Genomic DNA, 72,089 nt, shown 5'->3' with positions numbered 1-72,089 from the left:
ATCGTGAGGCGGTCGTTCAAAAGGAAAGCGGACTCAACATCTTTTTCTTTTTGAATTCATTGGTCCGGGAAAAAAACCTAGTGTCGTCAGCTGGGTTGAACGTCCTCAGCTCTGTCTTGTGCACCGAAGACGGCTGCCCGGTAACATATGATTCGTAGTCAGCTGGGCATATCTTTGTATTCGGTAACATATGATTCGTAGTCATCTTCCGCCTTATTCTAGAAGAGGTTTTTTGCCCTCCAAGCCTTGTAGTACTCTATATGAATCATTTGAGAGGCTCAATACAACACGCACCGAATTACGTCAATTCCCTCCCCTCTATTTCTCTCACATGTTTTAGCAAAAAGACGCGAGATCGATCGACTTGGTTGTTGTGATTTCGATCAGGAGAATCAATAGTCCCGAATGAGCTCCTTAAAATCCGAGATAATAGCACCCCAGATACCCTAACTTGTACAGGATGTGATGATCTAGTCCCAAACTTGTAAAACTTGACCACGCCATACCCCAACTTGCATCTCATGTGATGTTTTAGTCCCAGGCCAATCACAGCGCGCCAATTAGCTGGGCCGGTCAGCGCACGCAGTTTTGCACAAAACCCCCCCACCGTTTGCCTGATTCAACCCGCCCCGCCTGCTCCCCTCGGCCGCCCGCAGCTCCTCGCTCCGCAGGCTCGCGCCGCAGCCGCAGCCCTCTCCGTCGGCCCCGCAGCCTCCTCGTCACGCCCCGAGCGGGGCCGCTGGAGCCGATGGCAAAGCTGGTGCCGCCCCTCCAGGCGTCGTCGCGCGCCTCATGGGCCTCGAGTCCCGGCCCGCCGCGCCGCCCAGGCCGCAGAAGCAGACGAAGGTGGAGGCGTCGGCAGGGGGAGGAGACAATGAGCCGGGCCGGTGGTCGTGATGCTGCCGCCGAGCCGGCGCCCGCCCGCGCCCGGCTCGCCCACGCACGCACCGCGGAGCCACCACAGCGCCGACCTGCCGGCGAGGAGCCCCAGGTGGAGCCGCCTCGTGCACGCCGCCGCGTCGAGGCTGCTGGAGCCGGGCGCGCGCGCGAGCTCGAGGGCCGGCGCCAGGCTGCAGGCCATCGCGTACGCCTGCTCCTCGCCGCAGCACCGCAGCCACCCCGGCGCCCCGCAGCAGAGCTGGGGCACGCCAGGCTGCAGACCAGACGAACTATTCCGACTCATCGGCTCCTCTCAATGATGCTGAGACTATATACAATTCCAATGATCAATCACCTGAGTTTCACAAGAGCTATCAGGTCAGTTTTGACGTTGCCCTACTGCTTCATTTTGTCAACCTTTTACATCTCTTACTTATATTTACTTCAGCAATATTGATCAGTCAATCATGAAATTACCTCTTTGATAGTATGTCCATACGATGAAATTGTAGTGCTTATACTTATCACTTTGTCTAATGGTAGAGACTGCTAAGGAAGCACTTACATGAATCCATGCCTGGTACATTTTGTTTTACTGCATCATCTCCCCTTGCTTCCCTTCGGTAATTTCATTTCTGTGCAATGGTTTTTACTCGTTTGGATCTCTCTTTTTGATCAGCATGCACCGAGGGAGGCAGTACCGCCAATGTTCACCAGCTACGCATTCTTCTTCTTTAGACGGAACGGAACACAACCATCTTACGGAATGCTGTTACGAAAAAACTGTACTGTAAAAAATCCATTCTAGTTTCGTAACATGGATGGATCTGCCTGCGCTATGTTACGGCAGTGAAGCTTCCGTCCTGCAGCTACCACAAAGACAAGTTTGTGACATGAAATTCTAGTTACAAACTTCCATCTTGAGTGACACCATCTTACGATTTGGATCTCAATCATCCACTGTTGCTACAAACACAAGGGATTCAGCGAAACACAACATCTGTTCACTACTACTTCAGTTACTCTGAATCTTTGGCGGACAAGCCTGACCAGAACGGCATGCCCAGGACGGACGCGATGATGGCGCCGGTCCATGCTCCTGTGCCTGGGAACGGGACGGCGACGAACAGCATCAGCCCGAGCCACTGGAACTCCTCGACGGGTGCAGCCTTCCGTCGCGCGAGGCGGCCGAGGGAAGCAGGCGGCGCGGGTTGAATCAGGCAAACGGCAGGGGGTTTTGTACAAAACTGCACGCGCTGACGGGCCCAGCCAATTGGCGCGCTGTGATTGGCCTGGGACTAAAACATCACATGAGATGCAAGTTGGGGTATGGCTTGGTCAAGTTTTGCAAGTTTGGGACTAGATCATCACATCCTGTGCAAGTTAGGGTACCTGGGGTGCTATTACCTCTTAAAATCCGGACAGTTTCCAAACTGCTGGGATGTATGTGTGTTTCGGCTTCACTGAAATGGAGCCCCGCTAATTATACCAATTATAAATTCGTGCCCATTCCAAATCAAAGAAACTCTTATTAAACACTTAGGACATGTAAAATGGTGCTTTTTTTGCGAGAAAATTTCTGATCTATTCATATTCAAACATGACACAGTAGTAGAAAAAGGGCCTATTGTCCCGGTTCGTAAAGGTCTTTTGTCCCGGTTCCTGAACTGGGACTAAAGGGTCGGTACTAATGCCCTGTTCCTTTAGTCCTGGTTCAATCCAGAACCGGGACAGATGGGTCTCCACGTGGCCTGTGCGCGGAGCTCAGGCAGGAGGGCCTTTGGTCCCGGTTGGTGGCACCAACCGGACCAATAGGTATCCACACGTCAGCATTTCTGTGGCAGTTAGCTAGCTATAATTAATAGAGAGAAATGTTCTTTCTTATGTCCGTGCTTGGTCGATGCTACGTACTATACATACATATAGAGAGGACTAGACACGCTAGCTAGCTAGTAAGCAAATGAAGAAAACAGAAGATCGCCATGAACATATATGCATACAGAGAGAAGTGGTATCGACCACCTCTCCTTCTTCAAGAGATTGGTCGAACAACAAGTTCTCATATATCTATCTGACACTACCGGCTACATATATACAATAATTATCTCTTACAAATATAATCTCCTAACATACGGACGCATGGTCCACATAGTATTCTCCGTCTTCAGCGATCACGTGGTCAAGAAAGAATGCCGTCAATTCCTCTTTAATTGCTCGCATGCGAGCTGGTGCTAGGAGTTCATCCCGCTTCCGAAACATCTAATTTAAAGAAGGGGGTCAATACATATATATATGAATGAATGAAACTCAACATAAATGATGGTAATAAAATAAAATTGTGAATGTTGTTATTTACGCACTTCATATTGTTCGCCAGAGTAGCCCCGCTCACAGGTTGTGTGGCGGATGGACTCGCAAACGTAGTATCCACAGAAATCATTCCCTTGTTCCTGCCACAACCACTTTACAAGAAATAAAGGTCAATCAAACTGATAAGCAAGAATGCCAAATGGTATTGATGAAACTAGCGCTTTAATCAATAGGAGATGCGCAGAACATGCTACTATAGTACTTACTTTCGGGTGTCTAAATTGCAGCATTTTCGGGAGTCCCGGAGCTTTTTTGGTGAATTTTTTCCAAACCCTGTCAGACAAAGAAAACAATTACTTGATATATCAGGAAATGAACAAAGTTGCTGATATGGTGGATAATGATCGATTTAACTTACTTCTCGAGCATTTGAGTCATGTCCGCATAGTCCCGGGGATCTTTTCGTCTTGAGTCTAAGACGGTTACTAATACCTACTCAAGCTTAATCTCTAGGAGAATATAGTGGAAACTGCACATGCATGCATAACTCATCAATTACATTACTATAACCTTGACTAATATATAAGGGAAACCGAATATGCACAAGACAGTAACACTCACTTGAAGTTGTAAGGAAAGAGTATTATATCTTTGTTTTCATTTATTACCTTCGATCGTAGAAAGTTGGCATCGGTATCTGTGGCATGAAATTTAACCTGAGTTGCATCTATGAGATTTGTGTTAATGACCCAATATCACCGATTTGTCTTTTCTTCAATTCGGCGATCTTCAATCTGCATAATATAGTGAGGATAATTATAAATACATGCAATGAAAGAGCTGAGCTATATAGAGAGACTTTATGACAGAAGTAGTACTACTTACACACAGTAGCAGGTGACCGTTGCTTTATCGAGGGACAATTGATTGAAAAACTGAAAGAACTCCTCAAATGGAACTGGCCTTTGGTCCCGGTTCAAGCCACCAACCGGGACCAATGGTGGTGGGCCAGGAGCGAGGCCATTGGTCCCGATTCGTCCCACCAACTGGGACCAAAAGGTCCAGACGAACCGGGACCAATGGCTCACGTGGCCCGGCCGGCCCCCTGGGCTCACGAACTGGGTCCAATGCCCCCATGGGTCCCGGTTCTAGATTGAACCGGGACTAATGGGCTGACCCGGCCTGAACCGTTGCCCCCTTTTCTACTAGTTGCAGTACAATGAATACCAGAAATAATAGAAATTACAACCAGATCCGTAGACCACCTAGCGAGGTCTACAAGCACTGAAGCTATTTTAGGTGTGCCAAATGCTGAATTGGAGGAGAAAAGTTTTGGTTACAATGCAAGCAAGCATAGCTAAAAAAGTAATTAATAGAGTACATGATGTTGAGTTCCTCCGACCGTTTCAAATTTGTTTTAATCGATTGTTGCACCACTCTTGAGACTATATCAATCAGCGTCACCGTCATTTACCTTGAGCTTCTTCCTCTGTTCATCATCTTCAGCCTCCTCCTCCTCCTGGCAACTCCTCTTCGGACTCGACACCTGTGGCAACTCACCCAACACCTCTTCACGCCCTTCTTTCTCCTTATCAAGAAGAGTCTTGAGCTCACCCAACACACTAGCTTATGAGTGTACCCACTATATGCAGAATAAAAGGAAGGGGAAGGATGGCTATGCGGCGGTAAAGCTTGACATGAGCAAAGCGTATGATCGGGTTGAGTGGGTGTTTTTAGAGAAAATGATGTATAAATTGGGTTTCAAGGAAAAGTGGATTGACAGAATCATGTTATGTGTGAAGTCTGTCTCCTATAAAATTAAGGTTAATGGTGAATGCACAGATACAATCATACCACAGAGAGGACTGAGATAGGGCGACCCCCTCTCCCCCTATCTCTTCCTTTTATGTGCTGAAGGGTTCTCCTCCTTGTTGAATGCAGCCGAGGTTGATGGATCAATAAGAGGCATTCAGATTTGCAATGTAGCCCCGAGGTTCAACCATTTACTTTTTGCAAATGACTCCCTAGTACTCATTAAAGCTTCGCGAGAGAGTGCTATGTCGCTGCAAAACATGCTACAGCTATATTAGGTGTGCTCGGGACAAGTTGTGAACTATGATAAGTCGTCGGTGATGTTTCGTAAGAACACAAGGCAGCTACAAAAGAATGAAGTTCTGAATGCTTTGCATATTCGGGCTGAAGCAATAACAGAAAGATACATGGGTCTTCATGCTTATGTTGCCCAAGCAAGAGAGCAAGTTTTTGAATACTTGAAAGAGAGGATTTGGCAGAAAATTCAGGTCTGGCAGGAAAGATTATTGTCAAAGATGGGGAAGGATGTACTCATCAAAGCTTGCGCATAGGCGATCCCAACGTTTGCTATGTCTTGCTTTGACCTTACCAAGACGCTCTGCGAAGAGATTAGCATGATGATATATCGGTTCTGGTGGGCGAAGAAGGAGAAAGAGAACACTATGCATTGGTTGAGCTGGGAGTTGTTGACAAAGGCTAAAAAGGATGGTGGGATGGGGTTCAGGGACATATACGGGTTTAACATCGCAATGCTCGCTAGGCAAGCATGGCGAATGCTGACGGTACCAGATTCGTTATGTGCCCGGGTTTTGAAAGCCAGATACTTCCCACACACATCCATTTTGAATGCTGAACCACATGCTGGGATATCCTATACTTGGCACAGTATCTCGAAGGGAGTGGCACTCCTAAAAGAGGGGTTGGTTTATAGAGTTGGGGACGGCACATCTATCAAGATCCGGACGGACCCATGGCTTTCCCGAGATGGAATTAGGACTCCAACTACACCGAGAGGAGGATGCTTACTTACTAGAGTATGTGAACTGGTGGATCCGAACACTCAGAGCTGGGATGAAAGGCTTGTCAAGGACATCTTTAAGGAGGAAGAAGCTAGAATCATACTTGCTACTCCTGTACGAGATGGCCATGAGGATTTTTGGGCATGGTACCATGATAGCAAGGGGATTTTCTCAGTCAAGTCAGCCTATATGTTGTATGTCATGGCCAGGGACGCGGGTCTACCAAACTGCTCAAACCCCCAACCGAACAGATGGGAATGGAAGGAGATATGGAGCCTGCCATGCCAACCAAAGATACAACATTTCTTCTGGCGCCTCACCCACAACAGTCTACCCGTGAAGCTCAGCATGAAGCGGAGGGGGATTGAGTGCGATACCTTGTGTGTGTGCTGCAAGAGACTGGATGAAGATGGGGCGCATCTGTTTTTGAAATGCAAACTTGTGAAAAAAGTGTGGCGCTCTTTGCTACTTGATCCTGTGCGGGAAAGACTATGTGAATGCAAGGACGCACATGAGCTAATCCATGAAATTCTGCAGTTGCCTGAGGACACAAAGGTGCGCGTAATATGTTTGCTGTGGAGGTGGTGGACATGGAGGAATAAACTTAACGCGGGGGAGAAAACTGGACCGGTGGATAGTCTAACAGCTGAGATCAATCACTGGGCTATTGATTCACTAGCCTTGTGTCACCCACCTTGTACTGAGCCCCGACAACAGATGCAAAACGAATGGAGGAAGCCCGAGGGAGACCGAATGAAAATTAACTGTGATGGGGCTTACTCTGCCGAAAAGGGAACGGGCGGCTGGGGATTTGCTATCCGGGATCAGACAGGTGATGTCCGGGGGTCAAGGGCAGGTTATCTGTACCATATGGCGTCAGCAATGCGAACTGAGGCTGAAGGTTGCGATATGGCACTCAGGGCAGCAGCGAGTTGGGGTATGATGAATGTGGAGGTCGAACTCGATTGCCAGCAGTTGGTGAAAGCGCTCCAATGCACTGGTTCAGACTGGGCAAGTGAAGGTATCCTGTTCCAAGAAATCCGTGATTTCGCGCGACTGAACTTCAGCCATGTTTCTTTTAGCTACGCCCCGTGGACATGTAATAAATTAGCTCATGAGTTAGCTGCCTACGGTGCCCGTTACCAAGTTGATCAGGAGTTCTGGCTAGAGGACATGCCAGATGATGTAAGTGTTCGTATGGCCAGCATCTTGGTTGGACCTATGTGAGTTATGGAGTCGAGTGTTCCGTTTCAAAAAAAGTAATTAACAGAGTACATGATGTTGAGTTCCGACTATTTCAAATTTGTTTTAATCGATCGTTGCACCACTCCTGAGACCATATCAATCAGCGTCACCGTCATTTACCTTGACCTTCTTCCTCTGTTCGTCGTCTTCAGCCTCCTCCTCCTCCTGGCAACTCCTCTTTCTTTTTAGAATGAAGGCTCAAGAAGAGCCCGGCTTTGAATTAACACAGCCATCAACTGGCCAGGCAATACAGAGAACCAACAAGGCAAACAAAGAAGAAAAAAGATACAAGCGACTGATGGAGCAGCTTACAACGCAACACAAACTAACAAGCACAAAAATAGGAAAAGGAGCGCAGCTTGCTAATGTCGCTGCCCACTACACTAAGGGCCAGGACAACCAAACAGAGTAGATAGCCAAGGATCAACCGACTGCTAAGGGCAGGACCAAGATTGTGTCTGTAACATCAGGCGGAAAAAGGACAGCTCCTACCTCCTCAGATGCCGAAGAGGGCCCCTACCCTCTCGTCCTGGCCCGAGGACGCCGCATCGTCAGCAAGAGAGATGCTCACCTGAGAGCTAGGACAGGAGCCGGCTTCACGGCCACTGGTGAAGAACACGTCGCCTGACCTGCACGAAGCCAAAAGCACACCACGCCAGCTACAACGCCGTTGCCCGCTGAGGGAGTCCTGGATTAGGTATTGTTCGGGTAGCCGGACAATACCTTCAGCCGGACTCCAGGACTATGAAGATACAAGATTGAAGACTTCGTCCCATGTCCGGATGGGACTTTCCTTGGCGTGGAAGGCAAGCTTGGCGATGCGGATATTCAAGATCTCTTACCATTGTAACCGACTTTGTGTAACCCTAACCCTCTCCGGTGTCTATATAAACCAGAGGGTTTTAGTCCGTAGGACAACTTCATCATACAACAATCATACCATAGGCTACCTTTTAGGGTTTAGCCTCCTTGATCTCGTGGTAGATCTACTCTTGTACTACCCATATCATCAATATTAATCAAGCAGGACGTAGGGTTTTACCTCCATCAAGAGGGCCCGATCCTGGGTAAAACATCGTGTTCCTTGCCTCCTGTTACCATCCGGCCTAGACGCACAGTTCGGGACCCCCTACCCGAGATCCGCTGGTTTTGACACCGACATTGGTGCTTTCATTGAGAGTTCCTCTGTGTCGTCGCTTTTAGGCCCGATGGCTCCTTCGATCATCAACAACGATGCAGTCCAGGGTGAGACTTTTCTCCCCGGACAGATCTTCGTCTTCGGCAGCTTCGCACTGCGGGCCAATTCGCTTGGCCACCTTGAGCAGATCGAAAGCTACGCCCCTGGCCATCAGGTCAGGTTTGGAATCCTAAACTACACAGCTGACATCCGCTGGGACTTGATCTTCGACGGATTTGAGCCACAGCCAAGCGCGCCGCACTGTCTCGATGGGCATGATATAGCTCTGCCGCCGAACAGCGCCTTGGAGGCCACACACGCATCGGTTCCGACCATTGATTCGGAGCCTACTGCGCCAATCGAGGATCAGCGGTTGGACGCTGCCTCAGGGGCTGCGATCTTAGAGGCGATCAAGCCGAACTCCAGCACCGCACTCCGCATGGCCCATGACTCCGAGGAGCCGGATTCCTCTCCGAACTCCGAGCCCCCCGCGCCCCTGCCGATCGAATCCGATTGGGCGCCGATAATGGAGTTCACTGCCGCGGACATCTTTCAGCACTCGCCCTTCGGCGACATCCTGAATTCTCTAAAGTCTCTCTCTTTATCAGGAGAGCCCTAGCCGGACTACGGTCAGCAAGGTTGGGATACGGACGATGAAGAAATTCAAAACCCACCCACCACCCACTTCGTAGCCACTGTCGACGACTTAACCGACATGCTTGACTTCGACTCCGAAGACATCGACGGCATGGACGACGATGCAGGAGACGAACAAGAACCAGCACCTGTAGGGCGCTGGAAGGCCACCTCGTCATATGACATATATATGGTGGACACTCCAAAGGATGGAGATGGCGATGGAACAGCGGAGGACGATTTCTCTAAGAAACAGCCCAAGCGCCGGCGTCAGCGGCGCCGCTCTAAATCCCGCCAAAGCAAAAACGGTGATTCCGGCACGGGAGATAATACTACTCCGGATAGCGCCGAAGAACACCCCCTCCAGCAAGATTCAGCACAGGAGGACAGAGAAGCCAGCCCTCACGAGAGGGCGGCGGACCAAGAGGTTGAGGACGATAATTATACGCCTCCCTCCGAAGACGAGGCAAGCCTCGACGACGACGAGTTTGTCGTGCCAGAGGATCTCGCCGAACAAGAGCGTTTTAAACGCAGGCTTATGGCCACGGCAAGCAGCCTCAAGAAAAAGCAGCAACAACTTAGAGCTGATCAGGATTTGCTAGCTAACAGATGGACTGAAGTCCTTGCGGCATAAGAGTATGAACTCGAACGCCCCTTCAAGAGTTACCCAAAACGCAGGCTGCTACCCCGACTAGAGGAGGAAGCACCTACATCACCAGTGCATGACATGGCCGACCGGCCACCTCGTGGCCGCGACAGAGAGGCCTCTTGGCCCTCCACTCAAGCCATGCCCCGACGCCGCGCGAAGCATACTAAGGCACAGGAAAATGTGCCCGACCTGCGCGACATACTGGAGGACAAGGCAAGGCAAACAAGATCGATCTACGGATCGCGCAGGCGCCTCACGGCATGTGACGGTGATCGTCACTCCGGATGCAATAAATCCGGCCGGGCCGAACTCAACAGACAAAGCTCCTTCGAGCTGCGCCGTGATATAGCCCAATACAGAGGCGCCGCACACCCACTATGCTTCACAGATGAAGTAATGGATCATAAAATCCCTGAGGGCTTCAAACCCGTAAACATTGAATCGTACGATGGCACAACAGATCCTGCGGTATGGATCGAAGATTATCTCCTTCATATCCACATGGCCCGCAGTGATGATCTACACGCCATCAAATACCTCCCACTCAAACTTAAGGGACCGGCCCGGCATTGGCTTAACAGCTTGCCAGCAGACTCAATCGGTTCTTGGGATGACCTGGGAGCCGCATTCCTTGACAACTTCTAGGGCACTTATGTGCGACCACCGGACGCCGATGACCTAAGCCACATAATTCAGCAGCTAGAGGAATCGGCCAGGCAATTCTGGACACGGTTCCTAACAAAGAAAAACCAGATAGTCGACTGTCCGGACACAGAGGCCTTAGCGGCCTTCAAGCATAATATCCGTGATGAGTGGCTTGCCCGGCACCTGGGACAGGAAAAGCCGAAATCTATGGCAGCCCTCACGACACTCATGACCCGCTTTTGCGCGGGAGGAGACAGCTGGCTAGCTCGCAGCAACAATTTAGCCAAGAACCCTGGTAATTCGAATACCAAGGACAAAAGCGATAGGTCACGTCGGAACAAACAAAAGCGCCGCGTTAACAGCGACAGCAACGAGGATACGGTAGTTAATGCTGGATTCCGAGGCTACAAATCCGGTCAACGGAAAAAGACATTCAAAAGAAATACTCAGGGCCCGTCCAGTTTGGACCGAATACTCGACCGCTTGTGCCAAATACATGGCACCCCCAAAAAGCCAGCCAATCACACCAACAAGGATTGTTGGGTGTTCAAGCAGGCAGGCAAGTTAAGAGCCGAAAACAAAGACAAGGGGCTGTATAGCGACAACGAGGAGGAGCCCAGGCCGCCGAACAACGGTGGACAGAAGGGATTTCCCCCGCAAGTGCGGACGGTGAACATGATATACGCAACCCACACCCCCAAGAAGGAGCGGAAGCGTGCGTTACGGGACGTATATGCGATGGAGCCAGTCGCCCCAAAGTTCAACCCATGGTCCTCCTGCTTGATCACCTTTGATCGAAGGGACCACTCCACTAGCATCCGTCACGGCGGCTTTGCCGCATTGGTTCTAGACCCAATCATTGATGGATTTCATCTCACAAGAGTCCTCATGGACGGCGGCAGCAGCCTGAACCTGCTTTACCAGGATACAGTGCGAAAAATGGGCATAGATCCCTCGAGGATCAAGTCCACCAAGACGACCTTTAAAGGCGTCATACCAGGTGTAGAAGCCAACTGTATAGGCTCAGTCACACTGGAAGTGGTCTTCGGATCTTCAGATAACTTCCGAAGCAAGGAGTTAATCTTCGACATAGTCCTGTTCCGTAGTGGCTATCACGCACTGCTCGGGCGAACCGCATTCGCAAAGTTCAATGCGGTACCGCACTATGCATACCTCAAGCTCAAGATGCCAAGCCCTAGAGGAGTAATCACGGTCAATGGGAACACTGAACGCTCCCTCCAAACGGAGGATCACATGGCAGCGCTCGCAGCAGAAGTACAAGGCAGCCTCTCTAGGCAGTTCTCCAGTTCGGCCTTCAAAAAGCCGGACACTGTCAAGCGCGCCCGGAGTACCCTACAACAAGACCGCCTGGCACGTTCTGAGCTAGCGTAGCAATGCGGCCCCAACCCTAGCCCTTGCGATATAGCGAAACCAGTGCTTCGCGTACATAACTACGCTCTTGAAATACCATGGGCACAGGGGAAGGAGCACTATCACGGCACACCCGAAATACGGCTTAAACCGCACCAGGGGCTGCCGGATTCCTTTTTTTTCTCTTACTCTCAGGACTCCATACTTCGGATGACTCGTTCGGCAATTCAACTGCCGCACAAACGATGCAAGATCCAGGAAAGCAGACAAGCCACGCCGCATTATGGAACTCCCAGGTGGTCTCTATTACGAGCAGTATACCTGTTTTTTAATACAATTCCGCGGCCTGCCCCTGGCCAAGACATGTCAAATAGTCCAATTTCTTTTTCTTATCACACTATTTGTATCGTTCTGCTTTCATAGCAGCCTTTCTATAAACAATGCATAGCTTTTTGTCTATTTTTTGCATTATCCTCTTTTTATATATATGTTTATCAATAACATGTTGCATCCGTACACTGTGGTACGGCAAAAATACGCCAGGGGCTTCAGTACCCATCAATATGGCGTGAGAAGTCCGTACACTTTCACAAGTGCGGCACCCCGAACTTATAGCACTATATGCATCGGCTCCGAATCATGATTTGGGTCAATAGTTGGGTTTGCCCGGCTCCTATGTTTTGGTGCCTTACGTTCCGCTATATCGGCTAAGGTAGCACTAGGAGAACTACTGCGATTGTGCCCCAGTTGAGCTGGGCTGAGCACCTCAGTAGAGAAAGCTAAAACTGACTGTCATGATGAGGCGAGAGACCGGTCGCTGTTCGAGAGGTTTTTCGAGTCCTTAAAGACTTATGCCGCTTCGAGCGAGGAACCGGCTTTGTCCGGCCAAGGCGTGGATAGCGCCCCGAACTCGGTCTTCCGAATACTAGGGGCTTCGCCGAAATTTAAAATTATAGAGTTCTATGGCTAAGTGAGAGTGTTCAAGCATTATAGTCCGATTGCCTTGTTCGTTGTGCTGAGCGCCTCCCTCGACGGACCCAATCATGGGAAAAAGAGCGCTCAGGTTTATCCCGAACACCCCAGCACTAGTGGCATGGGGGCAGAAGCCGACGACTGGCCATCTCTCAATTTTTTGATAAACGGCCGCACAGAAAGTAATATTTTAAATTCAAGCATTGCTTAGCGCATATGAACAAGTTTTCAGCGCACAGGATAACACGAGCGAGTTCATTCAAAAATTACATCCTTGGTGCATTCATCCGCCATAAGGCGGGCACCGGCCAGAACATCCTTGTAATAGTTCTCGGGCTTGCGATGCTCCTTCCCCGGCGGCGGCCCGTCCCTCACAAGCTTCTCACCGTCCAGCTTACCCCAGTGCACCTTTGCACGGGCAAGGGCCCTACGGGCACCTTCGATGCAGACGGAGCGCTTGATGACCTCGAGCCTTGGACAAGCCTCCACCAGCCGCCGCACCAGTCCGAAGTAGCTCCCAGGCAGGGCCTCTCCAGGCCACAGCCGAACTATGAAGCCCTTCAGGGCCTGTTCGGCCGCCTTGTGGAGCTCGACCAGCTGCTTCAGCTGGTCGCTCAAGGGCACAGGGTGTCCGGCCTCAGCGTACTGAGACCAGAACACCTTCTCCGTCGAGCTGCCTTCCTCGGCTCGGTAGAATGCGGCGGCATCGGATACGCTGCGGGGAAGATCTGCGAATGCCCCTGGAGAGCTCCGGATTCGGGTAAGTAACAAGTAGTTTACTTTTATATGTCTGCTTTGCATAGAGAATGCCTTACCCGCCGCTATCTTTTTCACCGCATCCAATTCCTGGAGGGCCTTCTGGGCTTCGGCCTTGGCAGATTTGGCAGTTTTAAGGGCCGCAGCAAGCTCGGACGCTCGCGTCTTCGAGTCGAGCTCCAAACTCTCATGTTTTTTCATGAGAGCCTGAAGCTCTTGCTGCACCTCGCCGACCTGCGCCTCAAATTTCTCCCGCTCGGTGCGCTCCGTGGCCGCTTTCTTCTCGGCCTCGGACAGCGCCTGCTTGAGGGTCGCCACCTCAGTTGTGGCCCCTACAATAAGCAGTATACTCCTGTCATTTTTTGCAATTGCGTCTTCTTATAGGCATTTTTTCTATAAGGTATCTCTTACCTTCTTTCTCCTCGAGCTGCCGTTTGGCAAGGCCGAGCTCTTGCTCGGTCCGCTCGAGGCCCTGCTTCAGGGCACCCACCTCCGCAGTCAGTGCGGCGGTGGCCAGCAGCGAAGCCTGCATACGTATATTGACTCCTTTTTAGTTAGACTCCTGCGATATTTAATAGATCCTCTATTCGGCTTTTCTTTCCGAACGCCAAACAGAGCATCAGGGGCTACTGTCTATGCGGTAATATTTTTACATATTTTTACTTACCTCGAAGCCCGTTAGAAGGCTAGCACAAGCTTCAGTCAGTCCGCTTTTGGCGGACCGAACCTTCTGGACCACCGTACTCATGATGGTACGGTGCTCCTCGTCGACGGAGGCGCCCTTAAGCACCTCCAGCAGATTGTCCGGTGCCTCCGGTTGGACGGAGGACGCCGGCTCAATAGGCTTGCTCCTCTTGGCAGGAGTTCACCTGCCGCGGTCCGGAACCGTTGATGATTCTGACGCGGTGTCCGGCTTAAAGCCGGACTTGGAGCCCAGGGGGGTCTTGTCCCCTTTACTCATGGAGTCCGGGAGGTCGCCTCGCGGCTCCTCCTAGACCGCCTCCTCTTGCCCCGGAGCTTGTCGCGACGCCACTTCGGCGTCATCCGCAGCACAGGGGAGGCAGCGGGCGGAACTGAATTCACGTCCGATGAATCCAGGGAGCCGCTCGACGACTCATCGAGCCCGTCCTTGGGCGGGCTGCATGATTACATTCGACATTAGGGAAAGCTGTGCAACAAAAGGAATATCATGAGTTACTCTGGTATCCGAACACTTACGATTTCGCCGGACGCTTGGCCCTGTCCGGCCACTCCTCTTCGTCCTCGTCGGCGTCGGGGGCGTAGTCCGGCGGAGGGGTTTTCCTCTTCTTGGACCCTTCGGCCTCCCCTACTGGGGCGGCCTTCCTCTTCTTTCCTCCCCCGCTGGAGGGGGGAGAGGTTTCTTCTTCCTCCTCCTCGTCTTCACGGGAGGAGTGCGTCTCGGACTCATCAGACGACGAGTCCGACACCACCATATGTCGGGAACTCTTTCGAGTCCCCGTGGCCTTCTTCTTCTTGGCCTTCTTCTCCGGCACCACATAAGGTGCCGGAACCAGCAGCTTCACTAGGAGAGCAGGGGCTGGGTCTTCGGGCAAGGGAGCCGGACAGTTAATCAGTCCGGACTTCGCCTGCCAATCCTGTCAAAGGTGAGGGAGTTTAGATCCCGCATAGAGTCAAACTATGAAGAAAACTTAACATCCTGTAAAAGATGAAAATATTTTACCTCGCCAGCAGGACGCTGCGAGCTGAATCCGCGGTCTTCGGAGGCGGATGTGGGAGCCTCGGCGCCTTTGGTTAGCCCCTTCCAGACATCTTCGTACGTCGTGTCGAAGAGCCTGCTCAGAGTTCGGTGCTGCGCCGGGTTGAACTCCCACAAATTGAAGTCCCGTTCTTGACACGGAAGGATCCGGCGGACGAGCATGACCTGGACTACGTTGACAAGCTTGAGCTGCTTGTTCACCAGGGACTGGATGCATTTTTGCAGTCCGGTCACCTCTTCTTCGTCGCCCCACGACAAGCCCGTCTCCTTCCAGGACGTGAGCCGCGTAGGGGGTCCGGATCGGAATTCAGGGGCTGCGATCCACTTCGGATCGCGTGGCTCGGTGATGTAAAACCACCCTGACTGCCACCCCTTCAAGGTCTCCACAAAGGAGCCCTCGAGCCATAGGACGTTGGCTATTTTGCCCGCCATGGCACCTCCGCACTCCGCCTGGTTGCCGCGCACCACCTTTGGCTTGACGTTGAAGGTCTTGAGCCAGAGGCCGAAATGGGGGCGGATGCAGAGGAAAGCCTCGCACACGACGATAAACGCCGAGATATTGAGGATGAAGTTCGGGGCCAGATCGTGGAAATCTAGGCCATAGTAGAACATGAGCCCGCGGACAAATGGGTGGAGAGGAAAACCCAGTCCGCGGAGGAAGTGGGGAAGAAATACTACCCTCTCATGGGGCCTTGGGGTGGGGAGAAGCTGCCCCTCCTCAGGAAGCCGGTGCGCGATGTCTTTGGACAGGTATCCGGCCTTCCTTAGCCTTTTGACATGGCCCTCCGTGACGGAGGAGACCATCCACTTGCCTCCCGCTCCGGACATTGTTGGAGAAGGTTGAGGTAGGAAGTGCGGGCTTGGGCGCTGGAGCTCGGGTGCGCAGAAGATGGATAGGCAAAGGAGGAAGAAGGCATAGGTAAAAAGGTGGATCCTTATCCCCTTATATGAGCGGATGCGACTATGCGTCCCCACCAGCCTAGTAAAACTCGCTTGCCTCCAAGCGCCGTGATAAATGGCGCGGTTGGGTTACCCACGTCCGTATTGATGAGAATCCCGTAAATGGGGGACACGATCTCTGCTTTGACAAGACGTGCCAAGGAAACCGCCTCGCAAAACACGCTGAGGTGGAAAAGTGAAAACGATTCGAATAAAGGCTTGGCCGTAGTGTGATGTCACGCTGCGGAATACGTCAGCAGATTAGATTTGTGTTAATATTATTCTCTCTATGGCAATACGTGGAAACTTATTTTGCAGAGCCGGACACTACTCTTGGTGTTTACAAACTTTTATGAAGAATTTGGAGGAGGAACCCGCCTTGCAATGCCGAAGACAATCTACGCGCCGGACTCGTCGTCATTGAAGCCTGGTTCAGGGGCTACTGAGGGAGTCCTGGATTAGGGGGTGTTCGGGTAGCCGGACAATACCTTCAGCCGGACTCTAGGACTATGAAGATACAAGATTGAAGACTTTGTCCCGTGTCCGGATGGGACTTTCCTTGGCGTGGAAGGCAAGCTTGGCGATGCGGATATCCAAGATCTCCTACCATTGTAACCGACTTTGTGTAACCCTAACCCTCTCCGGTGTCTATATAAACCGGAGGGTTTTAGTCCGTAGGACAACTTCATCATACAACAATCATACCATATGCTAGCTTTTAGGGTTTAGCCTCCTTGATCTCGTGGTAGATCTACTCTTATACTACCCATATCATCAATATTAATCAAGCAGGATGTAGGGTTTTACCTCCATCAAGAGGGCCCGAACCTGGGTAAAACATCGTGCTCCTTGCCTCCTGTTACTATACGGCCTAGACGCACAGTTCGGGACCCCCTACCCGAGATCTGCCGGTTTTGACACCGACACCCGCGGACACCCAGCAAAGAGGGAAAGCAGCTTGGGACAGTCGAAGAGGATGAAACAACACCGAGCCAAGCCACAGCAGCGAGCATCATTAGAGCAAAATCAGTCGCCGCAGAGAAGAATCGGGTACTCAACAACACGGCTGCCAGCCACGCCGGAGAGAAACCACCAAAGGGGACGCCGGATCTGAAAATCATGGCATTGCTAGCCGTTGTAGAGAGGACAAACCAGCTGCCAGACGCCTCCACACCAAGGCAACACTCAGCCAAACCTACAGCATCCCCAGGCGGCGTCTCCAGGGAGAGCACGATGCACACGGCGACGAGACCGCCAAATCCGGAGAGGATTTTAAGCTTTCGCTCGGGAGCAAGGTAGGGGGTGGGCAAGGAGGGTCCTCCACGGCGCCTCCAGGAAGGAAAGCGGCGCCCTTGGGCGTCGCTGCCGCCGAGTCCGGCCAGCCGGCCTAGGGTTTCCCCCGGACCCAGACCTCAGCCACCAGCACCTCACCAGCTAGCGCGCCGGCAGCCAAGGCCGCCGGGCACCATGGATGGGGAGGAGTGAGCCAGAGAGGTGGAGGAGTCATACCTTGAGATCTGACGAAGAAGAAGGCCTCCCGCCGCAACCACCAACCACCAGGGGCCTCGTCGCCCGAACGGCCGAGGAACCTGGCCACTAGCACCAACGGAGGCCGTCAGCCGAACGCCGACGCCTCGCCACCCGGGGCCGCCGCCCCGACGACCGCTGCCCTCCATGAGAAAAACAGAGCGGCAAGATCCCCGCCGCCACCGTCACCGGCGGCCACGCGGGCTTGCCCGACGACCTCCTCGGGGGGCGACGAGAGAGATAGGGGGAGGGGTGGGGGTGGCGGCGCGAGGAAACCCTAGTCGCCGCCCGAGCCGCCCGAGCGGACGACACGGGGGCTGGGAGGGGGGGGGGAGCCAACCGACCCTTGGCAACTCCTCTTCAGACTCGACACCTGTGGCAATGGCAACTCACCCAACACCTCTTCACGCCCTTCTTTCTCCTTATCAAGAATAGTCTTGAGCTCACGCAGCTTTGCAAATTGAAGATTGTTAGCTTGCACAGCTTTCCGGTATATTTACTGGATGCTGGCCTTGATGAACTTGTCGTTGTATTTGCCTACCCCCTCAAGTATCGCATTCTTTTCAGCAGAATTGAACATCTGCGATTCAGAAACGAGCGTAGTTTGATTACATGTGAAGTCTAATAAGAACATATCAGAGAGATAGAGAATACTAAATTAATCAGCGTCGGTCAACGTTCACGTACCCCATCAGGCATGACTACAGATTCTCCAATCAACGTCATTAGAGGTGTCGCGTATGTCACAGTGTCCCAACAATCAGTCTTGAGGCCAGATCTCTCCTCGAGAACATTATCAACCTGGTGCAAGCTGTCGGAGTACTCCTTGCTGGCTACATCACACCGTCGCATGACGGAAGCCAATAAAGCAATCTTTCCAGTGATCTGGATAAAAGGGGCTATACGATTAAATGGAATACAGAGGTTACCATAGCTATGATGATTCCTCAGTTGACCTATAATGAACTATACAGTACCACGAATGGGCACACCAAACTAAAGCTATGTAACATGGCAGGCATGACAGACAGGAATAAGCAAAGGTCACTAACTAAAGCAGTGGACTCACCATTTCAGGCTTGATGTCTTCAGAGACATTTCTATGCAGGTAGTCGAGTAATTTTCGGCTGTGGTAATTGCGATCCTGCTTGCTGAACTTCGATTTCTCTTCAGGAACTAAAGCATGCAACAGGTTTTGCAGGCCCCACATCAGCTCCTTTGTTGCTTCATCACATATACAGGGAATTGCCTGCAAAAGACCACACAAAAATTAGAGCTGTCATCAGAATTTTGTTGCTATCAGAATTTTGCACACGTGTGCAGGCAACAAGGAAAAGCCTCATACTGACCAATTGAGCTTCAATAGCTTCTTTGTATGCAGATTCACCGACAATTAATTTATGCCCTCTATTGCACTCCTCCTCAACAAGCTCGGCAAGGCTTTCATCAATACCAGTAGTACTAATGGCAGTAGACCTGTCGGTAAGCTTCAGGAATCTCTTTAGCCAGACGAACTGACAAAAGAATTTCCAAGCGTGAGGTTAAAGAGAAACACTGACAAATGGCATAGCGCTAGTTTGAGCAATGTCACATATTGTCTACAATCACATCAACTCTGCTCAAGATTATGTCGAATTGGCACCAAGGTACTGAAACTATGTAAAATGATAACCCCCACAGTATCCAATACAAGATTATATCAAGTTATATTATTGGAACTAGGTTGAACTAGAGTATAACGGACTAGATCTGCATCCACACTTTTCAAACACAAGAATTATGTCCATTTGTGGGCTACACATGACAAATATTTGGATCCATATAGATGTACTCCCTCCGTTTCTTTTTAGTTCGGATATAAGATTTGGTCAAAGTCAAACTATGTAAAGTTGACTAGCTTTGTAGGAGAAAATATCAACATTCATGCTATGAAATCAATATTATTAGATGCATGATGAAATTAATTTTCATAACATATAACTTTAGTATTGTAGATGTTGATATATTTTACTATAAAGTTGGTCAAACTTTACAACGTTTGACTTTGACCAAATTTTATATGCAAACTAAAAAGAAACAGAGAGAGTACTATTTACTACAAATGAACATATTTAGTAAATAGTGCATCTATATAGATCCACATATTTGTTTTTTTCAGGAACACAAATGAACATATTTAGTAACGGAATTTTACAGGTATGCAGTCACATCAATCAAGGTGGAGACTGACAAAACCTCAATGCCAGTGTAGTCGCTGCCGATGTCATAGAGGTATCCTGAATCGATGGCGAAGATTGCGAAGCCGGATGGCGTCTCGAAGAGCACCTTCATGCGCTCCAGGGTGTACTTGACTTGAAGACTCTCGTCCTCGACGAGGTGATCCAGTTCCGAGATATCGTACCCCGGATATTGCTTCGCAAGGGCTATGCGTGGGTCTATCCATCGATCCATCTCCTCTCCTACGCGTGCCTGCACCAAAGAGAAGTGAAAGAGAAGAGAAGAGAAGAAATTAATCGATCAAGGATTTACAAGCTATAAGCTGAAAAGTTCAATGGAACCAGATCAATCTAGGGTTTAAAGGGGGCAGCCTCCTTGCAGTGTTGGAGCTACAAACAATTGGTGGTCGGGCCAAGCTAAGGAAGAACACAATTTTTTTTGGAATTCTGAATCATTAACATTAATCGGCACCTTCTGTTCCCATTTGCTAAAAGATCAAGTGAGTAGATACATAAACAGAAGAAGCCATACCAAAATACAGTTCCACCCTTTAGTTAGCCATTACAATAGCCTGGAGATAGATATGGAGTAAACAACAACTGAATTAAAAAATCTATGCTACCGCTGGCGTCGCCTCCAGGGAGGCGGCTTGGGCGCCCTAGCCGCCGCCCTCGAGCTCCCTCCTTCCCTGCTTCCCTATCGTCGCTGGAGGAGGCCAGCGCACGAAGCTCGCACTGCGGACGGCGGGCCTCCTCCTTTCTTGACGAGGGGATCCTCTGGCTGAGATGCGATGGAGCCCCTGGGTGTATGGCATGGAGGCGGAGTTGGTGCGCTCAGGCGGCAGCCTGATGGGATCCCAGCGGCGCTTCGGGGGCTAGCGGCGGAGGATATGGGGTTTCCCACCCCAGATCGGTTCTCCTTCAGGTGGTTGGGCTCGGGCGCCGTCCGGCGGACCTAAGCGGTGGTGGGCGCGCGCGTTGGCTGTCCTCCTTCACCGATGTGAGTGGGGCTGCGGGAGGCGTTGGCATGGTGCCGAATCCGAACAAGGTGGTGGCACCGTCCCTTCATCAGGGATGACGACCAGGTGGTGGGTCCTTGTGGCGGCGCCGGTGGCGGCGGATCTTGGGATCCTGCTCCCGGGGACGTCGTAGGACGCGTCGGCCCGTGCACGAGAGATGGAGTTTCTTCGAACAAGTCTGGGTGAAAATTTACTTTCGGCTACTACCACGGCTGGCGGTGGCGGTGTTGTCTGCGTCGTTCCCTTTTTGAAGGCATCACCGTGGAGAAGTTCAAGGCCACTCTCTCTACTACCTCCGGGGGAAACCCTAGATCAGTAGATCGGATGACGGCGACGCTCTGGTGTTGTTTCCCCCTTGGGGGCATCATTCATGGAGGTACACACGGGCTCGAGGGAACAGAGGACGGCTTCTTTGGTGGAGCGGTGCTTCATCTTACTCCCTCCGTTCCAAATTACTCATCGCGGAAATGGATGTATCTGGAACTAAAATACATCTAGTGAAGGAAATATGGCAATAATAAAGTTATTATTTATTTCCTTATTTCATGATAAATGTTTATTATTCATGCTAAATTGTATCAACCAGAAACATAATACATGTGTGAATACATAGACAAACACAGTGTCACTAGTATGCCTCTACTTGACTAGCTCGTTGATCAAAGATGGTTATGTTTCCTAACCATAGACATGAGTTGTCATTTGATAAACGGGATCCATCATTAGGAGAATGATGTGATTGACTAAACCCATTCCGTTAGCTTAGCACTTGATCGTTTTGTTGGGGAACGTAGTAATTTCAAAAAAAATTCCTACGCACACGCAAGATCATGTGATGCATAGCAACGAGGGGGGAGTGTGATCTACATACCTAGTAGATCGACAACGGAAGCGTTTGGTTGATGTAGTCGTACGTCTTCACGATCCGACCGATCAAGCACCGAAACTACGGCACCTCCGAGTTCTAGCACACGTTCAGCTCGATGACGATCCCCGGACTCCGATCCAGCAAAGTGTCGGGGAAGAGTTCCGTCAGCACGATGGCGTGGTGACGATCTTGATGTACTACTGCAGCAGGGCTTCACCTAAACTCTGCTACAATATTATCGAGGATTATGGTGGAAGGGGGCATCGCACACGGCTAAGGATATGATCACGTGGATCCACTTGTGTCTATGGGGTGCCCCTTGCCTCAGTATATAAAGGATGGAGGAGGAGGAGGCCGGCCAAGGCTAGGTGCGGCCAGGATGTGGAGTCCTACTAGGACTCCAAGTCCTAGTAGGAGTCCACCAAGAGGGGAGGAAGGGAGAAGGAAGTGGAGGAGAAGGAGAGGTGGCCGGCCCCCTTTTCCCTAGTCCAATTTGGACTAGAGGGGAGGGGGGGGGCGCAGCAGCCCCTTGGCCCTTTCTCCTCTTCCCACTAAAGCCCATCAAGGCCCATTGCTTCTCCCGTAACTACCCGGTACTCCGAAAAATACCCGAATCACTCGGAACCTTTCCGATGTCCGAATATAGTCGTCCAATATATCAATCTTTACGTCTCAACCATTTCGAGACTCCTCGTCATGTCCCCGATCTCATCCGGGACTCCGAACTCCTTCGGTACATCAAAACTCATAAACTCATAATATAACTGTCATCGAAACCTTAAGCGTGCGGACCCTACGGGTTCGAGAACAATGTAGACATGACCGAGACACGTCTCCGGTCAATAACCAATAGCGGGACCTGTATGCCGGCTCCTACATATTCTACGAAGATCTTTATCGGTCAGACCGCATAACAACATACGTTGTTCCCTTTGTCATCGGTATGTTACTTGCCCGAGATTCGATCGTCGGTATCCAATACCTAGTTCAATCTCGTTACCGGCAAGTCTCTTTACTCGTTCTGTAATACATCATCCCGCAACTAACTCATTAGTTGCAATGCTTGCAAGGCTTAAGTGATGTGCATTACCGAGAGGGCCCAGAGATACCTCTCCGACAATCGGAGTGACAAACCCTAATCTCGAAATACGCCAACCCAACATGTACCTTTGGAGACACCTGTAGAGCTCCTTTATAATCACCCAGTTACGTTGTGACGTTTGGTAGCACACAAAGTGTTCCTCCGGCAAACGGGAGTTGCATAATCTCATAGTCATAGGAACATGTATAAGTCATGAAGAAAGCAATAGCAACATACTAAACGATCGGGTGCTAAGCTAATGGAATGGGTCATGTCAATCAGATCATTCACTTAATGATGTGATCCCGTTAATAAAATAACAACTCATTGTTCATGGTTAGGAAACATAACCATCTTTGATTAATGAGCTAGTCAAGTAAAGGCATACTAGTGACACTCTGTTTGTCTATGTATTCACACATGTATTATGTTTCCGGTTAATACAATTCTAGCATGAATAATAAACATTTATCATGATATAAGGAAATAAATAATAACTTTATTATTGCCTCTAGGGCATATTTCCTTCAGTCTCCCACTTGCACTAGAGTCAATAATCTAGATCACATCACCATGTGATTAACATCAATTGTTCACATCATCATGTGATTAACACCCATAGTTCACATCGCCATGTGACCAACACCCAAAGGGTTTACTAGATTCAGTAATCTAGTTCACATCGCTATGTGATTAACACCCAAGGAGTACTAAGGTGTGATCATGTTTTGCTTGTGAGAGAATCTTAGTCAACGGGTCTACCACATTCAGATCCGCATGTATTTTGCAAATTTCTATGTCAACAATGCTCTGCATGGAGCTACTCTAGCTAATTGCTCCCACTTTCAATATGTATCTAGACCGAGACTTAGAGTCATCTAGATTAGTGTCAAAACTTGCATCGACGTAACCCTTTACGACGAACCTTTTTGTCACGTCCATAATCGAGAAACATATCCTTATTTCACTAAGGATAATTCTGACCGCTGTCCAGTGATCTACTCCTAGATCACTATTGTACTCCCTTGCCAAATCAGTGCAGGGTATATAATAGATCTGGTACACAGCATGACATACTTTATAGAACCTATGGCCAAGGCATAGGGAATGACTTTCATTCTCTTTCTGTCTTCCGCCGTGGTCGGGCTTTGAGTCTTACTCAACTTCACACCTTGTAATACATGCAAGAACTCTTTCTTTGACTACTCCATTTTGAACTACTTCAAAAACTTATCAAGGTATGTACTCACTGAAAAAACTTATCAAGCGTCTTGATCTATCTCTATAGATCTTGAAGCTCAATATGTAAGCAGCTTCACCGAGGTCTTTCTTTGAAAAACTCCTTTCAAACACTCCTTTATGCTTTGCAGAATAATTCTACATTATTTCCGATCAACCATATGTCATTCACATATACTTATCAGAAATGTTGTAGTGCTCCCACTCACTTTCTTGTAAATACAGGCTTCACCACAAGTCTGTATAAAACTATATGCTTTGATCAACTTATCAAAGCGTATATTCCAACTCCAAGATTCTTGCACCAGTCCATAGATGGATCGCTGGAGCTTGCATATTTAGTTAACACCTTTAGGATCGACAAAACCTTCTAGTTGCATCATATACAACTCTTCTTTAGTAAATCCATTAAGGAATGCAGTTTTGTTTATTCATTTGCCAGATTTCATAAAATGCGGCAATTGCTAACATGATTCGGACAGACTTAAGCATAGATACGAGTGAGAAAATCTCATCGTAGTCAACACCTTGAACTTGTCGAAAACCTTTTGCGACAATTCTAGCTTTGTAGATAGTAACACTACTATCAGCGTCCGTCTTCCTCTTGAAGATCCATTTATTTTCTATGGCTCGCCGATCATCGGGCAAGTCTACCAAAGTCCATACTTTGTTCTCATACATGGATCCCATCTCAGATTTCATGGCCTCAAGCCATTTTGCGGAATCTGGGCTCATCATCGCTTCCTCATAGTTCGTAGGTTCGTCATGGTCTAGTAACATAACTTCCAGAACAAGATTACCGTACCACTCCGGTATGGATCTCACTCTGGTTTACCTACGAGATTCGGTAGTAACTTGATCTGAAGTTACATGATCATCATCATTAGCTTCCTCACTAATTGGTGTAGGTGTCGCAGAAACAATTTTCTGTGATGTACTACTTTCCAATAAGGGAGCAGGTACAATTACCTCATCAAGTTCTACTTTCCTCCCACTCACATCTTTCGAGAGAAACTCCTTCTCTAGAAAAACTCTGAATTTAGCAACAAAAGTCTTGCCTTCGGATTTGTGATAGAAGGTGTACCCAACTGTCTCCTTTGGGTATCCTATGAAGACATATTTCTCCGATTTGAGTTTGAGCTTATCGAGATGAAACTTTTTCACATAAGCATCGCAACTCCAAACTTTAAGAAACGACAGCTTAGGTTTCTCGCCAAATCATAGTTCACACGGTGTTGTCTCAACGAATTTAGATGGTGCCCTTTTTAACGTGAATGCAGCTGTCTCTAATGCATAACCCCAAAACGATAGTGGTAGATCGGTAAGAGACATCATAGATCGCACTATATCTAATAAAGTACGGTTATGACGTTCGAACACACCATTACACTATGGTGTTCCAGGTGGCGTGAGTAGTGAAACTATTTCACATTATTTTAATTGAAGACCAAACTCGTAACTCAAATATTTTACTTCTGCGATCATATCGTAGAAACTTTCATTTTTGTTACGATGATTCTCCACTTCACTCTGAAATTCTTTGAACTTTTCAAATGTTTCAGACCTTTGTTTCATCAAGTAGATATACTCATATCTGCTCAAATCATCTGTGAAGATCAGAAAATAATGATATCTATCGCGAGCCTCAATATTCATCGGACCACATACATCAGTATGTATGATTTCCAACAAATCTGTTGCTTGCTTCATTATTCCGGAGAACGGCGTTTTAGTCATCTTGCCCATAAGGCATGGTTCGCAAGCATCAAGTGATTCATAATCAAGTGATTCCAAAAGCCCATCAGCATGGAGTTTCTTCATGCGCTTTACACCAATATGACCTAAACGGCAGTGCTACAAATAAGTTGCACTATCATTATTAACTTTGCATCTTTTGGTTTCAATATTATGATTATGTGTATCACTACGATCGAGATCCAACGAACTATTTTCATTGGGTGTGTAACCATATAAGGTTTTATTCATGTAAACAGAACAACAATTTATTCTCTTACTTAAATGAATAACCGTATTACAATAAACATGATCAAATCATATTCATGCTCAACGCAAACACCAAATAACACTTATTCAGGTTCAACACTAATCCCGAAAGTATAGGGAGTGTGCGATGATGATCATATCAATCTTGGAACCACTTCCAACACACATCGTCACTTCACCCTTAACTAGTCTCTGTTTATTCTGCAACTCCCGTTTCGAGTTACTAATCTTAGCAACTGAACTAGTATCAAATACTGAGGGGTTGCTATAAACACTAGTAAAGTACACATCAATAACATGTATATCAAATATACTTATGTTCACTTTGCCATCCTTCTTATCTGCCAATCACTTGGGGTAGTTCCGCTTCCAGTGACCAGTCCCTTTGCAGTAGAAGCACTTAGTCTCAGGCTTAGGACCAGACTTGGGCTTCTTCACTTGAGCAGCAACTTGCTTGCTGTTCTTCTTGAAGTTCCCCTTCTTCCCTCTGCCCTTTTCTTGAAACTAGTGGTCTTGTCTACCATCAACACTTGATGTTTTTCTTGATTTCTACCTTCGTCATTTCAGCATCACGAAGAGCTTGGGAGTCGTTTCCGTTATCCCTTGCATATTATAGTTCATCACGAAGTTCTACTAACTTGGTGATGGTGACTAGAGAATTCTGTCAATCACTATCTTATCTGGAAGATTAACTCCCACTTGATTCAAGCGATTGTTGTACTCAGACAATCTGGGCACATGCTCACTAGTTGAGCGATTCTCCTCCATCTTTTAGCTATAGAACTTGTTGGAGACTTCATATCTCTCAACTCGGGTATTTGCTTGAAATATTAACTTCAACTCTAGGAACATCTCATATGGTCCATGACGTTCAAAACGTCTTTGAAGTCCCGATTCTAAGCCGTTAAGCATGGTGCACTAAACTATCAAGTAGTCATCATATTGAGCTAGCGAAACGTTCATAACGTCTGCATCTGCTCCTGCAATAGGTCTGTCACCTAGCGGTGCATCAAGGACATGATTCTTCTGTGCAGCAATGAGGATAAACCTTAGATCACGGATCCAATCCGCATCTTTGCTACTAACATCTTTCAACACAATTTTCTCTAGGAACATATCAAAATAAATACATGAAAGCAACAATGCGAGCTATTGATCCACAACATAGATATGCTAATACTACCAGGACTAAGTTCATGATAAATTAAAGTTCAATTAATCATATTACTTAAGAACTCCCACTTAGATAGACATCCCTCTAATCCTCTAAGTGATCACGTGATCCAAATCAACTAAACCATAACCGATCATCACGTGAAATGGAGTAGCTTTCAATGGTGAACATCACTTATGTTGATCATATCTACTATATGATTCACGCTCGACCTTTCGGTCTCCGTGTTCCGAGGCCATATCTGCATATGCTAGGCTCGTCAAGTATAACCCGAGTATTCTGCGTGTGCAAAACTGGCTTGCACCCGTTGTAGATGGACGTAGAGCTTATCACACCCGATCATCACGTGGTGTCTGGGCACGACGAACTTTGGCAACGGTGCATACTCAGGGAGAACACTTCTTGATAATTAGTGAGAGATCATCTTATAATGCTACCGTCAAACAAAGCAAGATAAGATGCATAAAAAAGATAAACATCACATGCAATCAAAATATGTGACATGATATGGCCATCATCATCTTGAGCCTTTGATCTCCATCTCCAAAGCATCGTCATGATTTCCATCGTCACCGGCATGACACCATGATCTCCATCATCTTGATCTATATCAATATGTCGTCACATGGTCGTCTCGCCAACTATTGCTCTTGCAACTATTGCTATCGCATAGCGATAAAGTAAAGCAATTATTTGGCGCTTGCATCTTATGCAATAAAGAGACAACCATAAGGCTTTTGCCAGTTGCCGATAACTTCAACAAAACATGATCATCTCATACAATAAAATTTAGCATCATGTCTTAACCATATCACATCACAACATGCCCTGCAAAAACAAGTTAGACGTCCTCTACTTTGTTGTTGCAAGTTTTACGTGGCTGCTACAGGCTTAAGCAAGAACCAATCTTACCTACGCATCAAAACCACAACGATAGTTTGTCACGTTGGTGCTGTTTTAATCTTCGCAAGGACCGGGCGTAGCCACACTCGGTTCAACTAAAGTTGGAGAAACTGTCACCCGCTAGCCACCTTTGTGCAAAACACGTCGGGAGAACCGGTCTCGCGTAAGCGTACGCGTAATGTCGGTCCGGGCCGCTTCGTCCAACAATACCGCCGAACCAAAGTATGACATGCTGGTAAGCAGTACGACTTATATCGCCCACAACTCACTTGTGTTCTACTCGTGCATATAACATCAACATATAAAACCTAGGCTCGGATGCCACTGTTGGGGAACGTAGTAATTTCAAAAAAATTTCCTACGCACACGCAAGATCATGTGATGCATAGCAACGAGGGGGGAGTGTGATCTACATATCTAGTAGATCGACAACGTAATCGTTTGGTTGATGTAGTCGTACGTCTTCACGATCCGACCGATCAAGCACCGAAACTACGGCACCTCCGAGCTCTAGCACACGTTCAGCTCGATGACGATCCCCGGATTCCGATCCAGCAAAGTGTCGGGGAAGAGTTCCGTCAGCACGACGGTGTGGTGACGATCTTGATGTACTACTGCAGCAGGGCTTCACCTAAACTCCGTTACAATATTATCGAGGATTATGGTGGAAGGGGGCACCGCACACGGCTAAGGATATGATCACATGGATCCACTTGTGTCTATGGGGTGCCCCTTGCCTCAGTATATAAAGGATGGAGGAGGAGGAGGCCGGCCAAGGCTAGGTGCGGCCAGGATGTGGAGTCCTACTAGGACTCCAAGTCCTAGTAGGAGTCCACCAAGAGGGGAGGAAGGGAGAAGGAAGTGGAGGAGAAGGAGAGGTGGCCGGCCCCCTTTTCCCTAGTCCAATTCGGACTAGAGGGGAGGGGGGGAGCGCAGCAGCCCCTTGGCCCTTTCTCCTCTTCCCACTAAAGCCCATCAAGGCCCATTGCTTCTCCCGTAACTACCCGGTACTCCGAAAAATACCCGAATCACTCGGAACCTTTCCGATGTCCGAATATAGTCGTCCAATATATCAATCTTTACGTCTCGACCATTTCGAGACTCCTCGTCATGTCCCCGATCTCATCCGGGACTCCGAACTCCTTCGGTACATCAAAACTCATAAACTCATAATATAACTGTCATCGAAACCTTAAGCGTGCGGACCCTACGGGTTCGAGAACAATGTAGACATGACCGAGACACGTCTCCGGTCAATAACCAATAGCGGGACCTGGATGCCCATATTGGCTCCTACATATTCTACGAAGATCTTTATCGGTCAGACCGCATAACAACATACGTTGTTCCTTTGTCATCGGTATGTTACTTGCCCGAGATTCGATCGTCGGTATCCAATACCTAGTTCAATCTCGTTACCGGCAAGTCTCTTTACTCGTTCTGTAATACATCATCCCGCAACTAACTCATTAGTTGCAATGCTTGCAAGGCTTAAGTGATGTGCATTACCGAGAGGGCCCAGAGATACCTCTCCGACAATCGAAGTGACAAATCCTAATCTCGAAATACGCCAACCCAACATGTACCTTTGGAGACACCTGTAGAGCTCCTTTATAATCACCCAGTTACGTTGTGACGTTTGGTAGCACACAAAGTGTTCCTCCGGCAAACGGGAGTTGCATAATCTCATAGTCATAGGAACATGTATAAGTCATGAAGAAAGCAATAGCAACATACTAAACGATCGGGTGCTAAGCTAATGGAATGGGTCATGTCAATCAGATCATTTACTTAATGATGTGATCCCGTTAATCAAATAACAACTCATTGTTCATGGTTAGGAAACATAACCATCTTGGATTAACGAGCTAGTCAAGTAGAGGCATACTAGTGACACTCTGTTTGTCTATGTATTCACACATGTATTATGTTTCCGGTTAATACAATTCGACCATGAATAATAAACATTTATCATGATATAAGTAAATAAATAATAACTTTATTATTGCCTCTAGGGCATATTTCCTTCACGTTTTAGTTTACTGCTATTGCTTTCTTCATGACTTATACATGTTCCTATGACTATGAGATTATGCAACTCCCAATTACCGGAGGAACACTTTGTGTGCTACCAAACGTCACAACGTAACTGAGTGATTATAAAGGTGCTCTACAGGTGTGTACAATGGTACATGTTGAGTTGGCATAGATCGAGATTTGGATTTGTCACTCCGATTGTCGGAGAGGTATCTCTGGGCCCTCTCGGTAATGCACATCACTATAAGCCTTGCAAGCAATGCAACTAATGAGTTAGTTGCGGGATGATGTATTAAAAAACGAGTAAAGAGACTTGCCGGTAACGAGATTGAGCTAGGTATTGAGATACCGACGATCGAATCTCGGGCAAGTAACACAACGATGACAAAGGGAACAACGTATGTTGTTATGCAGTTTGACCGATAAAGATCTTCGTAGAATATGTAGGAACCAATATGAGCATCCAGGTTCCGCTATTGGTTATTGACCGGAGACGTGTCTCGGTCATGTGTACATAGTTCTTGAACCCGTAGGGTCCGCACGCTTAACATTCGGTGACGATCAGTATTATGAGTTTTTGTGATTTGATGTACCGAAGGTAGTTCGGAGTCCCGGATGTGATCATGGACATGACGATGAGTCTCGAAATGGTCGAGACTTAAAGATTGATATATTGGATGACTATATTCGGATGCCGGAAGTGTTCCGGGTGATTTTGGAGAAAACCGGAGTGTCGGAGGGTTACCGGAAACCCCCCCCGGAGAAGTAATGGGCGACATGGGCCTTAGTGGAGAGAGAGGGGGCCGGCCAGGGCAGGCCGCACGCCCCCTCCCCCTCTGGTCCGAATTGGACTAGGGAAGGGGGGGCGCCCCCCCCCTTTCCTTCTCCCTCTCATCTTTCCTTTCCCCCTCCTAGTAGGAGTAGGAAAGGGGAGTCCTACTCCTACTAGGAGGAGGACTCCTCCTGGCGCGCCCTGCAAGGGCCGGCCGGCCTCCCCCTTGCTTCTTTATATACGGGGCAGGGGGGCACCCTAGGACACACAAGTTGACTGTTCCAAGCCGTGTGCGGTGCCCCTCTTCACCATAATCCACCTCGATCATAACGTAGCGGTGCTTAGGCGAAGCCCTGCGTCGGTAGCAACATCATCACCGTTATCACGCCGTCGTGCTGACGGAACTCTCCTGTGAAGCTCTGCTGGATCGGAGTTCGTGGGACGTCATCAAGCTGAATGTGTGCTAAACTCGGAGGTACTGTATGTTCGGTATTTGGATCGGTCAGATCGTGAAGACGTACAAGTACATCAACCGCGTTCTCATAACGCTTGCGCTTACGGACTACGAGGGTACGTGGACGATACTCTTCCCTCTCGTTGCTATGTATCACCATGATCTTGCGTGTGCGTAGGAATTTTTTTGAAATTACTATGTTCCCCAACATCTAGATACATCCATACCTGTGACAAGTAATTCGGAATGGAGGGAGTACACATTAATAGTGGCAGATCTCGGCGGGGTGGCGTTGTGGAGACTCGAAGTCCGATGCGCGGAGATGGATTCATGCAGGAGGAGGATGTTGTCTGACGTCATGGTGGCGTCGTCGATGGCAGAGAGGCCTGGCAACATCGGCGCACTAGTTTCTACTGTGATGATGGATTGGTGGAAGATGACGGCGGTGACACAGAGAGTGTGTCGGACCAGTCTGTGCCCCAAACCCAGTATGTGACTTGGTTGGGGCCTCTGTCTTTAGATGTTAGGCATTTGTGCGATGTCTATTTGGTATTAGGCTCGGACTATCGCCACCTCTTCATCAGGTAGATAGGAGTAGCGACAGTTGTTGCTAAGATGATGACTTCAGACTAGCTAATATACTACTTTGTAAGGTTATCGTGAATAATTAATAAAATGGCTGCATGCATCATCGACCGGAGGTAATCCTCCTTTTCTAAAAAAAACTATGCTACCAAATTGGTAATAATGGGATGAATACATGAAGACTGAAGTGAAATTAGGGGAGGGAGATTGGGAATGATTCAAAGAAAAACTTACCTATGCAGCTTGCAGATATTCAGGAGAATTCCGAGAAGGAGTTCATTTGCCTGTTGGCTGAGCTTGCGTCGCCGATGCATGTCCGTGGCCGCATGAGACCGTGCTGCTGTCCGGCCGTGGTTCTGATCCGTGGCCGCATGAGACCGTGCTGCTGTCGGGCCGTGGGCGACGATTGATGTGTGCCGGTCAGCATATCGACGTTGTGGGCGCTCGATTGGCTGCGTGCTTATGTGCAGCGGTGTGGGCTGGGCCTATGTATAACTTCTTTTTCTTTGTATACAGCAGCGCTGGGAGGCCACGACCCAGTTCGGTCTTGTGATTTCCAAATTTGTTTTTTAGTCCTAAAAAAATCAAATTTGTTATTTTGTTCCCCTTCTCCCTCTCGCGTCGCCCCCGCGGACGACCCGGAGGGCGAACCCTAGCCGCCGGCCTCTTCTCCCCTTCCACTCCCCCGCCGTCGCCGGCACGTGCCGTCGGGCGAAGCCCTGGTGGCGTCGGCGGCGGCAAGCATCTTCTAACCTCCACTCGGATCTAGGGGCTAGCGCGGGGCGGCCTTGATGCATGGAGCGTCGTGCTCGCATGGTGCCGGCGGTGCGGCATCTAGCATGTGCGGTGAAGGCATGCGCGGCAGCATAGGCACGAGCTCGCTATGTGGTGGTTGCGTGCGGCGTGGGTTGGGCCTCGATCTCAATGCGATCCTGACGCCCGCAAATGCGATCCTATCCGCGTACTGATTGGTACCGCATTGTCCAGACGGCTTAATGATGTCAACACATTATTTTTGGTCGTCTAAAAATAGAAACCGATGACGATTGACGGACCCTGGCTGGGCTCCTAGGTCTGTGCTCGGCAACTAGCACTCGATCGGATTGTTGTCAAGAGAAAAGAAAAACCCTAGCTAGCACTACGGATATAAACACTAATCGATCAAAATCACAAGAGCCAATTCGACGAACTCGCATTGGGATCAAACAAGGGTGAGATGACGACATCCATGGACATCCCCGTGGAAGTCTTGGTGGGCATCCTACTGCGACTCCCTCCGAGCTCCCGGCGGCTGACCCGCCTGGTCTGCCGGCAATGGCACGACGTGGTCGACGCGCGCACGGCGGAGATGTAGAGTCGCGCCAAGCCTCTCATCGTCAAGCACGGGGGCTCTGCGCACATCGTGGACGACCTATCAACGGGGAGCCATAGAGTGCTCTGGAATGGCGTCTCCACATATCGCTCATGCGAACACGCAAACGTAATCATCGGCACCTGCAACGGCCTGATCCGCCTGTGCGACAATCAGGAGGTCGGCGATGCCATCTCTGTGATTAACACGGTCACCCGTGAAAATTTGTGTCTCCCGCCACTGCCGTCCACCATCGGCGCCCCAAGGAGGAGGTACATCGGGGGCTGGCACGAGGCGTATGGCTTCGGGTACCACCACCCAACGACCGGGCGGCACAAGATCGTGCATGTGACGGCCTACAGTGGTAGGAAGGGAACCTCCCATCAGGTGATGTTGTGCGTTCACGACGCCATTCTGCTTCAACAGTGGCAGTGTCTAATGCTGTGAGTTCTGCTTTCATAGTTGACCTCGTTAACATGGTCTGCTTGCAAGACTTTCATGAAACAGCGCCACCATCAAGTGTAAAAACATAACCACTTGTGGCCTTAATCTCATCAGCATCAGATATATGGTTTGAGTCACTATAGCCCTCCAGTAACCTTGGATACCCGATGTAGTGAATCTCATAGCTCGCAGTGCCTTTCAAGTAGCGCATAACTCTCTCAAGTGCATGCCAATGATCATCTCCCGGGTTTGACACAAACCGACTCAGCTTGCTCATAGCAAAAGAGATGTCAGGCCTCGTGGCACTCGCCAAATACATAAGCGAGCCAATAATCTGAGAATACCTCAGTTGATCTCTAGCAATCCGTCAATTCTTTCAAAGCAACACACTAGCATCATATGAAGTTAGAGAAGGCGTGCAGTCGCTATACCCAAAACGACTCACTTGTGAGACTTGTGGGACTACTAAGTTGACGCGTCTCCTAAAAAAACAAAAACTAAGTTGACACGTATGCAAGGCTTTGTCAACTTATAGTCAACACATGGTTCTAGCAGCAGTGGCCGTTGGATGTCCATCCAACGGATGTCGTGCTTCTCTTGGACCTCCTACGGTCGAAACGGGGTCCTATTGATCGGGAGGGGTGTGACGTACCGCAAAACAGAGGAAACAGACTTGTGTTGGAGCGCTACGGTCGAAACTGAGGGTCCTGTTCATCGGGAGGGGTGTGGCGTACCGCAAAACGGGACTCCACGGGATATCGTTCATCTCCACCGTCGACCTCCTCTAGCATCCACGGGCTACTCTTCATCCACCGTTGACCTCCTCCAGCCTCCACCTACGATTGTGCATCCACGGACTCCTGTTCGTCCAGCCTCCAACGCTCCTCCACCGGCTACTGTTCAACCAACCCTCTCCACGGGGTCCTGTTCAACCACCCCTCCACAGGCTACTATTCATCCAGCCCTCCACCGGCTACTTTTCAACCAGCCCTCCACGGGGTCCTGTTCATCCAGCCCTCCATGGGGTCCTGTTCATCCACCCCCCAACCGACTCGATCGATCGGGGTCCTGTTCATCTAGCGGCAACGATCTCTACTACCACGGGGTCCTGTTCATCCAACCCCCCACCGGGAACTGTTTATCCACCCCCCAGACAATGCTCACTGTTCATCCAGAGGAAGCATCAATCGGCTTCAGTTAGCAGCAGTAGCGAAGGAATCACTCGGGTTCAGTTAACAATAAGGGATCAATCGCTCGGGTTCAGTAACGTAGCTAGTGCAATCGCTCGGGTTCAGTTAGAGCCCAACGCCTCGCTCGAGTTCAGTTAGAGCGCAATGCCTCGCACACACGCGCTTACGTGTACGAGAGAAACGCGCATCGCTCGGCCCCCGACCACCCACCGTAACCGGGAACTCCCCGATATTTTCCTCGTCCTCGCTTCTACCACGGTTTTTCCGTCATGGACGACCCAAAGAATGTCATGCAGTTGCGTCTCCGGCCCGCCCAGGACGAAAAGCCCATTTTATGTCATGATTTTTTATCATAGAAGTAGGAGCCCACCACATCTATGATGATACCGGATTTTGTCACAAGTATCTTCATAGAAGTGTCATAAGCATGATAGAACAAAATTCGTTCGGCCCAAAATGTCACGGATGTGTCTTTTTTGTAGTGAGTAGTGTCAACATTGTCACAAAAAGAACTAGGACCAGCAAGATCTTTCTCCAACCACCGATGGTTGATACGTCTTCAACATATCTATAATTTTTTATTGTTCCATGCTATTATATATTCCGTTTTGGATGTTTATGGGCTTTATTATACACTTATATATTATTTTTGGGACTAACCTATTAACCGGAGGCCCAGCCCAAATTGCTATTTTTTTGCCTATTTCAGTGTTTCGAAGAAAAGGAATATCAAACGGAGTCCAAACAGAATGAAACCTTCGGGAGAGTTATTTTTGGAACGAAAGCAATCCAGGAGACTTGGAGTAGACGTCAGGGAAGCTTCGAGGTGGCCACGAGGCAGGGAGGTGCGCCTGCCCCCTGGGCGCGCCCCCACCGGCATCTTTCACCTATATATGTCCATGTACCCTAAAAACATCGGGGAACAGAATAGATCGGGAGTTCTGCCGCCAGAAGCCTCTATAGCCACCGAAAACCAATCTAGACCCGTTCCGGCATCCTGCCGGAGGGGGGAATCCCTCTCCGGTGGCTATCTTTATCGTCCCGGCACTCTCCATGACGAGGAGGGAGTAGTTCACCCTCGGGGCTGAGGGTATGTACCAGTAGCTATGTGTTTGATCTCTCTGTCTCTCTCTCTCTCTCGTGTTCTTGAGTCGGTATGATCTTGATGTATGGCGAGCTTTGCTATTATATTTGGATCTTATGATGTTTCTCACCCTCTACTCTCTTGTGATGATTTGAGTTTTCCCTTTGAAGTTATCTTATCGGATTGAGTCTTTAAGGATTTGAGAACACTTGATGTATGTCTTGCATGTGCTTATCTGTGGTAACTGATACGTCTCCAACGTATCTATAATTTTTTATTATTCCATGCTATATTATCTACAGTTTTGGACATTATTGGGCTTTATTATCCACTTTTATATTATTTTTGGGACTAACCTATTAACTGGAGGCCCAGCCCAGAATTGCTGTTTTTGCCTGTTTTAGGGTTTCGAAGAAAAGGAATATCAAACGGAGTCCAAACAGAATGAAATCTTCGGGAACGTGATTTTCTCAACGAACAAGACTCGGGAGACTTGGACCCTACGTCAAGAAATTAAACAGGAGGCCACGAGGTAGGGGGGCGCGCCCACCCCCACCAGGCGCGCCCTCCACCCTCGTGTGCCCCCTGTTGCTCCACCGACGTACTCCTTCCTCCTATATATATCCATGTACCCCAAACGATCAGAACAGGAGCCAAAACCCTAATTCCACCACCGTAACTTTCTGTATCCACGAGATCCCATCTTGGGGCCTGTTCCGGAGCTCCGCCGGAGGGGGCATCGATCACGGAGGGCTTCTACATCAACACCATAGCCCCTCCGATGCAGTGTGAGTAGTTCACCTCAGACCTACGGGTCCATAGTTAGTAGCTAGATGTCTTCTTCTCTCTTTTTGGATCTCAATACAATGTTCTCCCCCTCTCTTGTGGAGATCTATTCGATGTAATCTTCTTTTTGCGGTGTGTTTGTTGAGATCGATGAATTGTGGGTTTATGATCAAGTCTATCTATGAATAATATTTGAATCTTCTCTGAATTCTTTTATGTATGATTGGTTATCTTTGCAAGTCTCTTCGAATTATTATTTTGGTTTGGCCAACTAGATTGATCTTTCTTGCAATGGGAGAAGTGCTTAGCTTTGGGTTCAATCTTGCGGTGTCCTTTCCCGTTGACAGTAAGGGAAGCAAGACATGTATTATATTGTTGCCATCGAGGATAACAAGATGGGGTTTTCTTCATATTGCATGAGTCTATCCCTCTACATCATGTCATCTTGCTTAAGGTGTTACTCTGTTCTTAACTTAATACTCTAGATGCATGCTGGATAGCATTCGATGAGTGGAGTAATGGTAGTAGATGCAGGCGGGAGTCGGTCTACTTGTCTCGGACGTGATGCCTATATACATGATCATACCTAGATATTCTCATAACTATGCTCAATTCTGTCAATTGCTCAATAGTAATTTGTTCACCCACCGTAGAATACTTATGCTCTTGAGAGAAGCCACTAGTGAAACCTATGGCCCCGGGGTCTATCTTCATCATATTGATCTCCTACTACTTAGTTATTTCCTTTGCTATTTACTTTGCCTTTATTTTACTTTGCATCTTTTATCATAAAAATACCAAAAATATTATCTTATCCTATGTATCAGATCTGACTCTCGTAAGTGGCCCTATAGGGATTGACAACCCCTATTTTGCGTTGGTTGCGAGGATTTATTTGTTTTGTGCAGGTGCGAGGGACTCGTGTGTAGCCTCCTACTGGATTGATACCTTGGTTCTCAAAAACTAAGGGAAATACTTACGCTACTTTGCTGCATCATCCCTTCCTCTTCGGGGAAAACCAACGCAGTGCTCAAGAGGTAGCAAGAAGGATTTCTGGCGCCGTTGCCGGGGAGGTCTACGCAAAAGTCAACATACCAAGTACCCATCACATACCCTTATCTCCCGCATTACATTATTGGCCATTTGCCTCTCATTTTCCTCTCCGCCACTTCACCCTTGCTGTTTTATTCGCCCTCTCTCTCTATCCTCCCTCTCTATTTGCCTCTTTTTGTTCGCTTGCTTTTTGTTTGCTTGTGTGTTAGTTTGCTTGCTTGTCACGAGTGGTCAAGATAATACTAAGTTGTGTGACTTCTCCAATACCAACAACAATGATTTTCTTAGCACTCCGATTGCTCCTCTTACCGATGCTGAATCTTGTGAAATTAATACTGTCTTGCTGAATCTTGTCATGAACGATCCGTTCTCCGGCCTTCCTAGTGAAGATGCCGCTACCCATCTTAATAGCTTCGTTGATTTGTGTGATATGCAAAAGAAGAAAGATGTGGATAATGATATTGTTAAATTGAAGCTATTTCCTTTATCGCTTAGAGATCGTGCTAAATCTTGGTTTTCGTCTTTGCCTAAAAATAGTATTGATTCATGGAACAAGTGCAAAGATGCTTTTATCTCTAAGTATTTTCCTCCCGCTAAGATCATCTCTCTTAGAAACGATATTATGAATTTAAGCAACTTGATCATGAACATGTTGCACAAGCTTGGGAGAGAATGAAACTAATGATACGTAATTGCCCTACTCATGGTTTAAATTTGTGGATGATTATACAAAACTTGTATGCCGGATTGAATTTTGCTTCTAGAAATCTTTTAGATTCGGCCGCGGGAGGCACTTTTATGGAAATCACTTTAGGAGAAGCTACTAAACACCTAGATAATATTATGGTTAATTATTCTCAATGGCATACTGAAAGATCTACTATTAAAAAGGTGCATGCGATAGAAGAAATTAATGTTTTGAGTGGAAAGATGGATGAACTTATGAAATTATTTGCTAATAAGAGTGCTTCTTCTGATCCTAATGATATGCCCTTGTCTACTTTGATTGAGAATAATAATGAATCGATGGATGTGAATTTTGTTGGTAGGAACAATTTTGGTAACAACGCGTACAGAGAAAATTTCAATCCTAGGCCTTACCCTAGTAATCCCTCTAATAATTATGGTAATTCCTACAACAATTCTTATGGAAATTATAATAAGACTCCCTCTGATTTTGAATCTAATATTAAAGAATTTATTACTTCGCAAAAGAATTTTAATGCTATGATTGAAGAAAAATTGCTTAAGATTGATGATTTGGCTAGGAACGTTGATAGAATTGCTCTTGATGTTGATTCTTTGAAACTTAGATCTATTCCACCTAAGCATGATATCAATGAGTCTCTCAAAGCCATGAGAATTTCCATTGATGAGTGCAAAGAAAGAACCGCTAGGATGCATGTTAAGAAAGATGCTTTTATAAGACCGTGTTCTTCTAGTTCCTATGAAAATAAAGATGAAGATCTAAAAGTTATTGATGTGTCCCCTATTAAATCTTTATTTTGCAATATGAATCTTGATAATGATGGGACTGAATATGATCCACCTTTACCTAGAAGGCGTTCCAAGAATTCAGAATTTGTTGATCTTGATGCTAAAATTGATAAAAGTGGGATTGGAGAAATTAAAACCCTCGATGTTGCTAAACCCACTATTATGGATTTCAAGGAATTTAACTATGAAAATTGATCTTTGATTGATTGTATTTCCTTGTTGCAATCCGTGCTAAATTCTTCTCATGCTTATAGTCAAAATAAAGCGTTTACTAAACATATCGTTGATGCCTTGATGCAATCTTATGAAGAAAAACTTGAATTGGAAGTTTCTATCCCTAGAAAACTTTATGATTAGTGGGAACCAACTATTAAAATTAAAATTAAAGATCATGAATGCTATGCTTTATGTGATTTGGGTGCTACTGTTTCCACGATTCCTAAGACTTTGTGTGATTTGTTAGGTTTCCGTGATTTTGATGATTGCTCTCTAAACTTGCACCTTGCGGATTCCACTATTAAGAAACCTATGGGAAGAATTAATGATGTTCTTATTGTTGCAAATAGGAATTATGTGCCCGTAGATTTTATTATTCTTGACATAGATTGCAATCCTTCATGTCCTATTATTCTTGGTAGACCTTTCCTTAGAACGATTGGTGCAATTATTGATATGAAGAAAGGAAATATTAGATTCCAATTTCCATTAAGGAAAGGCATGGAAAACTTTCCTAGAAATAAGATTAAATTACCTTATGAATCTATTATGAGAGCCACGTATGGATTGCCTACCAAAGATGGTAGTACCTAGATCTATTCTTGCTTGTTATGCCTAGCTAGGGGCGTTAAACGGTAGCGCTTGTTGGGAGGCAACCCAATTTTATTTTTATTCCTTGCTTTTTTCTCCTGTTTAGTAATAAATAATTTATCTAGCCTCTGTTTTGGTTGTGTTTTTTGTGTTTAATTAGTGTTTGTGCCAAGTAGAACCGTTGGGAAAACTTGGGGAAAGTCTTGTTGAACTTGCTGTAAAAAATAGAAACTTTAGCGCTCACGAGAACTGATGTCATTTTTATTTGGAGAGTGCTATTTAGTTAATTATTTGTGAAAATGATTAATACATAAATTCCTCACGTCCAGCAATTTATTTTGGAATTTTTGGGGTTCCAGATCTTGCGCTAGCTATAGATTACTACAGACTGTTCTGTTTTTGACAGATTCTGTTTTTCGTGTGTTGTTTGCTTATTTTGATGAATATATGGCTAGTAAAATAGTTTATAAACCATAGAGAAGTTGGAATACAGTAGGTATAACACCAATATAAATAAATAATGAGTTCATTACAGTACCTTGAAGTGATCTTTTATTTTCTTTCGCTAACGGAGCTCACGAGGTTTTCTACTTTAAGTTTTGTGGTTTGAAGTTTTCAAGTTTTGGGTAAAGATTTGATGGATTATGGAACATGGAGTGGCAAGAGCCTAAGCTTGGGGATGCCCATGGCACCCCCAAGATAATCTAAGGACACCTAAAAGCCAAAGCTTGGGGATGCCCCAGAAGGCATCCCCTCTTTCGTCTACTTCTATCGGTAACTTTACTTGGAGCTAGATTTTTATTCGCCACATGATATGTGTTTTGCTTGGAGCGTCTTGTATGATTTGAGTATTTGCTTGTTAGTTTACCTCAATCATCCTTGATGTACACACCTTTTGAGAGATCCATACATGATTTGGAATTTGTTAGAATACTCTATGTGCTTCGCTTATATCTTTTGAGTTATATAATTTTGCTCTAGTACTTCACTTATATCTTTTAGAGCACGATGGTGGATTTGTTTTATAGAAACTATTGATCTCTCATGCTTCACTTAGATTATTTTGAGAGTCTTAATATCATGGTAATTTGCTTAAAATCCTAATATGCTAGGTATTCGAAGTTAGTAAAAATTTCTTAAGAGTGTTTTGAATATTAAGAGAAGTTTAATGCTTGATGGTTGTTTTGAGATATGGAGGTAATAATATCAAAGTCGTGCTAGTTGAGTAGTTGTGAAATTGAGAAATGCTTGTGTTGAAGTTTGCAAGTCCCGTAGCATGCACGTATGGTAAACGTTATGCAACAAATTTGAAACATGAGGTGTTATTTGATTGTATTCCTTATGAGTGGCGGTCGGGGACGAGCGATGGTCTTTTCCTACCAATCTATCACCCTAGGATCATGCACGTAGTACCGAGGTTTTTGATGACTTGTAGATTTTTGCAATAAGTACGTAAGTTCTTTATGACTAATATTGAGTCCATGTATTATACGCACTCTCACCCTTCCATCCTTGCTAGCCTCTTCGGTACCGTGCATTGCCCTTTCTCACATTGCGAGTTGGCGCAAACTTCGCCGGTGCATCCAAACCCCGTCATATGATACGCTCTTTCACACATAAACCTCCTTATATCCTCCTCAAAACAGCCACCATACCTACCTATTATGGCATTTCCATAGCCATTCCGAGATATATTGCCATGCAACTTTCCATCATTCCGTTCATCATGACACATGCATCATTGTCATATTGCTTAGCATGCTCATGTAGTTGACATAGTATTTGTGGCAAAGCCACCGTTCATAATTCTTTCATACATGTCACTCTTGGTCCATTGCATATCCCGGTACACCGCCGGAGGCATTCATATAGAGTCATCTTTTGTTCTAGTATTGAGTTGTATTCATTGAGTTGTAAATAAATAGAAGTGTGATGATCATCATTTTCTAGAACATTGTCCCAAGTGAGGAATAAATTAAAAAAGAGAAAGGCCATAAAAAAGAGAAGGCCCCAAAAAAGAAAGGCCATAAAAAAAGAGAAGGCCCAAAGAAGAAAAAAAAGAAAAAAATGAGAGAAAAAGAGAGAAGGGACAATGTTACTATCCTTGGCCACACTTGTGCTTCAAAGTAGCACCATAATCTTCATGTTAGAGAGTCTCTTGTTTTGTCACTTTCATATACTAGTGGGAATTTTTCATTATAGAACTTGGCTTGTATATTCCAACAATGGGCCTCCTCAAAGTGCCCTAGGTCTTCGTGAGCAAGCAAGTTGGATGCACACCCACTTAGTTTCTTTTGTTTAGCTTTCAAACATTTATAGCTCTAGTGCATCCGTTGCATGGCAATCCCTACTCCTTGCATTAACATCAATCGGTGGGCATCTCCATAGCCCATTGATTAGCCTCGTTGATGTGAGACTTTCTCCTCTTTTGTATTCTCCACATAACCCCCCCTCATTATATTCTATCCACCCATAGTGCTATGTCCATGGCTCGCACTCATATATTGCGTGAAAGTTATAGGTTTGAGATTACTAAAGTATGAAACAATTGCTTGGCTTGTCATCGGGGTTGTGCATAATGAGAGCATTCTTGTGTGACGAAGATGAAACATGACTAAACCATATGATTTTGTAGGGATGAACTTTCTTTGGCCATGTTATTTTGAGAAGACATAATTGCTTAGTTAGTATGCTTGAAGTATTATTATTTTTATGTCAATATGAACTTTTGTCTTGAATCTTTCGGATCTGAATATTCATACCACAGATAAGAAGAATTACATTAAAATAATTCCAAGTAGCACTCCGCATCAAAAATTCTGCTTTTATAATTTACCTACTTGAGGACGAGCAGGAATTAAGCTTGGGGATGCTTGATATGTCTCCAACGTATCTATAATTTTTGATTGCTCCATGCTATATTATCTACTGTTTTGGACATTATTGGGCTTTATTATCCACTTTTATATTATTTTTGGGACTAACCTATTAACCGGAGGCGCAGCGCAGAATTGTTGTTTTTTGCCTGTTTTAGGGTTTCGAAGAAAAGGAATATCAAACGGAGTCAAAATGGAATGAAACCTTCGGGAACGTGATTTTCTCAACGAACAAGACCCAGGAGACTTGGACCCTACGTCAAGAAATAAAGCAGGAGGCCACGAGGTAGGGGGGCATGTGTTGGGGAACGTAGTAATTTCAAAAAAATTCCTACACACACGCAAGATCATTGTGATGCATAGCAACGAGAGGGGAGAGTGTGATCTACGTACCCTTGTAGACCGATAGCGGAAGCGTTATGACAACGCGGTTGATGTAGTCGTACGTCTTCACGGCCCGACCGATCAAGCACCGAAACTACGACACCTCCGAGTTCTAGCACACGTTCAGCTCGATGACGATCCCCGGACTCCGATCCAGCAAAGTGTCGGGGAAGAGTTTCGTCAGCACGATAGCGTGGTGACGATCTTGATGTACTACTGCAGCAGGGCTTCACCTAAACTCTGCTACAATATTATCGAGGATTATGGTGGAAGGGGGCACCACACACGGCTAAGGATATGATCACGTGGATCCACTTGTGTCTATGGGGTGCCCCTTGCCTCAGTATATAAAGGATGGAGGAGGAGGAGGCCGGCCAAGGCTAGGTGCGGCCAGGATGTGGAGTCCTACTAGGACTCCAAGTCCTAGTAGGAGTCCACCAAGAGGGGAGGAAGGGAGAAGGAAGTGGAGGAGAAGGAGAGGTGGCCGGCCTAAGCACCGCTACAATGTTATCGATGATTATGGTGGAAGGGGGCACCGCACACGGCTAAGAAAACGATCACGTGGATCAACTTGTGTGTCTATGGGGTGCCCCTTGCCCCTGTATATAAAGGAGTGGGGGAGGGGAGGGCCGGCCCTCTCTATGGCGCGCACTAGGGGAGTCCTACTCCCACCGGGAGTAGGATTCCCCCTTTTCCTAGTCCAACTAGGAGTCCTTCCATGTAGTAGGAGTAGGAGACAAGGAAGGGGAAGAGGGAAAAGAAGGAAGGACGGGGCGCAACCCCTCCCCCTAGTCCAATTCGGACTAGGCCTTGGGGGGGGGGGGGCGCGCGGCCTGCCTCTCCCTCTCCCCTAAAGCCCAATAAGGCCCATATACTTCTTCTCCCATATTCCCGTAACTCCCCGGTACTTCAAAAATACCCGAACCACTCGGAACCTTTCCGATGTCTGAATATAGTCGTCCAATATATCGATCTTTACGTCTCGACCATTTCGAGACTCCTTGTCATGTCCCCGATCTCATCCGGGACTCCGAACTCCTTCGGTACATCAAAACTCATAAACTCATAATATAACTGTCATCGAAACCTTAAGCGTGCGGACCCTACGGGTTCGAGAACAATGTAGACATGACCGAGACACGTCTCCGGTCAATAACCAATAGCGGAACCTGGATGCTCATATTGGCTCCCACTATTCTACGAAGATCTTTATCGGTCAGACCGCATAACAACATACGTTGTTCCCTTTGTCATCGGTATGTTACTTGCCCGAGATTCGATCGTCGGTATCTCAATACCTAGTTCAATCTCGTTACCGGCAAGTCTCTTTACTCGTTTCGTAATACATCATATCGCAACTAACTCATTAGTTGCAATGCTTGCAAGGCTTATGTGATGTGCATTACCAAGAGGGCCCAGAGATACCTCTCTAACAATCGGAGTGACAAATCCTAATCTCGAAATACGCCAACCTAACATTTACCTTTGGAGACACCTGTAGAGCTCCTTTATAATCACCCAGTTACGTTGTGACGTTTGGTAGCACACAAAGTGTTCCTCCGGCAAACGGGAGTTGCATAATCTCATAGTCATAGGAACATGTATAAGTCATGAAGAAAGCAATAACAACATACTAAACGATCGGGTGCTAAGCTAATGGAATGGGTCATGTCAATCACATCATTCTCCTAATAATGTGATACTGTTGATCAAATGACAACACATGTCTATGGTTAGGAAACATAACCATCTTTGATTAACGAGCTAGTCAAGTAGAGGCATACTAGTGACGTTTAGTTTGTCTATGTATTCACACAAGTATTATGTTTCCGGATAATACAATTCTAGCATGAATAATAAACATTTATCATGAAATAAGGAAATAAATAATAACTTTATTATTGCCTCTAGGGCATATTTCCTTCAGTCTCCCACTTGCACTAGAGTCAATAATCTAGTTCACATCGCCATGTGATCTAACATCAATAGTTCACATCTTTATGTGATTAACACCCATAGTTCACATTGAAATGTGACCAACACCCAAAAGGTTTACTAGAGTCAGTAATCTAGTTCACGTCGCTATGTGATTAACACCCAAAGAGTACTAAGGTGTGATCATGTTTTGCTTGTGAGATAATTTTAGTCAACGGGTCTGTCATATTCAGTTCCGTATGTATTTTGCAAATTTCTATGTCTACAATGCTCTGCACGGAGCTACTTTAGCTAATTGCTCCCATTTTCAATATGTATCCAAATGAAGACTTAGAGTCATCCGGATCTGTGCCAAAAACTTGTATCGACGTAATCCTTTTACGACGAACCTTTTGTCACCTCCATAATTGAGAAACATATCCTTATTCCACTAAGGATAATTTTGACCAATGTCTAGGGATCTACTCCTAGATCACTATTGTACTCCCTTGCCAAAATCAGTGTAGGGTATACAATAGATCTGGTACATAGCATGGCATACTTTATAGAACCTATGGCTGAGGCATAGGGAATGACTTTCATTCTCTTTCTATCTTCTGCCGTGGTCGGGCTTTGAGTCTTACTCAATTTCACACCTTGTAACACAGGCAAGAACTTTTTCTTTGACTATTCCATTTTGAACTACTTCAAAATCTTGTCAAGGTATGTACTCATTAAAAAAAACTTATCAAGCATCTTGATCTATCTCTATAGATCTTGATGCTCAATATGTAAGCAGCTTCACCGAGGTCTTTCTTTGAAAAACTCCTTTCAAACACTTCTTTATGCTTTACAGAATAATTCTACATTATTTCCGATCAATAATATGTCATTCACATATACTTGTCAGAAATGTTGTAGTGCTCCCACTCACTTTCTTGTAAATACAGGCTTCACTGCAAGTCTGTATAAAACTATATGCTTTGATCAACTTATCAAAGCGTATATTCCAACTCCGAGATGCTTGCACCAGTCCATAGATGGATCGCTAGAGCTTGCATATTTATTTAACACCTTTAGGATCGACAAAACCTTCTAGCTGCATCGTATACAACTCTTCTTTAATAAATCCATTAAAGAATGCAGTTTTGTTTATCCATTTGCCAGATTTCATAAAATGCGGCAATTTCTAACATGATTCGGACAGACTTAAGCATAGATACGAGTGAAAAACTCTCATCGTAGTCAACACCTTGAACTTGTCGAAAACCTTTTGCGACAATTCTAGCTTTGTAGATAGTAACACTACTATCAGCGTCCGTCTTCCTCTTGAAGATCCATTTATTTTCTATGGCTTGCCGATCATGGATTAAATCCATCAAAGTCCATACTTTGTTCTCATACATGGATCATATCTCATATTTCATGGCCTCAAACCATTTCGCGGAATCTGGGCTCATCATCGCTTCCTCATAGTTCGTAGGTTCGTCATGGTCAAGTAACATGACCTCGAGAACAGGATTACCAAACCACTCTGGTGTGGATCTCACTCTGGTTTACCTACGAGCTTTGGTAGTAACTTGATCTGAAGTTACATGATCATCATCATTAGCTTCCTCACTAATTGGTGTAGTAGTCACAGGAATAGATTTCTGTGATGAACTACTTTCCAATAAGGGAGCAGGTATAGTTACCTCATCAAGTTCTACTTTCCTCCCACTCACTTCTTTCGAGAGAAACTCCTTCTCTAGACAGTTTCCGAATTTAGCAACAAAAGTCTTGCCTTCGGATCTGTGATAGAAGGTGTATCCAATAGTTTCCTTTGGATATCCTATGAAGACACATTTCTCCGGTTTGGGTTCGAGCTTATCAGGTTGAAGCTCTTTCACATAAGCATCGCAGCCCCAAACTTTCAGAAACGACAACTTTGGTTTCTTGCCAAACCACAGTTCATAAGGCGTCATCTCAACAGATTTAGTTGGTGCCCTATTTAATGTGAATGCAGCTGTCTCTAATGCATAACCCCAAAACGATAGTGTTAGATCGGTAAGAGACATCATAGATCGCACCATATCTAATAAAGTACGGTTATGACATTTGGACACACCATTATATTGTGATGTTCCAGGTGGCGTGAGTATTGAAACTATTTCACATTGTTTTTAACTGAAGACCAAACTCGTAACTCAAATATTCTCTTCCACGATTAGATCGTAGAAACTTTATTTTCTTGTTACGATGATTTTCCACTTCACTCTGAAATTCTTTGAACTTTTCAAATGTTTCAGACTTATGTTTCATCAAGTAGATATACTCATATATGCTCAAATCATCTGTGAAGGTCAAAAAATAATGATACCTATTGCGAGCCTCAATATTCATCGGACCACATACATCAGTATGATTTCCAACAAATCTGTTGCTCGCTCCATTGTTTCGGAGAATGGAGTCTTAGTCATCTTGCCCATGAGGCATGGTTCGCAAGCATCAACTGATTCATAATCAAGTGATTCCAAAAGCCCATCAGTATGAATTTTCTTCATGCGCTTTACACCAATATGACCTAAACGGCAGTGCCACAAATAATTTGCACTATCATTATTAACTTTGCATCTTTTGGCTTCAATATTATGAATATGTGTATCACTACGATCGAGATCCAACGAACTATTTTCATTGGGTGTGTAACCATATAAGGTTTTATTGATGTAAACAAAACAACAATTGTTCTCTAACTTAAATGAATAACCGTATTGCAATAAACATGATCAAATCATATTCATGCTCAACATAAACACCAAATAACACTTATTTAGTTTCAACACTAATCCCGAAAGTATAGGGAGAGTGCGATGTTGATTATATCAATCTTGGGACTACTTCCAACACACATCGTCACCTCGACTTTTACTAGTTTCTGTTTATTCTGCAACTCCCATTTCGAGTTACTAATCTTAGCAACTGAACTAGTATCAAATACTGAGGGGTTGCTATAAACACTAGTAAAGTACACATCAATAACATGTATATCCAATATACCTTTGTTCACTTTGCCATCCTTCTTAGCCACCAATTACTTGGGGTAGTTCCGCTTCTAGTGACCAGTCCATTTGCAGTAGAAGCACTCAGTCTCAGGCTTAGGTCCAGACTTGGGCTTCTTCACTTGATCAGCAACTTGCTTGTTGTTCTTCTTGAAGTTCCCCTTCTTCCTTCTGCCCTTTTCTTGAAACTAGTGGTCTTGTCTACCATCAACACTTGATGTCTTTCTCGATTTCTACCTTCGTCAATTTCAGCAATACGAAGAGCTTGGGAATCGTTTCCGTTATCCCTTGCATATCATAGTTCATCACGAAGTTCTACTAACTTGGTGATGGTGACTAGAGAATTCTGTCAATCACTATTTATCTGGAAGATTAACTACCACTTGATTCAAGTAATTGTAGTACCCAGACAATCTGAGCACATGCTCACTAGTTGAGCGATTCTCCTCCATCTTTTAGCCATAGAACTTGTTGGAGACTTCATATCTCTCAACTCTGGTATTTGCTTGAAATATTAACTTCAACTCCTGGAACATCTCATATGTTCCATGATGTTCAAAACGTCTTTGAAGTCCCGATTCTAAGCTGTTAAGCATGGTGCACTAAACTATCAAGTAGTCATCATATTGAGCTAGCCAAACGTTCATAATGTCTGCATCTGCTCCTGCAATAGGTCTGTCACCTAGCGGTGCATCAAGGACATAATTCTTCTGTGCAGCAATGAGGATAAACCTCAGATCACGGATCCAATCCGCATCATTGCTACTAATATTTTCAACACAATTTTCTCTAGGAACATATCAAAATAAACACAGGGAAGCAACAACGCGAGTTATTGATCTACAATATAATTTGCAAAATACTACCAGGACTAAGTTCATGATAAATTTAAAGTTCAATTAATCATATTACTTAAGAACTCCCACTTAGAAAGACATCCCTCTAATCTTCTAAGTGATCACGTGATCCAAATCAACTAAACCATGTCCGATCATCACGTGAGATGGAGTAGTTTCAATGGTGAACATCACTATGTTGATCATATCTACTATATGATTCATGCTCGACCTTTCGGTCTCCGTGTTCCGAGGCCATATCTGTATATGCTTGGCTCGTCAAGTATAACCTGAGTATTCCGCGTGTGCAACTGTTTTGCACCCGTTGTATTTGAACGTAGAGCCTATCACACCCGATCATCACGTGGTGTCTCAGCACGAAGAACTTCTGCAACGGTGCATACTCAGGGAGAACACTTCTTGATAATTAGTGAGAGATCATCTTAAAATGCTACCGTCAATCAAAGCAAGATAAGATGCATAAAAGATAAACATCACATGCAATCAATATAAGTGATATGATATGGCCATCATCATCTTGTGCTTGTGATCTCCATCTTCGAAGCACCGTCGTGATCACCATCGTCACCGGCGCGACACCTTGATCATCATCGTAGCATCATTTTCGTCTCGCCAATCTTATGCTTCCACGACTATCGCTACTGCTTAGTGATAAAGTAAAGCATTACAACGCAATTGCATTGCATACAATAAAGCGACAACCATATGGCTCCTGCCAGTTGTCGATAACTTGGTTACGAAACATGATCATCTCATACAATAAAATTTTAGCATCATGTCTTGACCATATCACATCACAACATGCCCTGCAAAAACAAGTTAGACGTCCTCTACTTTGTTGTTGCAAGTTTTACGTGGCTGCTACGGGCTTAAGCAAGAACCAATCTTACCTACGCATCAAAACCACAACGATAGTTTGTCAAGTTGGTGTTTTTTTAACCTTCGCAAGGACCGGGCGTAGCCACACTCGGTTCAACTAAAGTTGGAGAAACTGTCACTCGCTAGCCACCTTTGTGCAAAGCACGTCGGGAGAACCGGTCTCGCGTAAGCGTACGCGTAATGTTGGTCCGGGCCGCTTCGTCCAACAATACCGCCGAACCAAAGTATGACATGCTGGTAAGCAGTATGACTTATATTGCCCACAACTCACTTGTGTTCTACTCGTGCATATAACATCAACACATAAAACCTAGGCTTGGATGCCACTGTTTGGGAACGTAGTAATTTCAAAAATTTCCTACGCACACGCAAGATCATGGTGATGCATAGCAACGAGAGGGGAGAGTGTGATCTACGTACCCTTGTAGACCAACAGCGGAAGCGTTATGACAACGCGGTTGATGTAGTCGTACGTCTTCACGGCCCGACCGATCAAGCACCGAAACTACGGCACCTCCGAGTTCTAGCACACGTTTAGCTTGACGACGATCCCCGGACTCCGATCCAGCAAAGTGTCGGGGAAGAGTTCCATCAGCACGACGGCGTGGTGACGATCTTGATGTTCTACCGTCGCAGGGCTTCGCCTAAGCACCGCTATAATATTATCGAGGATTATGGTGGAAGGGGGCACCGCACACGGCTAAGTAAACGATCACGTGGATCAACTTGTGTGTCTATGGGGTGCCCCTTGCCCCTGTATATAAAGGAGTGGGGGAGGGGAGGGCCGGCCCTCTCTATGGCGCGCCCTAGGGGAGTCCTACTCCCACCGGGAGTAGGATTCCCCCTTTTCCTAGTCCAACTAGGAGTCCTTGCATGTAGTAGGAGTGGGAGACAAGGAAGGGGAAGAGGGAAGAGAAGGAAGGAGGGGGTGCAGCCCCTCCCCCTAGTCCAATTCGGACTAGGCCTTGGGGGGGGGGGTGCGCGGCCTGCCTCTCCCTCTCCCCTAAAGCCCAATAAGGCCCATATACTTTTTCTCCCGTATTCCCGTAACTCCCCGGTACTCCGAAAAATATCCGAACCACTCGGAACCTTTCCGATGTCTGAATATAGTCGTCCAATATATCGATCTTTACGTCTCGACCATTTCGAGACTCCTCGTCATGTCCCCGATCTCATCCGGGACTCCGAACTCCTTCGGTACATCAAAACTCATAAACTCATAATATAACTGTCATCGAAACCTTAAGCGTGCGGACCCTACGGGTTCGAGAACAATGTAGACATGACCGAGACACGTCTCCGGTCAATAACCAATAGCGGAACCTGGATGCTCATATTGGCTCCCACATGTTCTACGAAGATCTTTATCGGTCAGACCGCATAACAGCATACGTTGTTCCCTTTGTCATCGGTATGTTACTTGCCCGAGATTCGATCGTCGGTATCTCAATACCTAGTTCAATCTCGTTACCGGCAAGTCTCTTTACTCGTTTCGTAATACATCATCTCGCAACTAACTCATTAGTTGCAATGCTTGCAAGGCTTATGTGATGTGCATTATCGAGAGGGCCCAGAGATACCTCTCTGACAATCGGAGTGACAAATCCTAATCTCGAAATACGCCAACCCAACATTTACCTTTGGAGACACCTGTAGATCTCCTTTATAATCACCCAGTTACGTTGTGACGTTTGGTAGCACACAAAGTGTTCCTCCGGCAAACGGGAGTTGCATAATCTCATAGTCATAGGAACATGTATAAGTCATGAAGAAAGCAATAGCAACATACTAAACGATCGGGTGCTAAGCTAATGGAATGGGTCATCTCAATCACATCATTCTCCTAATAATGTGATCCCGTTAATAAAATGACAACACATGTCTATGGTTAGGAAACATAACCATCTTTGATTAACGAGCTAGTCAAGTAGAGGCATACTAGTGACGTTTAGTTTGTCTATGTATTCACACAAGTATTATGTTTCCGGATAATACAATTCTAGCATGAATAATAAACATTTATCATGAAATAAGGAAATAAATAATAACTTTATTATTGCCTCTAGGGCATATTTCCTTCAGCACGCCCACCCCCGCCTGGCGCCCCCTTCACCCTCGTGGGCCCCCTGTTGCTCCATCGACGTACTCCTTCCTCCTATATATCCACGTACCCCCAAACGACAAGAACAGGAGCCAAAACCCTAATTCCACCGCCGTAACTTTCTGTATACACGAGATCCCATCTTGGGGCCTGTTCCGGAGCTCCGCCGGAGGGGGCATCGATCACGGAGGGCTTCTACATCAACACCATAGCCCCTCCGACGAAGTGTGAGTAGTTTAACTTACACCTACGGGTCCATAGTTAGTAGCTAGATGTCTTCTTCTCTCTTTTTGGATCTCAATACAAAGTTCTCTCCCTCTCTTGTGGAGATCTATTTTATGTAATCTTCTTTTTGTGGTGTGTTTGTTGAGACCGATGAATTGTGGGTTTATGATCAAGTCTATCTATGAATAATATTTGAATCTTCTCTGAATTCTTTTATGTATGATTGGTTATCTTTGCAAGTCTCTTCTAATTATCAGTTTGGTTTGGCCTACTACATTGATCTTTCATGCAATGGGAGAAGTGCTTAGCTTTGGGTTCAATCTTGCGGTGTCCTTTCTCGGTGACATTAAGGGTAGCAAGGCACGTATTGTATTGTTTCCATCGAGGATAACAAGATGGGGTTTTCTTCATATTGCATAAGTCTATCCCTCTACATCATGTCATCTTGCTTAAGGCGTTACTCTGTTCTTAACTTAATACTCTAGATGCATGCTGGATAGCGGTCGATGAGTGGAGTAATAGTAGTAGATGCAGGCAGGAGTCGGTCTACTTCTCTCGGACGTGATACCTATATACATGATCATACCTAGATCTTCTCATAACTATGCTCAATTCTGTCAATTACTCAACAGTAATTTGTTCACCCACCGTAGAATACTTATGCTCTTGAGAGAAGCCACTAGTGAAACCTATGGCCCCCGGGTCTATCTTTATCATATTGATCTCCTACTACTTAGTTATTTCCTTTGCTATTTCCTTTGCATTTATTTTACTTTGCATCTTTTATCATAAAAATTCCAAAAAATATTATCTTATCGTATCTATCAGATCTCACTCTCGTAAGTGGCCCTATAGGGATTGACAACCCCTATTTGCGTTGGTTGTGAGGATTTATTTGTTTTGTGCAGGTGCAAGGGACTCGCGCGTAGCCTCCTACTGGATTGATACCTTGGTTCTCAAAAACTGAGGGAAATACTTACGCTACTTTGCTGCATCATCCCTTCCTCTTCGGGGAAACACTACAAGAAATATGTCAACTTGTGACCACCACTATTGGTCACTGAATGGTCACAAATTTCCATTTGTGACCTTTTTGTGACCAAAAACATATGGTCAAAAGCTGGCCATCATAAACTGACTATAGCGACCTTTCTTCTGGAATGGTCGAAGACATTTATGACCAAAATATGTCCACTGTGGCGTTTTGTCACTAGCAACCTCCCCAGGCCACGTAGGCATCCAGTGTGGCAATCTGATGTGGCATAAGATTCAGCCCGATCCAATTCAGTTTTCTACATGGGCCTAGCCCAACAATTCGGCCTTTTTACTGTATATTTTTCCGTATTAATTTGGTTGACTACATGGGCCATGCCCAAATTTTAGCCTTTTTATTTCTGGGCCATGGCCTCTTATAATGTATTTCTTATTAGTTTTTGTTCTTCCAGAAAAATATTGTTTGGGCCATGGCCTTTTCACCCCAGACCACGTTTGTGCCACGTTTATTTCTGGGTCATGGCCAATTCAGGCCCAATACTATCATGGCAATTGAGTAATTTTCACAATCTAGCATTAAAGCAACATGTACACAGGGAATACAAAATTTCATTACACAGGAATTGTTCAACACGCAGATTTGGTACATCTGGTACTCTCCTAACAATGTCGTAACAATGTCTACATAATTTGGCTTATGTCACTACTACATAACATTGTTCAACATGTAGGAGCACATTTGGTACTGTCCTAACAATGTCTTCATTGCTCCCTCTGATGGGCAAGTTCTCCAGGTACGACAACTTGCCTTCCTACAAGAACAGAACATTACATGAATAGATCAATCGAGGAGGAAACAGTAAAACGGGCTGAAAGCATCACACATACAAATAATAACAGCATACATTAATGTATAAAATAATAAAAATATCTATAACCAGGGCTATTTCTAGCCAACCTGTGTGGATGAATCTTAATAGATCAAGCAAAAGACGTATAACCATCAGCAAACAGCAAATATTAGTGAAAGGGGACAATTTCTAGTACTCGTCATTTTTGCAAAGTGAGCAAGAACGATGATATTTTCCTACACATACTTTTTGATTTTTCCTTAGTCCTATAGTGATCTGCTCACTCCAATTCTATCTACTCAACACATTCACATGCAACATGGATAATCAGGAAGCATCTACTCAAATAAGGGATTAGAATGCAACATGGACAACTATGCCCTATGAAACAGTTCACGTATCAAGAACCATCAAAGTAAATAAGGAACTGGTATAGAACACCAACTCAATCACCTTCACAGTAATGAAATCATGGATAATTCTTCTATTTAATTGAAGTTCTCTAAGCTTCTTCCCCCATTGAAAGCAGTCTACAAAAGAATTAAGAACAAGGTCAGCGCCAAAATTCAAACCGTATAATTTCTTGCTAATCTCATATATAGTTATTCAAAAGAAAGATGTATTTTGCTGTAAGATTTTAGCACTAGTACACAAGACATAAAAAGATTACAGAAACACAATCACTGCTGGTCAGTAGTAGTAAAGGACATGCTTTTTTCAGAGGGGTGATCACATCATTGGCAATAATCAATATTAAGCATGGGTGAGATGGACAATCAATATTCAGAAAGTCGCATCATTAACAATATTAAGCCTTGCAACATGTTTGGTGACTTGGTGGGCAGATGTATTTGTGCACAAAAAGGGTGGCATTTTTATCAACTAAAGAAAAAACGCACATCATTCAGTAACCAGTACCAACCCTTGTTCCAAGTCAATGATGTTTTGCTAATCAAAAACATGGCATGTGATAATGGTACACACAATCATTCCTAGAAGTCCATACTTGCGTCTACGGAACAAATTCAGTCACCTCTACAGCAATACAGAAACATAGTAATCCTGGACACTAGCAGTTAAGGACATGTTTTCTTCAGAGGGTGAGGTAACAAGGCATACTGCTAGGAGACAAGACATCGAAATGGAAACCTGCAGTCCAGACTTGGCATCAGATCAAGGGTTAATCTAGAACATGGCTTATGATCTCAGTACTAACAAATGACAGTTCAACCTTGCATGCATAGAAGAAATTCAGTCACCTCTACAGCAATTCAGAAATATAATCACTGCTGGTCAATACCATTAAAGGACATGCTTTTTCAGAGGGGTAATCACATCATTGACAATTAATAGTCAAAAAGTCAGACGATTGACAATATTAAACTGTAACTAAAACATTCTGGTGGCTTAGTGGGCATATCTAAGCACAGGAAAGGGGGGCATTTCTCAATCAAACTGAAGAAAGATGCACATCATTCATTCATTCAGTAAGCAGTACAGATCCCTGTAGCTGTAGGTGCATGCATGGTGTAACAAAGATGAGTAATCATTAGGAAGCATTTCAGAGTTGTGCAGTTACTAGTGTGTGGTCCTGTGTTTACCCCAGCGCACGCCAACCGTGGGCACGAGAAAATTGGTACACAAGCCACTAATAGTCTGCTAGTCTTACTTAGAACATATGGTGACACATGATGGCAGGCAGTAGTATGTATACATGAGAACAAAGTAGATGAACAGTAGAACAAAAATTGCAATGTGATTAACATGAGTACATCTTGAAAATTATGAAAAAAGCTGCTACATATAACCACTATAAGAACTATAGATTTGACCACTATAAATGAGTGTAAGTTTGTGAACCTCATTTGTAATTTACAGTAGTGAATAGGTTGAATGCACTAGTATATTTACAGTTCTACAGCGGAGTTACAGTGTAAATGTGCAGTTTACATGACTAGTGTGAATCAACACACACGGTGAGAAGATGGATAATTTTCTGCATCAATGAATCAATCATTCAGAAAAAGAGAAGGGAAATATGCAAACAACAAGTTGACACAAGGAAGGGCTGCTCCATGGCCCGGCGTCCTCCTGCAACAACATAACATGACCAATTTGTGTCCAGAAGAAGAAGAATCGCTAGCGTTCATGTGCAAATCAAATCAAATCAATCAGGGGGCTGGGTAGAGCTCACCAAGTTCTTCAGATAGGGGGTGGGTTGGAGGAGGACGTCCAGCTGCAGCAGCCGCCATGAGGGCTTCCTTGTGCACCACCTTGAGCAAAGCAGCTTCTACAGATTAGATCGGACACAAAACAAATCATACACATGCAGGCAGACAGGAGGAATCAGATGAAGAAACAGACAAAGATAAGGGAGGGATTCACGCTCACCCATCATGGCCAGCCGGAGAGGAGATGCGCGTCATGGAGGTCGAGGAAGAACCGGCCTTAATTGGTCGGCGACGTCGAGAGAGAGAAGGCCACCGCATCAGGAAGGACACTCCGGTGGGTGCGGATCTGGCCAGGTCGTGATCCCCTACAGTGAGGAGCGAGCGCGCGGTAGTGGCCGCACCAGGGCGCGTAGAACTCGACCATGACGTGGCGGCGGGCGGATCTGAGGGGATAGGGTTCCCGGAGGAATCTGAGGAAGGGGTCATCGCGGCCGGGGATCTGGAGCTCGAGGGGAGCATGGGGAAGGGTGATGGGAAGTGAAATCAAGGTCGGAGACGCCGGATCTGTGCCTATGGGGTTGGTGTGATTGCAAAGGGGCTGGCAAGGAGGGCGCGGCGCTAGGGTAGGGGAGGGAGGGACGAGGTCGGCGTTGGTGAGGAGGACGACGAGGTCGGCGGTGGGTGGGAGACGACGGGAAGGAGGTGGATCGGGAGGGGCCGGGGACGGGAAGGAGGAGGTGGCGGCGGCGGCGAGGAGATTGGGAGAAGGGAGGAGGGGTGCGATGGGGGGAGGGGTTTGATCTAGGGTTGGGGGTGCGTGGGGTGTCTCTTTTTCTTTTTTGTTTCTTTTTTTCTGTAGATGGATGGATGGATGGATGTGGGATGGAGAGATGGATGGATGGATGGATGGATGGACGCCATGTCATCGATCCGTGGGAAGAGCCCTGATTGGTTCGGAAGATCAGTGATTTAAAATAGTTTCTAAGTACTAAAAATAGGGGAATTTTAAGAAGCAACTATCAAAATATTTTGCAAAACGGCACAACTAAAAATTTTCACTCAAGTTAGACCCCATTTTTATGGATGATCACCGATTTGCATGCATTTTTTATCTTTCTAGATATTTTTAATCATTTTCTTGTGGTAAAAATGGTTTTTTTGTGAAGAACCTACCAAATATTTGTTGTAAAATTGGAACAAATCAATTTCCTAAAATACTAGGCCATATTTAATGCACAATTGACAAAATGGTTGTGTGTAAAAAGTTTTGATCCACCTCTCGTGAAAAAGACAAATTTCCGGCGATTCAGTTGGAAGCTGGTCAAATTTGAACTGAAGCTGCCTCATAGTTTGCTATTTATTTTTTCCAAAAATCATTTCTAGGTACACAAGTACCTATTTAATCATAGAAACACCAAAAAATTCCAGGATTTAACCACTAGCTAGGAACGGTCATTCCTGCCGTTTTGACCGCATTTTGAAACGGGCATAAAAAATTCAAAAAAAATCAAAAAATTGGGAAACCTTCGCATTGTGTCATTATATGTGGCCAAGTTCCCAGGAAAAATAACAAACTTGTAATACGGCAATTATTTTAAAAAAGTGTTCTCAAAAACGAGCTATGACGTGTGGAGATCAATGGCTTTCAAGCCAAATGATCAATCTTGTGGCCACATTCATGGCATAGTTTGTTCAAATGATATCATATTGTGCACAAGGGTGCATATTGGAATGGCAAACAATGTTTCGTAAGGAAGTTTTCATTTTCTTTGGACGAAAAAACCATTTTCCATTTTTCGAGTGCCCAAAAGGAGGTTTTTTTGTGAAGGACCTCCCAAATAATTGTTGCAAAATTGGACCAAATCATTTTCTAAAATACTAGGCCATATTTAATGCACAATTGACAAAATGGTTGTGTGTAAAAAGTTTTGATCCACCTCTCGTGAAAAAGACAAATTTTCGCCGATTCAGTTGGAAGCGGGTCAAATTTGAACTGTAGCTGCCTCATAGTTTGCTATTTATTTTTTCCAAAAATCATTTCTAGGTACATAAGTACCTATTTAATCATAGAAACACCAAAAAAATTCCAAGATTCAACCACTAGCTAGGAACGGTCATTCCCGCCGTTTTGACCGCATTTTGAAACGGGCATAAAAAATTCAAAAAAAATCAAAAATTGGGAAACCTTCGCATTGTGTCATTATATGTGGCCAAGTTCCTAGGAAAAATAACAAACTTGTAATACGGCAATTATTTTAAAAAGTGTTCTCAGAAACGAGCTATGACGTGTGGAGATCAATGGCTTTCAAGCCAAATGATCAATCTTATGGCCACATTCATGGCATAGTTTGTTCAAATAATATCATATTGTGCACAAGGGTGCATATTGGAATGGCAAACAATGTTACTTAAGGAAGTTTTCATTTTCTTTGGACGAAAAAACCATTTTCCATTTTTCGAGTGCCCAAACGGAGGTTTTTTTGTGAAGGACCTCCCAAATAATTGTTGCAAAATTGGACCAAATCATTTTTCTAAAATACTAGGCCATATTTAATGCACAATTGACAAAATGGTTGGGTGTAAAAAGTTTTGGTCCACCTCTCGTGAAAAAGACAAATTTCCGCCGATTCAGTTGGAAGCGGGTCAAATTTGAACTGCAGCTGCCTCATAGTTTGCTATTTATTTTTTCCAAAAATCATTTCTAGGTACATAAGTACCTATTTAATCATAGAAACACCAAAAAATTCCAAGATTCAACCACTAGCTAGGAACGGTCATTCCCGCCGTTTTGACCGCATTTTGAAACGGGCATAAAAAATTCAAAAAAATCAAAAAATTGGGAAACCTTCGCATTGTGTCATTATATGTGGCCAAGTTCCCAGGAAAAATAACAAACTTATAATACGGCAATTATTTTAAAAAAGTGTTCTCAGAAATGAGATATCACGTGTGGAGATCAATGGCTTTCAAGCCAAATGATCAATCTTATGGCCACATTCATGGCATAGTTTGTTCAAATGATCTCATATTATGCACAAGGGTGCATATTGGAATGGCAAACAATGTTGCCTAAGGAAGTTTTCATTTTCTTTGGATGCAAAAACTATTTTCCATTTTTCGAGTGCCCAAAAGGAGGTTTTTTTGTGAAGGACCTCCCAAATAATTGTTGCAAAATTGGACCAAATCATTTTTCTAAAATACTAATCCATATTTAATGCACAATTGACAAAATGGTTGGGTGTAAAATTTTTTGATCCACCTCTCGTGAAAAAGACAAATTCCCGCCGATTCAGTAGGAAGCGAGTCAAATTTGAACTGCAGCTGTCTCATAGTTTGCTATTTATTTTTTTTCCAAAAATCATTTCTAGGTACATAAGTACCTATTTAATCATAAATACATGGTTTGGTGGCGATACGTCGAGGTTTGGGCGGTGGCTGAGGGCCCCAACTCTAGAGCGCGTAAACTCGCATGCCCGCCGCGTGGTCACCGCGTGACCCTGGCATTGCCATGTGTTCTGGGCGGCATAGGCATGTCTAGTGGGCTGGGCACTCCCTAGGTAGGTGCTAGGAAGAAAATTACAACATAAGATTCTCACGAGGACACCGATCGATGCTCAAACATGAATAAGCAGCCAAGTGTTTGATTAGCGGTACGGGAAATGCACATGGCCAATGGGCGTGAGTTTTGGCCAAGGATGATCATCTACTAAGGAGAATGTATTCACAAATTTTCAGCTCAAAAGGAGGATCCTAGGTGGTACTTGCTTTGCAAAGTACCACACTGGACAAAAATATGAATGTTGAAGCTAGGCTCAAAATAATGAATGGATTGAGCTGAAATTTGGTGGAGGATGGTTATTTGGGCATAGGAAAACATTGTAGAAAATTGATATCATTTTGACATGCCAAAGTAGTACTTCCTTCACAATGCTCTTCTATGGACAAAAACTTGGGAAAACTAGTGAGAGAGATTGGATGAATGAAATGAGCTACAATTGGTGTAGGTAAGTTACATAGGTATGGTCATGCGCTGGTAAATTTTCAGATCATTTGGGTAAGCCTAGCTAGTACTTACTTCACAAAGCTTCTCTCGAGGTAGAAACTTTGGAAATTTCCTAAGAAAGATTTAGTAGGAAAATTGAGCTGAATATTATCATGTGGCAATGATTTGGGTATGGAAGAGTGCCCGAAAAGTTTGAGGGTAATAGGAGGGGTCTATATAACACTTGCTTTGCAACGTGCCAATTTGGCCATAAAATATAAATTGAACCTGGGCTCACATAGATGATTTGACTGAGCTGCAATTTGGAGGAGGGTGATAATTTGGGCATATGAAGGAACTGTATAAATTTCATGTCATTTAGAGATATAAAAAAGGTACTTCCTTCACAATGCTTCTAGGTGGACAAAAACTTTGGAAATTTTCCGAGGAAGATTTGCTAGGCAAATGGAGCTGAATTTTGTCATGCGGTAATGATTTGGATAGGAAAGAGTGCCCAAAAATTCCGAGGGCAATCAAGAATATATAAATAGCACTTCCTTCATAAAGTGTTGTTGTGAACAGAATAGGAAAATGAATATTGTTGAATTAGTTTGAACTAGGCAAGGAAGGATTTTTACATATTTGATGAAGATATGCTCCAAAGAATTTATGAGAATTTTTTGGGAATTTTGGGAATGATAGAAATATAGGTTGCTTCACAACATAGGGCAAAAACTGCCACATGGACATGACACATAGGCAAAACTGATGAGATGGCGCCTAGTCATCACAACCCACCACAATCTACAAGGCTATGACCATCTATATTGGTCATTAACAACTAGAAATAAGGCAGCGGACTAGCACTGTTTGCTTTGTGACCATTTCGTGTAAGGAAATTACGACCTTTCTGACCAAAATGGTCGCAATGGTTTAGGGTTTGGAGCCCCCTGATCAGCTTTTGACCAATTGGTCTAAAATGGTCATAAATTTATGACCAATTCTTCGAGGGTCACTGACAGAAGGTCATAAGTTGACATATTTCTTGTAGTGAAAACCAACGCAGTGCTCAAGACGTAGCAGTAACAATGGTATATCACGTTATCTACTTGATGTATGTTTTGGTGATCAACTTGGGAGTTCCGTGACCTCGTGAACTTAAGCATAGGGGTTGGCACACGTTTTCGTCTTGACTCTCCGGTAGAAACTTTGGGGCACTCTTTGAAGTTCTTTGTGTTGGTTGAATAGATGAATCTGAGATTGTGTGATGCATATCGTATAATCATACCCACGGATACTTGAGGTAACATTGGAGTATCTAGGTGACATTAGGGTTTTGGTTGATTTGTGTCTTAAGGTTTTATTCTAGTACGAACTCTATGGTAGATTGAACGGAAAGAATAGCTTCGTGTTATTTTACTATGGACTCTTGAATAGGTCGATCGGAAATAATAACTTTGAGGTGGTTCGTACCCTACCATAATCTCTTCGTTTGTTCTCCACTATTAGTGACTTTGGAGTGACTCTTTGTTGCATGTTGAGGGATTGTTATATGATCCAATTATGCTATTATTGTTGAGAGAACTTGCACTAGTGAAAGTATGAACCATAGGCCTTTCTTCTTAGCATTGCAATACCGTTTGTGCTCACTTTTATCATTAGTTTCCTTGCTGTTTTTATAATTTTAGATTACAAAAACCTATATCTACCATCCATATTGCACTTGTATCACCATCTCTTCGCCGAACTAGTGCACCTATACAATTTACCACTGTATTGGGTGTGTTGGGGACACAAGAGACTCTTTGTTATTTGGTTGCAGGGTTGCTTGAGAGAGACCATCTTCATCATACACCTCCTACGATTGATAAACCTTAGTTCATCCACTCGAGGGAAATTTGCTACTGTCCTACAAACCTCTGCACTTGGAGGCCCAACAACGTCTACAAGAAGAAGGTTGTGTAGTAGACATCAAGCTCTTTTCTGGCGTTGTTGCCGGGGAGGTTAGCCCTTGAAGGTATATCTTTAGATCTTGCAATTGAGTCTTTTAGTTTCTTGTTTTATCACTAGTTTAGTTCATAAAAGAAAACTACAAAAAAATATGGAATTGAGTTTGCTTCATACGCTTCATCTTTTTAATATCTTTCGTGAGAATGATGGAAAGGAAAATTGTGCTCAAGTACTAGAAGAAGAATGCATTAGAATGTTTGGCACTATATATTTGAATGATGAGCATGATTGCAATGTTGTTAGTACGAATTCCTTGAATATCCATGATGCTAATGATATGCAAAGCCACAAGCTTGTGGAAGCTATGTTTGATGAAGATGATATTTTTTGTCCCCCTAGTTTTGATGAGCAAATTTATTATGATGAAAGCATGCCTCCTATTTATGATGATTATATTGATGAAAGTGGAATTGGAGTGGTCATGACTTTATTTTGTGATGAATCCACTATTTCGGAAGAGGTTCCAATTGATTATGAGAACAAAGTTGCTATCTATGATGATCATTGTGATGACTTGTATGCTATAAAGAATAATGATATCCACGAAACTTGTCATCATGATTTTAGTTTTCAATTGGATTATGCCTCACATGATAATTATTTTGTTGAGTTTGCTCCCACTATTATTCATGAGAAGAAATTTGCTTATGTGGAGAGTAATAAAAATTCTATGCTTGTATATCATGAAAAGAATGCTTTAGGTGCTGGTTATATTGTTGAATTCATTCATGATGCTACTGAAAATTATTATGAGGGAGGAACATATGATTGTAGGAATTGCAATAATATCAAGTTCCCTCTCTATGTGCTTAAAGTTTTGAAGTTATGCTTGCTTTGCCCTCCTATGCTAGTTGATTATTGTTCCCACAAGTTGTTTGCTCACAAAATCCTTATGCATAGGAAGTGGGTTAGACTTAAATGTGCTAGTCATATTCTTCATGATGCTCTCTTTATGTTCCAATTCTTATCCTTTATGTGAGCATCATTGAAATCATCATGCCTAGCTAGGGGCGTTAAACGATAGAGCTTGTTGGGAGGCAACCCAACTTTATTTTTGTTCCTTGCTTTTTGCTCCTGTTTAGTAATAAATAGTTCATATAGCCTCTGTTTAGATGTGGTTTTATGTTTTTAATTAGTGTTTGTGCCAAGTAGAACCTTTGGGAAGACTTGCGGAAAGTCTTGTTGATCATGCTGTAAAAAACAGAAACTTTAGCGCTCATGAGAATTGCTGCCATTTTTTTATTGGAAAGTGATATCTATACCTCTACTAATTTGTGACTCCCAAGAAATTACCACGTTAATCAGAAATTAGGAGCTGTTAATCTGATGGGACCGAGTTATAACGGTGTAGATTAATCCTTAAACTCCTGGGCAAAAAAATATCTAAATCAGAAATTAGGAGCCGTTAATCTGATGGGACCGAGTTATAACGGTGTAGATTAAACCTTTAAATCGTGGGCAAAAAATATAAGATGGGACCGAGTTATAAACGTGTGGATTAATCCTTAAAATCCTAGGGAAAAATACCTAAAAAACTAGCACGTAATCCAATCCCCACATATATCTCACGTATCTCTCAAAAAAGAAAAAAAACTCTCACATATCTCTCCCACAACCCAAAAACTCTCTCAATATTTCATATATCTCTATCTCAAAAAAATACTTACTTTTCTTACATATCTCTAGAAAAATCTCTCCCAATATTTTTTTTTGCGTAGAATCTCTGTCAATCTTTTAGTTTTTGAGGACCTCTCATGTATCCCTCCAACAAGAAAAAGAATACGAGTACAATATCTCTCCCAATGTCTCACGCATCTCTCTCCAATGACAGAAAACTCTCACGTACGTTTCTCTCTTCCCCAGTCCAACTCTCTCAATATCTCACATATCTCCATCTAAAAAGGAAACCCTCACGTATCTCTCTCAAACTCTCATAGAAAAAATCTCCTCAACTCCATCGGTATTGCACATGGGTTTCAGCGGCTCCTCTCGATGTGGTCCTAAACTTGCGAGCTCCATTGATAATGAACTGAAGACTGATTGCCATCGGCCAAAGGTGCATGGCGAGGCAGAAGGAAGGATCCGCTACATGGCTGCAGATTTCGTAGGTACTCAGGCCCTCATCTGCGTGTACTAGAAATAGATCCGTCTCTGGGTGTCATCAAGCTTGAAGTGGCTAGATCTTCCTTTTTCATGTCTCAATATATTTGGATGATCATATCAGTGGTGCTCCCAGTGGACATGAGTTTGTTTCTTTACTAATATGATAAGATTAATTCCATCCACAAAGAATCATGTCGTGATGTTAGGCATGTAACATCTGGAAGTCCTTTCTATTAATGCCTTATATGCCTCATCCTTAGAAACTGGGTCTGCTTCCTCTCTCCCTCCAAAGGAAAAAATCTCTATGATTGATTCAGGTGTTGAGATTCTCCAAGTACCAGAACTCTGTCGTGCGATGGATGAACTTCCCCATCCATGGCTCCGACGTGGACGGATTAAACCTCCAGCAAGGTTAGACCACCCAGCACAACAATGTACGTCTTTGCAGTATGCCCGTGTACTTTGGGCAGTTCTAACTATCACTCTCCTTCATCTATCCCTGGACCTGCTCACTATGTGTATGATGTATTGTGTGAGCAAAACACCCATTGTAATGGTCACCAGAGAGGGGTCGGCCATGCTGAGGTTGTTCAAGTCGCACATATTTTTTTTCTTATATTGGCTCTTTCTAGTTTAGTTAATTCGTTTTGAAGATGATTAATAGATAAATTCCTCAGGTCCAGCAATTTATTTGAGAATTTTATGAGTTCCAGAAGTATACGTTTAATCCAGATTACTATAGACTGTTCTGTTTTTGACAGATTCTGTTTTCTAAGTGTTCTTTGCTTATTTTGATGAATCTATGAGTAGTATCGGAGGGTATGAACCATAGAGAAATTGGAGTACAGTGGATATTACACCAATATGAATTTAGAATGAGTTAATTACAGTACCTAAGTGGTGATTTATTTTCTTATACTAACGGAGCTTACGAGTTTTCTGTTAAGTTTTGTGTTGTGATGTTTTCAAGTTTTGGGTAAAGATTTGATGGACTATGGAATAAGGAGTGGCAAGAGCCTAAGCTTGGGGATGCCCAAGGCACCCCCAGGCAATATTCAAGGACAACCAAGAGCCTAAGCTTGGGGATGCCCCGGAAGGCATCCCCTCTTTCGTCTTCGTTCATCGGTAACTTTACTTGGAGCTATATTTTTATTTGCCACATGATATGTGTTTTGCTTGGAGCGTCATTTTATTTTATTTAGTTTTATTCGCTGTCTGAATAAAATACCAAGATCTGAAATTCTTAAATGTTAGAGGGTCTTCACATAGTTGCATAATTATTCGACTACTCATTGAGCTTCACTTATATCTTTCAGAGTAGTTTGTCATTTGCTCTAGTGCTTCACTTATATCTTTTTAGAGCACGGTGGTGGTTTTATTTTATAGAAATAATTGATCTCTCATGCTTCACTTATATTATTTTGAGAGTCCTAAACAGCATGGTAATTTGCTTTGGTTATGCATTTAGTCCTAATATGATGGGCATCCAAGAGGGATATAATAAAAACTTTCATATAGAGTGCATTGAATACTATGAGAAGTTTGATACTTGATGATTGTTTTGAGATATGAAGATGGTGATATTAGAGTCATGCTAGTTGAGTAGTTGTGAATTTGAGAAATACTTGTGTTGAAGTTTGTGATTCCCGTAGCATGCACGTATGGTGACATTAGGGTTTTGGTTGATTTGTGTCTTAAGGTGTTATTCTAGTACGAACTCTAGGGCTGTTTGTGACACTTATAGGAATGGCCCAACGGATTGATTGGAAAGAATAACTTTGAGGTGGTTTCGTACCCTACCATAATCTCTTCGTTCCTTCTCCGCTATTAGTGACTTTGGAGTGACTCTTTGTTGCAGTTGAGGGATAGTTATGTGATCCAATTATGATATTATTGTTGAGGGAACTTTCACTAGCGAAAGTATGAACCCTGGGCCTTGTTTCAACACATTGCAATACCATTTACGCTCAGTTGTATCATTAGTTACCTTGCTGTTTTTATAATTTCAGATTACAAATACCTTTATCTACTATCCATATTGCACTTGTATCACCATCTCTTCACCGAACTAGTGCACCTATACAATTTACCATTGTACTGGGTGTGTTGGGGACACAAGAGACTCTTTGTTATTTGGTTGCAGGGTTGCTTGAGAGAGACCATCTTCATCCTACGCCTCCCACGGATTGATAAACCTTAGGTCATCCACTTGAGGGAAATTTGCTACTGTCCTACAAACATCTGCACTTGGAGGCCCAACAACGTCTACAACAAGAAGGTCGTGTAGTAGACATCAAGCTCTTTTCTGGCGCCGTTGCCGGGGAGGTTAGCGCTTGAAGGTATATCTTCAGATCTTGCAACCGAATCTTTTAGTTTCTTATTTTAGTACTATTTTAGTTTATAAAATAAAATTACAAAAAATGGAATTGAGTTTGCCTCATATGCTTCATCTTTTTAATATCTTTCGTGAGAATGATGGAAAGGAAAATTGTGCTCAAGTGCTAGAAGAAGAAGTCTATAAAATGTTTGGCACTAAATCTTTGAATGATGAGCATGATTGCAATGTTGTTAGTATGAACTCCTTGCATATCCATAGTACTAATGATGATTGCACTAGTCATGATGAAAATGTCTCTTATAAGCATGTCAACTTTTGTGGAATATATAGAGCGTGCAAGTACACACCAATTAGGGAAAATAGATTTTGCAAGAGGCATAAGTATTTGGAAACTAAATGGTTGCATGAAAGGCTCGATGTTTGTGTGCTGAAAATTTAAAATTTCTTCACCATACTTGTGAACTTTGCAATGAACATGGTCATTTAAATCTCAAATGCAAATTGTTTCATGATCGTATCGTGTCCAAAAATTGTGATGATTTGATTTCCCTTGCACATCATAATGAAATTAGTTTGATTTTGGGTTATGAAGAAATGAAACGTATAACTAAGCATATTCCAGAATATAACCTTGAGAAATTCCTCGATATTGATCTAGAAGAAATTTGTATGTATTGTGCGGTGAATTGCATTCAAAATCCTTATATTGCCAATTACATAAAGAAAGGAAAACAAATAGAGGATGAAGAGAATACTAATGAAAGGGAAGAGGCTTCCCAATATCCTCCTATTATTTCTTATGATGAATCAGGTAACGAGGAGGAGCCTTCTATTCAACCAATGTCATCAATAAGGAGCTCCAAAAAGAGGATTGAACCCACACATAATGTGAAGAAGAAAAAGAAAAGACGGAGAAGCAAAGGTAGAAAGGTATCCCTCCCAAATGATGTTGCTCCTATTGCTCATTGTGATGATGATAATTGCAATACTATTGGTGCTATCCATACTATTAATGATGAGAGTGATTGTGCTTATGATATGAAAAGGCCCAAGCTTGGGGGTGCTATGTTTGATGAGAATGACATGTTTGAGAATATATTTGCTGGAATTAATGTTTGTCCCAAGGTCGGGGATGCTATGTTTAATGAAGATGATATTTTTAGCCTCCCAAGTTTTGATATGCAAATTTGTTATGATGATAGCATGCCCCCTACTTATGATGATTATATTGATGAAAGTGGGTTTGGAAGAGTGTCAACTTTAGGAACTAATGATCCCACTATTTTGGAGGGTGTTGAATCATATTGTGATAATTATGAAAGTGGAATTGGAGAGGTCATGACTTTATTTTGTAATGATTCTACTATCTTGGAAGAGGTTTCAATCGATTATGATGAGAACAAAGTTGCTACTTATGATGATTATTGTGATGATACTTATGCTATAAAAAGTAGTGATGATTACATTTATAAAACTTGTCATGATTATGATTACCCTTTTTCTGAACATTACTCCTTTAATGTGGAAACAATTTATAGTATTCGAGTTTCTTATGATACTCCCACTATTCCGAACGAGAATAATTTTGCTTATGTGGAGAGTAATAAAATTTCTATGCTTGGAGATCATGGAAATAATGCTCTATGCGATGGTTATATTGTTGAATTAATTCATGATGCTACTGAAAATTATTATGAGGGAGGAACATATGCTTGTAGGAATTGCAATAATATCAAGTTTCCTCTGTATGTGCTTAAAATCCGGAAGTTATGCTTGTTTTACCTTCCTATGCAAGTTGATTCTTGTTCCCATAAATTGTTTGCTGACAAAATCCCTATGCATAGGAAGTGGGTTACACTTAAATGTGCTAGTCATATTCTTCATGATGCTCCCTTTATGTTTCAATTCTTATCTTTTATGTGAGCATCATTGAAACCATCATGCCTAGCTAGGGGCGTTAAACGATAGCGCTTGTTGGGAGGCAACCCAATTTTATTTTTGTTCCTTGCTTTTTGTTACTGTTTAGTAATAAATAATTCATCTAGCCTCTGTTTAGATGTGGTTTTATGATTTTAATTAGTGTTTGTGCCAACTAGAACCTTTGGCAAGACTTGGGGAAAGTCTTTGCAATCATGGTTAATTCTTTTTGCAGATGATTAATAGATAAATTCCTCACATCCAGCAATTTATTTTAGAATTTTTGGGGTTCCAGAAGTATAGTTTTGATCCAGATTACTACAGACTGTTCTATTTTTAATAGATTCTGTTTTCTATGTGTTTTTTGCTTATTTTGATGAATCTATGAGTAGTATCGGAGGGTATGAATGCTACCTCTTGAGCACTTGCGTTGGTTTTCCCTTGAAAAGGAAAGGGTGATGCAGCAAAGTAGCATAAGTATTACCCTCAGTTTTTGAGAAGCGAGGTATCAATCCAGTAGGAGGCCACGCACGAGTCCATCGCACCTACGCAAACAAATAAATCCTCGCAACCAACGCGATAAGTGGTTGTTAATCCCTACACGGTCACTTACGAGGGTGATATCTGATAGATATGATAAGAAAATATTTTTGGTATTTTATGATAAAGAGAAATAAAAGATGCAAAGTAAAATAAAAGGCAATAAAAATAACTAAGTGTTGGAAGATTAATATGATGGAAAATAGACCCGGGGGCCATAGGTTTCACTAGTGGCTTCTCTCAAGAGCATAAGTATTTATAGTGGGTAAACAAATTACTATTGAGCAATTGACAGAATTGAGCATAGTTATGAGAATATGTAGGTATAATCATGTATATAGGCATCACGGCCGAAACAAGTAGACCGCCTCCTGCCTGCATCTACTACTATTACTCCACACATCGACCGCTATCCAGCATGCATCTAGAGTATTAAGTTCATAAGAATAGAGTAACGCTTTAAGCAAGATGACATGCTGTAGAGGGATAAACTCATGAAATATGATATAAACCCCATCTTGTTATACTCGATGGCAAAAATACAATACGTGCCTTGCTGCCCCTACTGTCACTGGGAAAGGACACCGCAAGATTGAACCCAAAGCTAAGCACTTCTCACATTGCAAGAAAGATAAATCTAGTAGGCCAAACCAAACTAATAATTCGAAGAGACTTGCAAAGATAACCAATCATAGATAAAAGAATTCAGAGAAGATTCAAATATTGTTCATAGATAAACTTGATCATCAACCCACAATTCATCGATCTCAACAAACACACCGCAAAAGAAGATTACATCAAATAGATCTCCACAAGAGAGGGGGAGAACTTTGTATTGAGATCCAAAAAGAGAGAAGAAGCCATCTAGCTAATAACTATGGACCCGTAGGTCTGAAGTAAACTACTCACACTTCACCGGAGGGTCTATGGTGTTGATGTAGAAGCCCTCCGTGATCGGTGCCCCCTCCGACGGAGCTCCGGAAAAGGCCCCAAGATGGGATCTCGTGGATACAGAAAGTTACGGCGGTGGAATTAGGGTTTGGGCTCCGTATCTGGTAGTTTGGGGGTACGTAGTTATATATAGGAGGAAGGAGTACGTCGGTGGAGCAACAGGGGGGCCACGAGGGTGGAGGGCGCGCCTGGGGGGGTAGGCGTGCCCCCTACCTCGTGCCTTCCTCGTTGATTGCTTGACATAGGGTCCAAGTCCTCTGGATCATATTCGTTCCGAAAATCGCGTTCCCGAAGGTTTCATTCCGTTTGGACTCCGTTTGATATTATTTTTCTGCGAAACCTTAAAATAGGCAAAAAAATAGCAATTCTGGGTTGGGCCTCCGGTTATTAGGTTAGTCCCAAAAATAATATAAAAGTGTATAATTGTCGGTGTACAAAAAGAGGGGTGCACTTTTGGTACCCCTATAACTGTGCACGGGCAGTCAGAGCCGCGGGCACCACCACACCAAGCAAGGCAAGGGAGGTGAGCCAGGGAAAGACCGAAGCTCAACGGAACTAGGACAACGCCAAGGCCAAGACCACAAAGAGAAAAAGGAACGAAGCAGACTCCCCCGGCAAGATCCTTGCCGGGAGACAGCTTTGGCAACCCCGCCAAGACCCTTGCCGCGGCGACTCGCCCACGCCTACGGAGCAAAATATCCTTGATTCCACTACCCCCAAGGGGCAAGGATTCGGGAGACATCCCCGTGGTGGCATGCAGATCTTTGTGAAGACATTCAAGATCAGATACGCACTAAGAAGACGACGACCTTTGGCGAGATACCAGCCAGGGAAGACCACGAGACCCCCGGCAAGCGCCTTGCCGGGGATGATAGCAGGCGCCTCGGCAAGACCCTTGCCGGGGCCCCGGCAAGGCCCTTGCCAAGGACATCCGCAGGGCCACCATCAAGCCCACGCCGACTAAACCTCCACCACCGTACGCATGCAGCTGCCGACCCAACTAGCTGGGCAGGCACCTGCGTGGCGGCATGCAGATCTTCGTAAAGACCCACCACTGCGCCACCTCAGCTCCCTGCCTACCTACATGGCATCACAGGCATCGCTGGCCAGGGCGCGTGTCGACACAAGAAGGAGCGGCGATGGACGAGACATGTTTCTCCCCCGTCCTCGATAAAGCAAGGACACCTAAGCAAGATGCATTAAATGCCCCTTGTCATGTAATGCGAGGGATAACCTCGCATCACTGTACCCTTTCCATCTCTTGTGTGCCACTATGGCGACCCCTTTTTCTATAAAAGGAGGCCTGAGGCGACCATGAGAAGGATTCGGCTTTTTGGAGCTCCTAATGCCCCAGAGCTAGCTCAAGAACAGAAATATACATCCACCAAAGCAGGAGTAGGGTTTTACGCATCCTCGCGGCCCGAACCTGGATAAACAAACTGTGTACTATCTGTTTGATCCGCTCTTCTCACGACCCCGTGCCCCGCTAACCGTAGTAGGGATTCTTGTGATCCCATAGGTGTCGTTCCCACCGACATCTTTGGCGCGCCAGGTAGGGGGCGCAGTTGTGAGAATCGGCTTTAGCAGTTAGTTCGACACTTCTTCATCATCATGGCGCCCAAGAAGAAGACGACGGTGGCGGTTGGCCAGTCGGAAGCCGGACAGCCCGTCCCGACGTGGGCGAGCAGCGGACCGGTCGCAGAAAGGACCCCGGGGC

General features: G+C 44.8%; 1 protein-coding gene and 1 pseudogene across 1 annotated transcript; both read right to left on the bottom strand.

Moving 5' to 3' along the window:
- LOC123191429 (BTB/POZ and MATH domain-containing protein 1-like) overlaps positions 1–205 on the bottom strand; it is an 828-nt pseudogene extending 623 nt beyond the window's left edge.
- Positions 206–18,586: 18,381 nt separating this feature from the next.
- On the bottom strand, positions 18,587–20,249 carry LOC123184472 (uncharacterized). The gene is made up of 3 exons (XM_044596575.1): positions 19,911–20,249; positions 19,025–19,189; positions 18,587–18,924 (listed from the first exon to the last, which is right to left on the bottom strand). Exons 1-3 carry the CDS (start codon positions 20,124–20,126, stop codon positions 18,727–18,729), a joined length of 579 nt encoding a protein of 192 aa, XP_044452510.1. The 5' UTR covers positions 20,127–20,249; the 3' UTR covers positions 18,587–18,726.
- Between the last annotated feature and the right edge of the window lie 51,840 nt (positions 20,250–72,089).

This window comes from Triticum aestivum, chromosome 2A (genome assembly GCF_018294505.1).
Source record: "Triticum aestivum cultivar Chinese Spring chromosome 2A, IWGSC CS RefSeq v2.1, whole genome shotgun sequence".
NCBI classification, from domain to species: Eukaryota; Viridiplantae; Streptophyta; class Magnoliopsida; order Poales; family Poaceae; genus Triticum; species Triticum aestivum.
This window is presented reverse-complemented; position numbering and strand designations above follow the sequence as displayed.

Bases quoted from the DNA above. Each gene is read 5' to 3' on its own strand.
- LOC123184472 (XM_044596575.1), bottom strand. From the start codon at position 20,126: ATGGATCGATGGATAGACCCACGCATAGCCCTTGCGAAGCAATATCCG. The intron at 19,190-19,910 runs GTTTTGTCAGTC...TTCTTTTGTCAG, and splicing joins GCGACTACACTGGCATTGAG to TTCGTCTGGCTAAAGAGATT. The intron at 18,925-19,024 runs GTCAGTATGAGG...GGTCTTTTGCAG, and splicing joins AAGCTATTGAAGCTCAATTG to GCAATTCCCTGTATATGTGA.